Source organism: Cucumis melo, chromosome 6 (assembly GCF_025177605.1).
Source record: "Cucumis melo cultivar AY chromosome 6, USDA_Cmelo_AY_1.0, whole genome shotgun sequence".
Lineage (NCBI taxonomy): Eukaryota > Viridiplantae > Streptophyta > Magnoliopsida > Cucurbitales > Cucurbitaceae > Cucumis > Cucumis melo.
The window spans coordinates 9,325,031-9,394,708 of NC_066862.1; the positions used below are offsets into that span (position 1 = coordinate 9,325,031).

General features: G+C 32.6%; 8 protein-coding genes across 26 annotated transcripts; 6 read left to right on the plus strand and 2 right to left on the minus strand.

The window, feature by feature from the left end:
* Positions 1-11,347: 11,347 nt before the first annotated feature.
* On the plus strand, positions 11,348-16,936 carry LOC103496054 (uncharacterized). Its single transcript, XM_008457771.3, has 8 exons — positions 11,348-12,102; positions 12,218-12,349; positions 13,037-13,160; positions 14,324-14,766; positions 15,020-15,096; positions 15,206-15,341; positions 15,890-16,093; positions 16,565-16,936. The coding sequence occupies exons 1-8, from the start codon at positions 11,707-11,709 to the stop codon at positions 16,622-16,624; spliced, it is 1,572 nt and encodes a 523-aa protein (XP_008455993.1). The 5' UTR covers positions 11,348-11,706; the 3' UTR covers positions 16,625-16,936.
* Positions 16,937-18,217: 1,281 nt separating this feature from the next.
* LOC103496053 (dof zinc finger protein DOF1.8-like) lies at positions 18,218-20,083 on the plus strand. Of its 3 annotated transcripts, none has more exons than XM_051086880.1 (3): positions 18,218-18,674; positions 18,777-19,465; positions 19,706-20,083. In XM_051086880.1, the coding sequence occupies exons 1-2, from the start codon at positions 18,651-18,653 to the stop codon at positions 19,437-19,439; spliced, it is 687 nt and encodes a 228-aa protein (XP_050942837.1). In that variant the 5' UTR covers positions 18,218-18,650; the 3' UTR covers positions 19,440-19,465; positions 19,706-20,083. The 3 variants fall into 3 exon arrangements, with proteins under 3 accessions (XP_050942837.1, XP_050942838.1, XP_008455989.1); XM_051086881.1 differs by having other exon boundaries at positions 19,711-20,083; XM_008457767.3 differs by lacking the exon at positions 19,706-20,083 and having other exon boundaries at positions 18,777-19,651.
* A 5,261-nt stretch (positions 20,084-25,344) lies between these two features.
* Positions 25,345-30,740, plus strand: LOC103496055 (RNA-binding protein 2-like). Of its 9 annotated transcripts, XM_051086883.1 has the most exons (8): positions 25,347-25,568; positions 25,658-25,755; positions 26,656-26,777; positions 26,872-27,106; positions 27,199-27,260; positions 27,355-27,436; positions 28,916-29,036; positions 29,156-29,510. In XM_051086883.1, the coding sequence occupies exons 2-7, from the start codon at positions 25,662-25,664 to the stop codon at positions 29,017-29,019; spliced, it is 699 nt and encodes a 232-aa protein (XP_050942840.1). In that variant the 5' UTR covers positions 25,347-25,568; positions 25,658-25,661; the 3' UTR covers positions 29,020-29,036; positions 29,156-29,510. The 9 variants fall into 9 exon arrangements, with proteins under 9 accessions (XP_008455996.1, XP_050942840.1, XP_008455995.1 ...); XM_008457774.3 differs by having other exon boundaries at positions 25,345-25,755; XM_008457773.3 differs by lacking the exons at positions 28,916-29,036; positions 29,156-29,510 and adding an exon at positions 27,524-27,728 and having other exon boundaries at positions 25,362-25,568.
* A 1,860-nt stretch (positions 30,741-32,600) lies between these two features.
* On the plus strand, positions 32,601-35,025 carry LOC103496056 (uncharacterized). Its single transcript, XM_008457777.3, has 3 exons — positions 32,601-32,897; positions 34,166-34,325; positions 34,635-35,025. The coding sequence occupies exons 1-3, from the start codon at positions 32,819-32,821 to the stop codon at positions 34,885-34,887; spliced, it is 492 nt and encodes a 163-aa protein (XP_008455999.1). The 5' UTR covers positions 32,601-32,818; the 3' UTR covers positions 34,888-35,025.
* Positions 35,026-35,598: 573 nt separating this feature from the next.
* LOC103496057 (rhodanese-like domain-containing protein 14, chloroplastic) lies at positions 35,599-37,694 on the plus strand. The gene is made up of 6 exons (XM_008457778.3): positions 35,599-36,024; positions 36,141-36,187; positions 36,465-36,557; positions 36,715-36,853; positions 36,934-37,036; positions 37,333-37,694. Exons 1-6 carry the CDS (start codon positions 35,808-35,810, stop codon positions 37,445-37,447), a joined length of 714 nt encoding a protein of 237 aa, XP_008456000.1. The 5' UTR covers positions 35,599-35,807; the 3' UTR covers positions 37,448-37,694.
* Positions 37,695-37,931: 237 nt separating this feature from the next.
* LOC103496059 (uncharacterized) lies at positions 37,932-42,115 on the minus strand. Of its 2 annotated transcripts, XM_008457779.3 has the most exons (5): positions 41,686-42,113; positions 41,039-41,339; positions 38,996-39,154; positions 38,537-38,832; positions 37,932-38,343 (listed from the first exon to the last, which is right to left on the minus strand). In XM_008457779.3, the coding sequence occupies exons 1-5, from the start codon at positions 41,881-41,883 to the stop codon at positions 38,143-38,145; spliced, it is 1,155 nt and encodes a 384-aa protein (XP_008456001.1). In that variant the 5' UTR covers positions 41,884-42,113; the 3' UTR covers positions 37,932-38,142. The 2 variants fall into 2 exon arrangements, with proteins under 2 accessions (XP_008456001.1, XP_050942843.1); XM_051086886.1 differs by lacking the exon at positions 38,996-39,154 and having other exon boundaries at positions 41,686-42,115.
* Positions 42,116-56,302: 14,187 nt separating this feature from the next.
* LOC103496061 (metal-nicotianamine transporter YSL3) lies at positions 56,303-61,209 on the plus strand. Of its 6 annotated transcripts, none has more exons than XM_008457784.3 (8): positions 56,450-57,165; positions 57,374-57,546; positions 57,630-57,727; positions 58,344-58,478; positions 58,567-58,756; positions 59,004-59,118; positions 59,311-60,197; positions 60,887-61,209. In XM_008457784.3, the coding sequence occupies exons 1-8, from the start codon at positions 56,799-56,801 to the stop codon at positions 60,899-60,901; spliced, it is 1,980 nt and encodes a 659-aa protein (XP_008456006.1). In that variant the 5' UTR covers positions 56,450-56,798; the 3' UTR covers positions 60,902-61,209. The 6 variants fall into 6 exon arrangements, with proteins under 6 accessions (XP_008456005.1, XP_008456006.1, XP_008456007.1 ...); XM_051086889.1 differs by having other exon boundaries at positions 56,460-57,165; positions 57,360-57,546; XM_017046415.2 differs by lacking the exon at positions 60,887-61,209 and having other exon boundaries at positions 56,462-56,641; positions 56,759-57,165; positions 59,311-60,428.
* A 98-nt stretch (positions 61,210-61,307) lies between these two features.
* On the minus strand, positions 61,308-65,996 carry LOC103496060 (rab GTPase-activating protein 22-like). Of its 3 annotated transcripts, XM_051086890.1 has the most exons (6): positions 65,478-65,627; positions 65,187-65,398; positions 64,701-64,836; positions 64,544-64,593; positions 63,242-63,295; positions 61,308-63,016 (listed from the first exon to the last, which is right to left on the minus strand). In XM_051086890.1, exons 2-6 carry the CDS (start codon positions 65,396-65,398, stop codon positions 61,759-61,761), a joined length of 1,710 nt encoding a protein of 569 aa, XP_050942847.1. In that variant the 5' UTR covers positions 65,478-65,627; the 3' UTR covers positions 61,308-61,758. The 3 variants fall into 3 exon arrangements, with proteins under 3 accessions (XP_050942847.1, XP_008456003.1, XP_008456002.1); XM_008457781.3 differs by lacking the exon at positions 65,187-65,398 and having other exon boundaries at positions 65,478-65,996; XM_008457780.3 differs by having other exon boundaries at positions 65,187-65,990.
* Positions 65,997-69,678: the final 3,682 nt, after the last annotated feature.

A 69,678-nucleotide genomic window follows, 5' to 3' on the forward strand; every position in this document is an offset into this window, starting at 1 on the left:
TTTTTACCTTAAAATAGACAATTTTCTCTAGATTATTCTGATTTGGAATATGAGTGATTTCAGCAGAGACGATGTCGACCAAAATGAACTCGTAAAATTGTCTTATTTTATTGATATCTTCTGAAAAGAAATTCAACCCATGAGGGTATACATGGGTACAAATTTCTAGAACGAAATGTCCTTCGAATTCTGGCTCGATGACTATATCTTCCAGAATTGTTTTTGTTTGATATCCCATGACTGATGGTCATGGCACAAACACCGTTGGTTTAACCGTCTAGGCGTAAGATTGAGGCTTAGAGACTAGCCTATTTGATGTTGCGACTCTCGTTGGACGCAACAAGGTTGTTGAAGGATCTGATGTTGATCCAATTGTTAGATTCCTTTGTAAGGAACCTTGACGATGTCGAGATACAGTTTGAAAGCTTAGATCCATGACATAATTGTCTGCACACATTGGAGTTAATGCAGATGCTTGAGATATAGGGTGTTTTCCCTTGGAAGAGCTTGCTCTAGAGGAGTTAGCTGGTTGAGGAGAAGTTTATTAGGCTAATTGAGGGGAAGAGGAGGCGAAGGCCTTCTAGCGGTCAAGGACGGTCAGAGGTTGGGAGCATTTTCAGGAGCACTTGGTGAAGGAATGGAATTCCCAAAGCGGAAGCGTATGAACGTCGTGCAAGTGAAATTCAATTTGTAAAACCAATAAATTCAAAGAAAAACAATAAAAAAAACTTAAGCATGCTTCTCATAGAGGAAAATGTGAAAATAAATTAACCTTTGTAGAACCTTAAAGAATTCTTCTTCCAAGCTTTCAAGACACCACAAAATCTTCCTTGTTATTCTCCAAGTAAAGAATCACAAAGAGTTGTGGGCTTCTGTAATTTTGGTGAGGGAAGAAATTTTGAGAGAATTCTGTTTCCTTTGGAATACAGAGAGATCGATAAGATAGTGCTTCAAAACAAAAAAAAAATCTTTTTAAAACAAATCTTAACAATGATATGGAGGGGGAAGTTATGAAATAACTTTCTCCCTCTTTCCCAAGTAGAATAACTCCATCATTCTATTTATTTTAAAAAATATATTAATTAAATTAAATAAAATCAATATAAATTTAATTAATATATATTATATCTCATATAATATAAACTTTATATTATATCATATATAATATAACCAATGGTTTAGATCTCTCATATAATCTATAGTTCTAATATGAATTGAATCCATATTAATTTTAACCTATAGTTTATTTATGAATCTTATTCATATTATTATTATTATTTGAATCATATTCAAATATTAACTTCTCTCATAAAAACTTTACATTATAATGTATCAAATACATTATATTAATTGTATCATATACAATTTATTCCCTTTAATCAATTTGAACAATTCAAATTAAACCAAAATAAAATTGATTCTCATTTATCCTTATTGAGCTAACAATGGGACCTTATGGACCTATAGATTGAAACTCCAATGAAATGAGATTAATTAATTAAACTCTTTAATTAAATTAATCTATATTCATTAACTATTAGTCATTCCGCTAAAGACTAATAGTTGCACTCTTCTTACTGTAGATATATTTTTGTGTCCACTAGATATAATCAATCTACAGTGCAATGACCCGTCACAAATTGCTCGTAAGTACAGCTAGGCCAAAAATTACCATTTGCCCTTGTAATTACATCTAACTCCTTAAGTACCACTGATTCCTCTAATGAACAATAATTATAGCCCTACTATAACTGAACTCCTCTCAGGCCAACAGAGGGTGTGGCGCCACATTGTTCAAGCCCTGAAATCAACCCTTAAGAGAACAATTTCTCTACTTACTCTATCTATAGAGAAGGAGTGAATTCCTTCTTGTGTAGCAGTGATGAATCAGTTGTCAAAAGAACATGCTACACTAGTCAAAGTCACAGACGTCCAGCATGAAATCAAGGTCCTTAAAAAGAAAATCAACGAAAATAGGCAATAGATATCTTATCTTGAAAATGAAGTTGTTGCAATTCAAGAACAGATAATTTCAAAAGAAAGCATTGAAACTTCAAGTAATGAGATCAACGTTATCAATAAAATCTTTAATCAGAAGTGGCTAACTAAGGTTACATTAAAGATTAAAGATTTTAAGTTTGAAGAAACAGCCCTAATCGATTCAGGTGCTGATCAAAATGTGATTTAAGAAGGAATTATTTCATCTAAATACTTTGAGATAACCAGAGAAAGCCTCAAAGGAGCTAGTAATAATTCTTTCACTACTACAAATATGGGTTTTAACGACGCAAGTTTTACGTCATAAAGACTTTCAACGACACAATTTTCGCGTCATTAAAGCCACTGTCAAGAAAGGCTATTTAACGACACTTTGAAAAACGTGTCATTAAATATGCTTAGATGACACCAAAATTGTGTCATTAATACCTTTACCTTGACACAATAAATATGTCATCGTTATCTATAACTCGACACCAATATATTGTCATCAATACCCTTATATTGACACAAATCATGTGTCACCGTTATCTATACCTTGACACTAATATATTGTCATTAATACTCTTAGATTGACGTTTTAAATATGTCACCGTTATCTATTACTCGACACGAATTTATTGTCATTAATAACCTTATATTGACGCTTTAAATATGTCACCGTTATCTATACCTTGACATAAATATATTGTCATTAATACCCTTACATTGACACTTTAAATGTGTCACCGTAATCTGTCACTCGACACAAATATATTGTCATTAATATTATTACATTAACAATTTAAATGTGTCACTGTTATCTATCACTCGACACCAATATATTGTCATTAATACTCTTATAATGATGCTTTAAATGTGTCACATTTCAATATAACTTGACACTAATATATTGTCGTTGTAAATATTTCATTACACAAAATTGTTGTCAAGAAATGTGCTTTAACGACACTGTTTCTGTTTAATAAAGGCTTATATGTCGACAAATGTTTGGTGTCGTTATTCTTCATTTTCGCAACACATATTTTTCTGTCATATATTTCTTCTTTCAAAAAAATTAAATACTAAATTTCAGCAATACCCACATATGTTTGGAAAGATATTTATATTGATAATAAAAAATATAACTTACATTATTGGTAATGATTTTACAATAATCCACAAGATAAATTTACTATAATATTACATGTATGTGTGACCTAATCTAATCAAACTGACGCATAAATGAGAACTTGATCGATACTATGGTCCATCTATTCTTCAACTACCTGCAAATTTGAAGAAAATGAACCTTAGCCAACATTCATTACGGAAAATGCATAAGCATAAACATACGCATAAACATTAAGTATATGCCAAACAAAAATCACCTTCTTAATAAGCAAACCAATAAACTTTTCAAAATAAGCGTCCAAAGTTCATACAACCAAGGTTTTTAATAAAAGACACATAAGGAATGCAAAAGTTTAAAAAAAAACACTAACTACATAAGCACAGGCATAAGCATAGTATATAAATATTGCAAATGTAAGTTCGATTCAATCTTTACAGACCAAGCAATGTTTTAGTTTGCATCAAATTGAAACTTAGCATAAACTTACCCTTAGCCCCACTCCTTCAAAGTAAATACAAAACAACATGATTCCTATAACATATGTCTAAGCGGATTGGAAAAATAGCTTTTCAATGACTAACATAACTGCAAAATAGTTAACACAACAAAGTATGAAGTTCCTAAATACGTGTCTACATGATTCCTAAAACAGATGTCTAAGCGAATCGCACAAAATAGATTTTCAATGGCTACCACTGCAAGATAGTCAAAGCAACATTCCTAAATACCCGTTAACATGATTCCTAAAATAAAATAGTTAAGTTATGTTACAAAACATAAAGCACGCTTATCTCTTTCTTTTACTAAATCTCCACCCCTATATCTTGATTACCCTCCATAGAGGTTTCTTCTTTTTTGCAAGTTCGGAAGCCCTAATAATGAATAGCAAACTATGTAAGTTATACAATTATTGTTTCATATGCAATATATTAACTCATTATTTGATTCCTAACAGAGTTCATGATAAATTAAGTTAACATCATTTTCAAAGTTATTCCAAGAATAAAAGTTGCAACCAATGTTATGAGAAAACAACAAACAATGTAACAAATAACAAACACTTTAAAATTTTACATAGTCCAAAAATCCAAATAATATATAAAATCCAGTTGCAGAATAAGTAAGTTTCGAAACTTTTTTACCATGAAGATTGGGAAGTGTTTCTATCAAAGATCTCTTGTAGTTCCTCTTCTATCAAATTCAACCCAAAAAATCGAGTAGACAATATATTGATCTAAATAATCCTTGTTTTTTTCCTGGGAACCATAAAACAAGAAATCATCATCATTAACATTCAACACATAAGCAAATCTTTAATGGCTTAAATTGAGAAGTCCTAATTTAGTATCATATCCTCTTATAGTTTTTAATTTAGTCTATCACTATTCGTAAATGTTAAAATTAGATGATAATGAAACTTACATAGCATGATACTTCATAGATTGGCAAAAGTTCGAAAAAGCAAAAAAAGTCATCTAAGTGAGAAAAAATGAAATTTTTTACTAATTGAAAAATGTAATATACTAGTTGCAAGCCAAGAACCATAAAATCCATAAATGAACATTATTCATTTCCGTCTCAAATTTTTATATCCATATGGCAAAAAATAAATAAAATTTTCATACATTTTGCAATTATAGAAATTGAAAAATAAATAAATAAATAAATAATAGCAAAACAATGTGAAATATGACAAATATAGGTTAGGAAATAATACAGGTTGGCAAATAATACAACAAATAATATAGTTGACAAATAATACAGGTTGAGAAACAATATAATATACAGATTGAGAATAAATATATTGGAAATAATATAAAATAATATATTGGAAATAATATAAAATAATATCTTGGAAATAATATAAAATAATATGTTGGAAATAATATATCGGAAATAATATAAAATAATATATCGGATATAATATAAAATAATATATCGGATATAATATAAAATAATATATCGAATATAATATAAAATAATATATCTAATATAATATACAAGTTGAGAAATAAGACATGTTTGAGTCTAATCAATTAATAAACAGTAAACCAAAAATTTAACAATAGCCAAATTAAATCAATTGGCTTAAACATAAGAAATTTAAAGAATATAGAATAAAATGGCCTAAATTTAACAAATTTGAATCAATTGGCCTAAATCTACTAAATTTGAAGCAATCATAAATTCAATTGACCTAAATTATAGGGAGGAGAGTGAGAGAGAAAATTGGGTTAGTTGAGGGAAAATAGGGAGGAGAGTGAAGAAGGTGGGAGTGGGAGAGAAAATTGGGTGAGTCGAGGAAAAATAGGGAAGAGACTAATATTCATTTTTTTTTTTTGTTTTTAAAAAGAAAAAGTTAATTAAATTCAAATTCAAATCCAACTTTCAAAATGAAATAAAAATGAAGTAAAATAAAGTAAATAAATAAAATAAAATAATAAATAAAGGACAAAATGTTGTAACTACAACTTCTTAGAAGATTACCCCTCTATTGGATCAAAAAATGTTTCTTGTAGACAAAGATAATCAATTGAATTTTGCACTTTAATTTTCTAAAAAAAATGAATCTTGCATACTAATTAAACAATCAAGAGCAAATTAAAAGATTGTTTCATAGAGATCACATGGAATTGAATTCGTTCATGAACAAAAATTAAAGAATCAACATGCTAAATTAGAAGAAAAATGGAAGAAACTCTCAAATAAATTGAATACCCATGATCCTCGATTACCTCTTAGAAGATTACCCCTCTATTGGAATAAAAGATTAATGGAATATTTTTTAGAGAAAAAATGACAGAATGAGATGGGAGAGTTCTGAAAAAATGATATTTAAAGAGAATTTGGGTGAAAATTGGAGTTGGATTTGTGAATGGATCAAATATAACTGAAAATTGATTAAGATTTACAGAAAAATGAGTTATATATAGAAAAGAAATGAAAATAACCGCTTCATGGGTTTTGAACTCATAACTTTAGGGCCAGACGCGCGCTCAATTTGACGGAAAGAAGAGAATTTTTGGAAAGTTGATATATATATTTACAAGATTGCCATTGAAAATATGTGAGAAAAAATATTTGCAGGCTATGAGATTCGAACACAGAACATCAAAGGCGCCCGCCTGAGGAGAAGACGACATGTGGCATGCATAGATTGGCTTAAGAGTGGAGAAGTTGAGCGCGTGAAGTCTTTCGAAAATGGAGAATAAAGGAATATGCTCGGCTGGGATTCGAACTCACGACCTTGAATGTCAATGTTTTGTTGATAATTAACGACGCTCTAAATGTGTCAAGAAAAATAAAATTGTGTCAACAAATAATTTTCAACTACACAATTGTACCTCACCCCATCTTTTTTATTTTCAACGACACAATACCTTGATTAGTAGTGTCACAATTGTACCTCACCCCATCTTTTTTATTTTCAGCGACACAATACCTTGATTAGTAGTGTCATTAAAACTCATTTTTCTAGTAGCTGGGGGAGAAGAGAAATCGAAGCAGTCAAGATTCTTCGACGGTAGTCTCTTAGATTGGTGGGTTCGACGACAGTCCCATAGATAATGTTTGCTTGTTCGACGTTGTGAGATTAGTGGGTTTGACGACAGTCTCTTAGATTTGGAGATGGGTTACATTGGTTTCCGTTTTTTAGTAGGGAGAGAAATAAAAGATTGAGCAAATGGTAAAACTCTTGTTGAATGTCGCGCGAAGAGGGAATTGAAAATTTTTGAATTTTTTATTTTTTTATTTCAAAATTTATTTAATGACACAAAGAATTTGTCGTTAATTAACGACACTTTAAATGTGTCAAGAAAAATTAAATTATGGCAATAGAATTGTGTCAAGGAATAATGTGTCACTTCTATTTTCAACGACACATTTTACTTCTACCCTACCCCTTTTTTATTTTTAACGACACAATGTTTTGATTTATAGTGTCGTTAAAACTCAAATTTTTACTAGTGTTTGAAAATCAACTACAAGCTATCCAAGGTACATGTTTGTAAAGATGAAGTGTGCCTAGTGAATTCATTTTTCCCCATTAAAGGCCTTATCGAGGAAGTAATTTTGGGTACTCCATTTCTTACCCAAATTTATCCATTTAAAGTTTCTGATAAAGGTTTAACTTCTCAGAAATTTGGAAAGGAGATTATATTTGAATTCTGTAAACCAGTCATTCAAATGTATCTTTCTTCAATCGAAAATGCAATTGTACAAAATCTTGATCTCATCTCAAAGAAAGAGAAGCAAATTGAATTTCTTCACGATGATATAAAAGGACAAAAAATCAATGAAGAAATCAATAAACCTTTTATCCAATTTACCTAATGTCTTTTGGGCTAAAAAAGACATATTGTGGACCTTCCCTACGTAGATAATTTTGATGAGACCAAAATTCTTAGAAAGGCTAGGTCCATTCAAATGAGCAAAGACCTAGTTGATACTTGCTTCATGGAGATATCTAATCTCTAAAAGAAAGGATTAATAAGCCCATCAAAAAGCTCATGGTCTTGTGCGACCTTTTACGTTAACAATTAGGTACAGAAAGAACAAGGTGTTCCTTGCCTGGTTATTAACTACAAACCACTAAATAAAGTACTCAAACAGATTAGGTACCCAATTCCTAATCGCCAAGACTTGCTTAAGCGTATTGCTGATGCAAAGATCTTCTCAAAATTTGACATGAAATCTAGATTTTGGCAAATTCAAATTAACGTAAAAGATAGATATAAAACCGCTTTCAATGTTCCTTTTGGTCGATACGAATGGAATGTTATGCCATTCGGTCTTAAGAATGCTCCATCAAAGTTTCAAATGATCACGAATGACATTTTCAATAAGCATTAGGACTTCAGAATAGTTTACATTGATGATGTTTTGATATTTTCTAAAACTATTGATCAACATTTTAAACATTTAAATATGTTCATCAATATCATTAGAACAAATGGCCTTGTGGTATCTCTACCTAAGGTTAAGTTGTTTCAAACAAAGGTAAGGTTATTCTTGGATTTGATATTGATCATTAGGCTTTTTCAAACAAAGGTAAGGAATCATTAAACCTATCCAAAGATCATTAGACTTTGTAGATAAGTTTCCTGATGAAATCCAAGATTAGACCCAACTACAGAGATTTCTTGGGTGTGTCAATTATATTGGAGACTTTATTAAAGACCTCCGGATAATTTGTCTGCTACTTTATGACAAACTAAAGAAGAATCCAAACCGTGGACGACTGAGCATTCTCGAGTAGTCCTATCGCTTATGAATGAAAAAGCCAAAATGATCATCGAAACTGATGCATCTGAGAGAGGTTGCGGCGGCATTCTCAAATAGGAAATTAACGAAAAAGAATCATTAGTCTGTTTCCATTCTGGTGTATGGAATAGTGCCTAAAAAAACTATTCCACCATAAAAAAGAAAATTCTAGCAATATTACTCTCCGTTCAAAAATTCCAGGGAGATCTTATCAACGAAGATTTTCTTGTCATAATAAATTCAAAAGCAAGTAAATTCATCTTTGAGAAAGATGTAAAAAATCTTGTTTCAAAACAATCTTTGAAAAGTGGCAAGCAATATTATCTTGCTTTGATTTCATAATTGAGCCTGTAAAAGGCACCAACAACTGCCTTGTTAATTATCTCTCAAGAGAGCACCTCTCAAAGCATAAGCTCTCAAAAATCCCAAGTGCTCCTCAAAATTCTCTCAACCTTCAGCCGTCCTCGGCCGTCGAGGAGGCCTCCGCCTCCTCTTCCCCCCAATCAACCTAATACGGCTTCTTCTCAACCAGTTAGCTCCTCTAGAGCAAGCTCTTTCAAGGGAAAACACCCTATATCTCAAGCATCTGCACTAACTCCAATGTGTGCAGACAATTACGCCATGGATCTAAGCTTTCAAATGGTATCTCAGTGTCGTCAAGGTTCCTCATAAAGGAATCTAACAATTGGATCAACACCAGATCCCTCAACAGCCTTGTTGCATCCAACAAGTGCCACAACATCAAATAGGCCAGTCTCTAAGCCTCAATCTTATGCCAAGATGGTTAAACCAGCGATGTTTATGTCAAGACCACTAATTACATAATATCAAACAAAAACAATTTTAGAAGATGTAGTCATCAAGCCAGAATTCGACGAATCTTCTGTTCCAGAAATTTGTTCCTAGGTATACTGCTGTGAGTTAAATTTCTTTCCGAAAGATATCAAGAAAACAAGACAATTTTACGAGTTCATTTTGGTCGACACCGTCTCTGCCAAAATCACTCATATTCTAGATTGGAATAATCTAGAGAAAATTGCCTATTCCAAGCTAAAAAATTTTAGAGTTCTAACACCATCCCATTGGCCTCAAGGGATATTTGTTCCCAGAAAATTTTGCAAAGCGTATAATCCTCAATCATACACGTAACGAGAATACATGGAAGCTTGGTACAAAGTGCTTTGGCATAAGTCCCACAACCGCTCCTGGTCTATTACGTTTTGTAAGAAATCTTATAAAACTAATTTTCCAAATTTGTTTAAAAAATGGTGGAGCTATTTCGGCCTAACCCCGGAGATCTTCCCCGTTGAGGTCCAATGAGCCTACCACCACTTCTCAACAAGCATCTATTCGTCTGTACTTTCGCCGAAGTATAAGTTCTCTCTTTATTTTCAAGTGCCCTAGATTTTTTGCTGGAGTCACTAGCTTTCATCCAGAGCAAAGTTCAAAATCTTAGAAAAGATTTTGCGTGTCAAATGGTGGGATAAGTATGACTATCCCATATGAATGAAGAACAAATAGTGAAATGGTTCAAAACCAACACTCAATCATGACCTCTATTGCCGAAGCAAAGTCTAAAGTAGACCTCCAGGTAATCATGGAAACAGTTGTCAACAATACTTCTGACGACAAACAAGATGAACTTGAAGATATTGCAAATCTCTCAAATTCATCTGTCAATGATATAGATTTCGATAATGATCCATATTACAACTTTGATATTTCCGACCCTTATTTGGATTACCAACCGAGATGAAAAATAGTTTTTTACTTTTGTAAAATTAATAAAAAATAAGTACATAAATAAATTTAGTCTTTGTAAACTTTTAGTAAAATTTTCTATTTCCAGTCTGCAAGTGTAATCGTCGATTTGGGTGATCTTCGATTGAAGGGGGGTGATGGAGATGACAGGTGACTGAAGCGGTGTGGCCAACCGTAGGTCAGTGCTGTTAGCAAGGATTGTTTCCGATTAGGATTTCTTACCGCAACCAGCAGATTCAATGAGACTAGGATGCTTGGGCAGTTGAGGGCGGGGAAGTCAAGAGTAAGTTCCTGGATGTATTCTATCTTGGAGAATCTACCGTCGTCGCATGTTGAGACCAATCCCGACCATTCAGACAAAGTCGGGTGACGTCACCTTCTTCAAAGAAGAAATTACTAAAAGAGGCTTGAAGACATTGGTAGACATATCATTTCAGCTTTTTTTTTATTTTTGTATAATTGTATTTTTTTTTTCGTTTGTAATTTTTCTTTATTGGTTTGTATTTTAGCTTTTGTATAGTATCTTTTCAGATTACGAAGAGATAAGGATAAGTGAGGGTCTTGTCCCACCCAAATCTTATCATTATCTTTTGTTTTTTAAAAAGAAAGACTTTAAAGAGATAAGATGACGGATAGGGGTCCTGTCCTATCAGTCGCTCTTTTGTCTTTCTACTTTTGTAAATTATGTTGACACGTGTTGTAACCTGTATGGAAAAATGATATCTCGATGAGAGATACATCTTTCTATTATAAGGGCATGTCCCTCAACCCGTAATGGTATCAAAGCCTTCGCTCATCTTTCTCTATTTTCTTTCTCTCTATGGAGTGAGCTCCACCTTTGAATCTAGGAAGGATAATGAAGATGACATGTAATTAATGAGTTGTGATGTTTTGGTTCATTTTAATATATTTGAAAATAACTATTTTTTGAAAGAAAAATCATCGTCAAAACATTGTATCATTCGAAAACCTAGATGAAATTTTTATTCAAATTTGATAGAAGTATATTATAATAACTAATTTTTGAACCTCAATTTATTTATCTAGTATAATTATTTAACGTTATGTTGTTATTATTACTGCTATCAAATATTACATAAATATGTTTTGATGTATGTTTGGTAGAGAGTCTGCATTTTTTTTTTATGTTTTTAGATTTTCAGTCGATATACTTTTGATAGACAATTATAATCTTATGATTGTGATTCAAACACCGTCAATTTTGGAAACAACAATTTTTTATGTTTTAATTATGCTTTTTAAAAAATTCTGGATAAATGGATCTGAAAACACAGAAGAATATGAAATTATTGACAACCAACGGTAAGCAATTCTAATGCACTATCACCTTGCTCGGGTCAATGGTGGCTAGGATGGATTGTTGTTTTGCATGAATGTTCATCCATGGAACTGTTGGGAGTTTTTAGCTTTACGAGTTCCCTAGGTGGCTGTCATCTCCATTGAAAGAGGACTAGGGTTCCTCTGTTTTTGGTTGGTGCTTCAATTACCATCTCTTTTCAAATAAACCTCGTTTGTAATTTAGCCGAATTCGACGTTGATGTGTCTTTCTTATGGATTCTCACAACGCCGGGCCTGCCTTTGAAATCCATGTCGTCTCTTCCATCGACTCTCCCGAGTTCACTCTGTTAACTCACACACTGACTCACTCTCATCTTATTGCCCTCGACGCCGAGTGGAAGCCCCTTCAAACTCCTGATCAACGTTCTTCATTTCCCAGGGTTTCGCTTCTTCAGATCGCTTGCCAATTCCACTCGGACCACCGGAATGATTCCGTAGCTTTTCTGCTCGACCTGCTATCAGTTCCGTTATCCTCAATTTGGCATTTGTTAAGGGATGTGTTTGTTTCACCCTATGTTTTGAAATTGGGTTTTCGATTTAAGCAAGATTTAGTTTACCTGTCCACTACTTTCAGCTCCTATGGCGGCGGCGTCTCTGGCCTTGATCGTGTAAGCGTTTAAATTTGAATTAAAATTTTGTTTTCTTTCGTGTTGTATCTCGTATTTGAATTTTGGAGTTTCTAGTACAGTATTCTAAGTTTTCTCCTTAATTGTGTTTTTATAGATTGAACCCTTTATGGATATTGCGAGCATTTACTATCATCTTCAGCATAAGCAAAAGGGAAGAAAGTTGCATAAGCAATCTAAGAGTCTTGCAGCTATCTGCAGTGAAGTATTGGGATTCTCTCTTTCGAAGGTTTGGCCATTTCACTTCTACATTTAACTAATTTGACGTTCTTCAACATATTTCAGATTGTTGGAGGATATAATATTAAATTTTTCTTCATTCATTAGCTTAAATTTTTGGGTAATCAATGATTTAAGATGGTATCAGAGAAAATGGTCTCGAAGGTCTTGTGTACCTTATCCTTATGCTTTGGAGCCAATTAATTATTTAAAATAGATTACCCTTTTTTATTTCATTTATATATATATGATGTAGCCAAGGAGATAAGTTTTCGATAATAAAATCAAAATCTTTATTATGAATCACAATTACTCTTTTTACGGAGAATTGAAAAGTGAACTAATTCTAATACTAAATTCTTAATTAATCAAAGAAACTAATCCTAATTCTAATAAACTAAGGGTACTAATCATAATTCTAATCAATCAAGAAAACTAATTCTAATCCTAATTAATTAAGGATTTACCAAGATGTCCTAACTTACTGTAATCCTACCAATATCTTTTACACTTTCTATATGTAGTCTTGTTTGACAATTCAGTGGTTGTCATATAATCAAATCACTCAATTACAGCCGTTTTTGTGGTCTTTTTGAGCTTTCTCTTGAATCTTTCCAACAAGCAAAGGCTCTTCCTCAACTCCATATGGCGAAGTACTTTTGTACTAATTGTTAATCTTGATTTATATCTCTTTTAGGAACTTCAATGTAGTGATTGGTCAGTTCGTCCTCTCACAGAAGAGCAGATAGCATATGCAGCCATGGATGCCCACTGCTTGCTCGAAATATTTAATGTCTTCTACTCCAAGGTTCTTAAAGAAGGTCTGTTGTGTCTGAACCTTGGGATTTCTAGAAGTAAACCTAATATTAGATTTCTATTGATCCATAATACTTCTATCTATAAGAAAACCTAAAAGAAGATGATTTCTTGAGTTTCCACGTTGATACTCCCAATGAGCTCAATGGACCTTTAACTCTGGAAGAGAAGTAATATAGGAAGACTGTAAGTCTGCGCCCTTCAAGTCTATTGGGATTTGATGGGCTTCTGGTTATCAGTGTTTGCTCTTTTTTCTATATTTTAAAACTAAAAAGAAAAAGAAATAAGAAAAGAAACGTTTTTCCTTTTTGCTTCAAATTATATTAATAACTATCAGTTCTCTAGAACATTTTCTTGTGCTTGCAAACTCCACTACCATTGGTGGCCATTTGTTTTCCTTTTGTCAAACTCTGAATTCATTGCCAGTACTGATGTCTACAAATTTGATTGTCAAAGGTCGTGAATCATCCTTGCATGTTCTCAAGCCAATAGCCCATTTACTTCGCATATAAGGTGCCAGATAGAAGTTTCACATTACTTACCTTATTATAGGAAAAAAGAAACATTATTTACTATATTAAATGAATCATTCTATTTAGAAACCTCTGTAGTCTTTTTTAGTACGAATTGGGAGTGGAGGGATTTGAACCCGGGACTTATTGTCCTCAAATACATACAGGTGCTAATTGAGCTAAGCTCTTGTTGATGAAACCTCTGTAGTTGTTACAATACTATCGTGGTCAATTATTGTTCTGAAAGTCTATGCTGGCTTGTGCCATATAAAAACCCATATTCACGATGAGGTAAGGCTATGATGTACGTATCTACTATTTCCAGATTCCCAGTAAAAAAATGTTAAACCAAGATTTCATCTACTGCTCTTACAAGTAGCCTTATTACATTAAATCATTAGACTAGATTTACTGATGAAAGAAGTTGAAGGGAAGATCAACCTTGGAAGTTACAGCTGAGTATGCACCATTTGAACCAGTTAAATTCTGTTCAACTTTCCTTTTAGAGAAAACCAGTATATGTGAACTGCTTAGAGTTTTCTACTTTTTATTTTACTGCTTCCTAGATTATACACGTTTTTACTCCCCTAACCCCTCCCAAGGATCTTTAACTATCCTGTTGATTATGAAATTTATGAATTAATTCTAATTTCCAGGAGATCTTTTAAGGAATGTTTCTGCAGTTCCTTCCACTGAAATGAATACTGGGTTGAAAGTGATTCTGGAAAAGCAAGACATGCATAAGAAGATATTAAGGACCAAAGTTTCTGAAGCCTCGAACATTATAAGAGCTACTGCATCTGGTTTTCCACAGAGTATGGCTAATATAAGGGGGAATTGTTCTGTATCATCAAGTATAAATTGTATGCCTATGGATGAAGATCTTCAGAAAGTTGTCAAGAGCTACGGTGAAAGAATTGTTTTGAAAGAGTCCGACAAAAAGCCTAAGATCTCCAAAAGAAAAGGCAAGAGATCATCGACTATGAAAGTAGGTTGCAGTGAAAAGCAAATCGTGAGTGATGAAGATTGGCTCGGTCCCCCACCATGGGATTTGTCCTTGGGGGGTGATGGATGCCCTAAATTCCTATGTGATGTCATGGTAAATATTTAGTTTTCCCCTTTTCTCCTTGAAGCTTGCAGGTTTTATTTTCATAAACGTATTGGAAGGTTGCAAGACAAGAAGGACTAAAAAATAGAGCTCTCATATTTCAGGGACCAGTCAAATTTTTTTCCGAACCTTCGAATAAAGCACTTCTAGCAAAAAGTGTTTGTGGTTAATGAGCTTTAATGAGTGTCTGGTAGGCCAAAGTTTATGGGAAAAGAATAAGTCTAATAGATAATGTTTACTCCAGGTTGAAGGTCTTGCAAAACATCTACGCTGTGTTGGGGTTGATGCTGCAGTTCCATTTTCCAAAAATCCGTACTCTAGGTTCTAAATTATTAACAATTTTAATGGCTTACATTTTGCAGACTTAATTTGTTAGTTACCCGTGGGGATATTCTCCATGCAGTCAATTGTAATTCTTTATCATATGTAGGGAATTAATTGATAAAGCGCACAAGGAGAAGAGAGTACTCTTGACCAGGGATGCTAAACTGCTGAGACATGGGTATTTGCTGCGTAATCAAATATACAGAGTTAAAAATCTTCTAAAGAACGAACAGTTACTCGAGGTATAGATGCCAATTACTTATAATTATATTAGCTATGAAAGTCAAAAGCATTTATTCAATGATGGACCACCCTAGGTGGAGATCTTGGAAAATTTTTTGAGAAAGAACTAAGTGCCTTGAACGTTCCTTAAATTCCTGGATTACCTTCTTTCAAAAATAGTTCAAATTACCATATCACCATGCCTTTTTATATCGAGTATGGGTTCCCTAAATTTCAAATTGGTGGAGATTTATAGGCTGAAAGATTTTTGGAGATGAGAATGGAAAAGGAAATTTTAATGAGATCGATGAAGTAATAAAAATTTCATTAGAACCTAGGTACTTGGAAATATCTATGTCTTATGAGTTGAAAGCCTACGATGCTTGTTGCAAAATATTGATTTCTATTCTATCCCTTTCTGGTTTGCTATTAGATATATTTTATTCTTATATAACTCTGAAGTGTTAATTTAGCTTTGCACTGGAAAACCAAATCAATTCTCCAGTTAGGTTGTTTTGCAGATATTGGAGGCCCATCCTAATTCCTTTATCATTTGAATCTGTTGTAGGTTATTGAAACTTTCAATTTGAAAATTAGTGAGGATCAGCTGATGTCTAGATGTACCAAATGCAATGGAAGGTTTATTCAGAAGTCCCTTACAACGGAGGAGGCTGTGCAGGCAGCGAAGGGTTTCCAAAAAATTCCTAACTGTTTGTTTGACCAGAATTTAGAGTTCTGGCAGTGCATGGACTGTCACCAACTATACTGGGAGGTAATCTTCTACAGTGTTGTCGTTCTGTAATGAGAGAAACTTTTGAGTGGGGAGGTCTTCATGCACATGCACTAAGAGACTGTAATATATTATTTTTGAGGTTCAACAATTTTAGCTATGCAATACCAGCCGACAAAATATTGAACTTTCCATAAAGGGACCGATGAGACAAAGAAAAGAACACTAAGTGCAATGCATGGGACTGCACTAAAATACCCAAACAAAACAATGAAGTATAAGACTGACTTGGCTTTGTTTTTTGACTTATTTAATGCCCCCAACTATTAATGTCTCACCGAATAAAGAGCTCACTTAGGCATTCTTTAGTTGCACCCTACACATCTGTTACATTAAGAAGTGATGGTCAGAATTAAAATTGCATTTTGAGGTTATTAGGATTCTTATAATCTAGCGTTGCCTGTGAGTGCTAGACTGCTAGTATATCTAATGATGTCCTCCGTATTCTTACAGGGGATACAATATCGCAATGCAGTCCAGAAGTTTATTGATGTTTGCAAGTTGAATGACTAGTTTAAAGTGAATGATCATCATGAATAAAGAATCTAAGGAATTCTCTTTTAAGCAATGCATGCCCTTCAGCTTCACCGTTCTGTATATGATCAATTATTACACCTATTGGCTATGGAGACATTGATAATTCCACCAAGTCAACTCCTGGTGGGAAATATCATGAGGATCAAGTGACAGGTTTTATGGTAAATCGTTGGTCCACGAGTTTAGCATTCTAGTTTCAATTTTTGATGCCCCACCCCGTTCAAATTATTTTTGTTATTTATGTAATTCATTTTCTTAATGTTATTGATTAGCTTTCAACTTTCTTCACTGGAATCTCTCTTCTTTTTATTAGTTCTTGATAGTGAAGGCTGGATTGTATATGCATTGCATATTACAGAAGGCAGACTAGAAACTTTACTTCTTGACTAAGCCTAAATACAACAGCCTACATATTTCTTACAACCACTTCCTTTGGAAAAGAACACAGCACTTCATTTCCCATAAAAGCCAAAAATTACTATTTCCTCTTCATTTTTTGCCATGAAGGATGTAAAATGAGATGATTGCCTGTAATACATAGGAAGTTGAATCATGAAAGCACATAGGTTTAACTTCATTGGTCTGCTTTTTCTACATTAATCAGAGTCTACAAGTTAGAAAGGCTAGATTATGATTTAAAAGATAGGGGGGTAATCTTTCATTTTCAATAGCTGATTTTCAGCACTTGATCAAGTGGGAAACTTAAAGCTGAAGCTTAAATCCTTGTCAATGGTTGATTCTTGGAAGGGTCCCACCTGCTAATTCTGCTTAGTGGGTGGGTCCACCTTTGCTTGATTTTGGACTACAGAGTCTCTGTCTTGCAAAGATTGCAATGTTTATAAGGGGAATGCCTTCTGGGTTGAGCCACAGGAGGGCTTAATAGTTGTGCCATATTTGTCACTAAGCTTTCTTGTGTGACTATCTTTTTACTCTGTTGATCTTGCAACTAAAATTTTAGCCATGAAAAAGACCATTGACCTTTGTCACGGGCAATGACATGATCAACATTGCTCATCTTCTCGCCCCTAGCAAACACCTATGAACCAAACCACTCAAATTTTTTTTATAGTTCTGTTTTTTTCAAACTCTTATTAGATACCGACACTATTGCTTTATGATAATATAATGTTACCTTACGTGTGTAGATGTTCCTCCATAAAATTCATATTGACAAATACATTAACTAGGTTATGATACAAGTTGTCAAATGATCACAGTTTTAATTTTGTCAGTGTCTTGGCAAAAAAGTTTGTTATTTTGAAACTTGGGGAATCATAATTTTGTTATAAAAATATTATGTAGTCTGGTTTTAATTATTTGAACTTTTTTTTTCTACAATATATGTGGTTGGGGTAGTGAACCTCTAATCTCAATGTTGATAGCACATACTTGATGTGATTTGAGCCATGCCCATTTTGGCAATTATTTAAACCACTTGTTAGACGCTAGTTGGACCATTACCTTTCTATAACTATTACTTTAATTCCATGTTACTCTGTTTGAATGTTATGAAAACAACTATATGCAAATAATGCATACAAACAAGAATCATAACTAATAAAGGCATGATTATATACTTACAGGTACGATACAATACTTAGGTACAAAATAATTAAATATAATATAAGATAGTTTATAGGTGAGACACCTTTGTAAGATTTTAGTTTATTGTACAATCTCAAATGTATGTACAAGAAGAAAATCCTTTTTAAGGTTTTCTACTGTAGTATGATCATGATGAAATCAACACCCAGACAAAAAAAGAAAAAAAAACTTTCCCTTGAGAAGGAGAGTTCCAAAACACATTGTCTAAGCATATTATGACAAAGAAAGGTCACTTGAGACAATAATAAAAGCTCTCTACTTTCTCCCTCCTACTGTTGGCCGACACATAATAAAGAGCAGCACAAAGGCCTCTGCTGGATCTTGCTTTTGGACCATCTGCAGGAATTAAAGCAAGAAATCAAGTGGTCTTTGCTCATCTCCTTCGCAACTCTCTTTAATGGATTCTGCTCACTGGCCTCAGGTATGACTCAGTGAACCCTTCTCTCTTTCTCTAGTCTTTCTCTAAATGACCATTTCTTATAATCTGTGTTTGTGTTATTGTGATGAATATTGGGAAATGCAGGTTGAAGTTAAGAACATGGACTTAGAAGAAGAGGAGGGTATAAAGGCAGTTGTGGAAAGAAAAGCAAAAGCTAGGAAAGATCAAATATTGAACTGTCCAAGATGCAATTCCAACAACACAAAGTTCTGTTACTACAACAATTACAGTCTCTCACAGCCAAGATACTTCTGTAAGTCTTGTAGAAGATATTGGACAGCTGGTGGGTCTTTAAGGAACATTCCAGTTGGTGGGGCATCTAGGAAGAACAAGAGACCTTCAGCTAATTTTTCATTACCTCCTTCAAAGAACAATCAAAAGAATTATAATAATGGTGGTGGTGGTGATGACGATCAGGGCATTTCCCAATTAAATATCAATATTACTTCTTGTTCTTCAACTGCCACCACTACTAATACTGCTGCTACTTGTTGTTGGCTGTCATCTGATAATGATCATATGAATAATCAAATAATGCTGAGAAGTAATGGCATAATGTCTCAAAGGGAGCTCATTCCTTTTATTCCTATGCCTGCACCAGCTCCTCCACAGCCTACCGCTGTTTCTGTTGCTGCTTTGGAGGATTTCAAACAACTTTCAACTATCATTTCTACCGATCAAAATGGAGCTAAATTGGGGGATGCTCCTGCTTTTTGGAATGGCATTTTTGGTGGAGGTTCATGGTGAAACTTCTCCACACTAATAAGCTACAGGTGAATTTATAATATATGTTTGTAAATTTGGGGTGTTTTTATATTCTCATTGCATTTTTATTACACAAACACACATATATACCATCTGTTTAATTACTTTTCATTTCTTGGCTTAAGAATTGAAAGGGTAAAAGTATATAACTTGGTGAGTTTTAGAATCTAAAAAAAAAAGGGGGTCATTTTGAAGATGTTAATGATCATAATGTGTGTGTTTTAATTAGTTTTCTCCCCCTTTTTTAGTACAGAAATGAAAACCAAAACAAACAAAAGATAAATTAAGGGGTTTGAATATCGCTACCATCTACGGAGAGCCGAGGTTACACATAATGGGTGATATTACCTTCCTAAGAGTCCTTAATTGTCTCTTTTTAATTATGTGTTGCATTTGTGTTTAGGGATCAAACGTATTTGTGATCTGTGTATATACATTGTTTTTACTAACTAGCTTCAAGAGATTGTTGTACGAAAATGGTCAAGGATTGAAAAGAGAGAAAAAAAAAGAAACAAAGAAATTAGAAAACAAAAGTCTTATCCTTGTAATTAATAATAATCTACTTTCGATGTCCACCTATGGTATAATATTATGTGTGTCAAACGTTTTATTTGGAGTCATTTGTTGAAAATGTGTATAACTATTGTACTTAATGAATCTTTGCAATTAATTTTTAATTTCCATTTTTAGGATCAACATTACAACATTTCTCTACCTCTATATTTGTATGTATATATAAAAGGATAAAAGGTGTTACTTAGGTATTTATGAAATTATGGACATGTGACAGGCTTCTGTCTCAACCATCCAAAATTTTAAGAGGATTTCTTTGTCATATAGTAAAAATTGTTCAAAAATTTGTCTCAAGTGTAGTCCAATTGTAAATTATGATACTTTGAAATTTATTTCTACACCTTGTTTAGACTTGTTAATTGGAAAATAAGGGTAAATTTTGAAGGGAAAAAAATGAGGAGAAAAAGGTTGTTTAGAAACAAATGAGTGGAAATGATTGGTTTTTTTTTTCTTTTTCGACTGTTGCTCTTTTTTCTTTTCTTTTTTTCTTTTTTTTTTTGAATTCCTATTCATTTGTTTTTTTTTTATTTTTATCTTTTTTCTTTTTCTTTAAATTATATTTTTATTTCTGTAGTGAGTTTCTCAAATATATTTTTTGGTTTTCTCAAAAATAGAAAATTTTGACCGATTATTTAAATTCCATGGAACAAAACCACTAAAAGATAAAAAAATTTACATTCGTTTTTTTATAAAGGTAGATATTTTATCAAATATTTTAATTTTAAAAATTTTCTTATATCTTTAATATAAAATGTATTTGTCATGTTTTGTATTCTTCATGTTTTAGATTTTAAAAATATAATATTTTAGAACCTAGGAATTAGACTCAAAATTTAAATAAAAAATACATTTTTCAAAAAAAAAAAATATTTGAGAAACACAATACTAAATATAAATTAAAAGTAAAAGGAGAAAAAAAAAGAAGAAGAAGAAAATATAATATTTGAAAAACTCAATACTAAATATAAATTAAAAGAAAAAGGAAAAAAAGAAGAAGAAGAAGAAGTGATTTTGATATCACAAAGGTGATTTTAACAATTTTAAGTTCTAAAACAAGTTTCACACATGGTGCCGGAGAGTACCTATGACTGATGACTGTCTTGATCATTGGTATCAACAACTTGAGGAGATATCTTAATACTAAGAAGATCAAATTAATAGTTTTAGTTTATTTTTGGAAGATAAACAAATCCATTTCAACACTAAACTTATTAAGTTATAATAATTTTTACTCAGCACATTTTAACTTCATCAAACTTGAGAAGTGTTGTGAATGTGGACCCCATTCATAAGTTTTTGCTTGAAGAATTTGTTCAAGAAATGTTTGTTTCGCATGAGAGGAATGAAACATATGTGATAAGATTTTAAAGATACAGTGACATTTGCGTTAAATTTTTGTCGAATTTTGTAAGTTCGGACAAAATCAGTGGGTTAACTATTAATTATGGAACAAAATTATAAGAAATGAATTCATTAAAACCTCAAATCCCCCTACTCAAGGTATTTTTATTAAAGTAAAACTATATTCGTTAAATTCTAACTCGAATCAAACTACACTCAATACCTTTTACATTTGGTGCAATTTTTAGTTTGTGTGCATCTTTTGAAGCGACGAATTCTGTTAAAAGACAAAACAAAGTACCGTACATCTTCTTAAATAATTTGATGTGTATTATCTTTTATCTAATATTTTTTAAGAAGTACTTTTATCTTTTTAATTGACTCATAATATAACACATTGGTTAATTTTTCATTAATATAACGAAACACTAAAACAATTATGGTTTGTGAAACAAAATCAAAAAGTCCACGAAGTCGATATAAATTTTTCACAAATTCCATATTTTTTTCTTGATATTGTGGATGATTCGTCACTTATTCTTCTTTGCGTTTTATTATCTTTTCTTCCAGAATTCTTTAGGTCTTTATTCTTCTATTTTATTTTTTTCCAAGATTTTCTTTCTTCATCTTCTCTTTCTTACTTACAGCTTCTCTTCTAGAATATCAAGATTGTTTACTTATCATTTTAATATGATCTAAACAATCATTTAGTTTTGAAGCATTTTCTATACGATTACCTATCATGATTGTTTAGAAGAAGAATTACACGAATCATTTTTTTCACCGTTAAAAAGAACTATACGATCGTGTATCATTTCCTAGATAATAGTGTATAATTTCCTACACTATCGTCTATCATGATCGTTTAGAAGAAGAATAACATAAAACATTTTTTTCATCGTTAAAAGGAACTACACGATCATGCATCATTTCCTACACGATCGTGCATCATTTCCTAAATGATCGTGTATCATTTTCTACATAATCTCGTATCATGATTGTTTTAGAGAAAAATTACATGTACGCATGTGGCTGATTATTCTCATGTTGACTGGGACATTTTATGATAATGTGCCTAAATAATTTCTCTCTCCTCTATGGGCATGTGGTCTTTTTTTGTTTTCAAAATTGTTTATAAATATTTTTTTGTTATAATTTTGAAAAAACATCTTCATATTTAGTGATTAGATTAAAATAAAAACACTATTTTTTTTTATTAAAAATGGTTTCTTGTTTTTTATCACTCTTGAATTTCTTAATTGATTAGTTTTAGTTATACGTCAAGCTTAGACTTGATAATGTGCCTAAATAATTTCGTGATATCATTACTTTCATAAGATGGTTTTTTATCCTTTAGAAAACAGAAAAAAAAAAAAAAAAAAAAAAGACAAACGCTGCCACAAGATTTGATTTCATTAATGTGATAGCATAACTTTTATGTAAAAAGGTAGCAATAACAAAAGACAAGAAGGTTTATAGAGCAACACACATGCATATATGCTTTGATTAGGGTTGAGAATGGAAAAGCCCTAAGGCTATTTTCATGTCATAATTTGGTTGGTGGAATGTATTTTCAATGTGATTTTTCTTCCTTCCCTCTCAACTTATCAATGAAATTCCAAGATTAATTTACAAAATTTGAAAAAGATTCCCTATGACAAATTGGGAAGGTTCTTGTTTAACTAGGTTTGTAGCTTGTTGGTGCATTGGATGAGAATCAAAAAGTACGATCTTGAGAAGAATTATCTAATGTAGTTGATGTCAATTTAAATGAAAGAATTAGAATTGTATTATCTTTCGATCGAGATCCAATAAATAAAGAGAATTAGTTTCTTAGTTTGTATACTTCATGAGGAAGATAAATGATGAAGTTTTATCACCTACCAAAGATTTTTATTTAAAAAACAAAAAATTTCTCAAACTTCAAAAATGTTTTGTTCAATCTTATATATAGCCTCCCAAAACCATAGTGTGAGTCACGTCATAAAGCTTAGTAAATGACAAAAATACTCTTATAATTTAATATGTTTTTAGAAAGAAAATACAATAAAAAATAGGAAAATTCCATCAAATTACTTAATAAATATAATTAAGTGGTTTTGTTTTCAAAAATAATAATACAAAACAAATAAACTATTTACACTATATAGAAAAAGTTCATTAAAAGACGGAAAATTATTATCTCAATTTTTCTAGATTTTTTTTATAAAGTGTAAATATTTGTGTCAATATTTTGCTATTTTGATAATTTGTTTATAATAATTAATACTGTGAGCTCTCTAGGTTAAAAGATAATGATTAAAAAAAAGTTTGATAGGAAAATATGTTTTAGGTTTAAGATGAAAAAGGAAATTTTCTTTTATCCTCAAATAAATTCATAAGTCAACTTACCTCTTTGTCTCATACGAACAATGAAATCATTTAAAGGATGCCTTTGACATCACAAAGACCAACTTTCAAGTAGTGAAAAACCTTTACGCCAGTCACTTGTTTCTATAACCAACATCTTTTAAGATCAAAAGAATTAACAAAGAAAGGACAAGAGTTCTTTATCTATTTTTGTTTTGGAATATGTTTATCATACTTTTATTTAGCTTTCTTTGGCCCTTTTTGTATCCGATGGTATTTGGTTCTCTTTGTTTTCTTTCTTATACAAGTTCTTTTGTGGTTCTAGAGAGTACTGAAGTTTGGTATTTTGTTGGGGTGAGATTTTTAAGTAGCTCTGTGGTTTGGATTGGAAGGGTGGCTACCATCCTTCTATGGGATATGTGAAACTTATTAAAATCTAGTGAAATCTTGTGGTTTTTTCTTGGATAGGAAAACTCTATTAGATAGTATCTTCTTGAACGTTGAAAAATTTGGATCAAAGTTTGTTGGTGTGTCTATCCCGCATTAGATGGAGAGCCTTTAGGTCATGTTTGTTGGGAGCTTGAGGGATCCATGGGGATTGTGCGTGACTCGTCGTCTTCTATTCTGGTCGAAGAATGTGAGAAAGTGGTGGTGAATGAGCTTAGTTATCTTACCAAGGAAATTGTTTCATTGGTTTCGCCGCTACTACCCTTGTTATGTCTTGCGTCAAATGAGGTTGCCCGTCATCTAACTCAAGTGAAACTGTCTTGTGATAGTTTTAAGGACTTGTTTTGTTGTTCCCTAATCGTCTTCCTTCCTTGAAAAAATAGAATGTGGTTCTTTTGTGTTTACCCGTTTGGTTTTCTTTGATATCTACGATAAGATTTGTAACTTTGACTTTATATTGTATTGTTCGAATCTATCTTTAGAAAAAATATGTTTTTATGTAGAATCTACCTTCCATACGTACCTTTATGACATTCTTTATAAAAGTCAACTAAATTGTTCTAGTTATGTTTGCCAAACTTTTATTAATAAAATATTGATTTAGATAGATATTTATGAAAAGGTTATAAAAAAAAAGATCAAACAATAAATTTAAATAAGTAACAAAATATATTTTTTTATTTTCAAATAAGTAAACATGTTCATCATTTAAAATTTTTATTAATAATATTATTTTGATAAATAATGATAAAAATAAGGAAGAATTTTTTTTTAACAAAAATAGGTGTCTAAATCATCAACTAGATCCACGGTTTCCATCCACATGGCGCATGAGAATAAGGAAATAGTTGGACCTAGACCATCCTGACCTAAATTATAAAAATTTTGTTACCAATTATGTTTAAGTCATCAAAACAGTAACTCTCTATCATAAACGTGAGGATTGCACTATCAATATCAATGAAAACATGAAAATGAAAATTGATGACTATAAAAAATTGTAATTTTTTAATATAATTAACTTTATGACAAACTTTAATCGAAAGAGTAAGAGTTGTCCAATAGATCGAATCCAAAGTTAAAATAGTATTTAACGTGGAAAAAATAGAATTAGCTTTTTTTTTTTATTTTTTAATCTCAACATCGATCCCGATTGAAATGAGATTAAAACAATGGCGTAATGGAAAAGAAAAACTATTTCTAACCATTATTCAACAAGATTTATTATTCATAACTTACACACCCAAATTGTTCAATTTGATATACAAAATTATAAGAGAGAGGAGGCGGCAGTGTTGGATTATGTTGTGATGTGTGTTGTGTTGTTATGAACTTTGCAAGAAATCGTGAGAGAAAAGAAAAATATATATTATAGATATCATAGATCGTCCCCTTCAACTTGTAATCAAAATTCACCCAGCCGAGCTCACCTACATTCAACATTGTAGCCAGTCGCTGTTTCATCCTAAAATTCATCGCCTTTTTTGTAGGAGCATGTCGGACGCTTACTGGAGATATACCGACTCACAGCAGCAGCCTCCGTCGTCGGTTCCGCCCGTCGTCGGCAAGCGCCCTCGCGTCGATTACGGTATAGCCCTCTTTTTTTTTTTTTTCTTTTTCTTTTCTTTTCTTTTCTTTTTTCCTCTTTTTCCCGCTATGTTTCCTACATTTGGAATTAGGGTTTTCTTAAGGTGACTGAATTTGAGGGTTTTTTTGAATCCCCAGTTGCTAAATTGTACAATCTTTGGTTTTTACCAACTTTTAGGGCTAGATGGGATTGTTAGAAAACCGTAGTCTGTTGAAATGGGTTTTCTTTTTATGTCATGTCTTCATCCTTTTACTATCGATTTGTTTGGAAATTCCCAGAATGGTTTTTTGTGTATTGTTATACACCATCCCTCTTCGTCATTTAGTGTGATTTGTGTATGATTCTTTAATCCTTCGGCTTATTTTCTTGCTCCGTATATCGAAATTTTACTGATTAACTGATCACGTTTTGTGGAACATAGGATCTCTTAAAAGTCAAATAGCCGAACTTATTGGTTTTCAGGAGTCTTAGGATCTCAATGGCCAGTGGGCGTCCCTAATGCGACTTTGAAGTTATCCGTTTTTATATAATTGAGTTCTTACTTGTGGCTTTTTGGTTTTAAGGCTTCGGAAATATGCCACAAAAGGAATGCGTATTTATCAACAATTTCAATTTTGTGTGGTTTCTATACGGAGTGTAACACTTTTTAAGTATCTTTCCAGAAATGAACCAATTCATAAAATCTTGAAGTTAAAATGGTGGACTTTTGATCTTCATAAGTATCTTTCTACACGGTGTGTAACACGTGATTTTTGTGGCTTTGAATTAGTAGTTTTACCTTTTTAAGTCATGATTTCCCGTTGATTGAAGCGAGGTAATTCTTTGTGGACCTCCTTTGTAGTCACTTGTTTCATTTTCTTTTCTTTATTTGGCACATAATTCATGTTTAATGGCTTGTAGATACCACTGGTCTTCACGAGCTGCCCAACTACTATCCACGTCAAGATGATAGGCCAGTTCTCCAAGGAATTAAAAGTGTTGATTCCATCAATGAGTCCTATGAACGTTACCTACGCACCTCGGTACTTGTTTCATTTTGAAGGTTCAATTCTGTTTTCTATATGTTTTCTCATTCAAGTTCATTCTAATCAACCAGGCAACCCTTTTTTTTTTCAGCAAATTTCATCTTATGGTGGACAGTCTGCTAGACCTGTTGGTGGGGGCGTTCCTGGTCATCTGATGAATGACCCACCTATCTTGGGCATTGGGGGTGTGGTTTCAGGGGCAAATGTTAATGACAGAAGTACGAGCTTTGGAGGTGGGAGGCCTAACATACCCCTTCCACCTGATGCTTCTAATACACTATTTGTGGAAGGCTTGCCTTCCAGCTGTACCAGGCGTGAAGTAGCTCGTATCCTTTTTAATTTTTCCCCTTTCCCATCCTTGTATTGTTAAAGGAATTCTTGTATTGTATTATGTTGTCTCCTTCACATCCACCTATAGACATATTTCGCCCTTTTGTTGGCTACAAAGAAGTAAGACTTGTTAACAAGGAATCCAGAAGTGTAAGTTGACTTGTTCAAGTTCATCAACTCTGTTTACATTCAATATGGGACACCGTTAACTAAAATGTGGATTTTCTTTACCTAATTTGGGCAGGCTGGAAGAGATCCAGTGGTGCTTGGTTTTGTAGATTTTGTGAGTCCTGCCCATGCAGCCACGGCCATGGATGCCTTACAAGGTGTGCTTGCATCTGCTTTAATTATTAATTTCTTTGCCTTTGTTTTCTGGCTGTTAAACATTTGCGCTTCTTTTTGTCTCCTGACAGAGGTCGCTATTGGAGAATTTGTGCCTTCAATTTATATATTTATTTTGGCTTGTCTTGAAGGAAAAGTTGTCTATTTGTCTTCCTTTTGCGTAATTCGTGATGTCCTTCTTTTGGTGTCTAATGTCTTTACCCAAACATGGGTACATCTCTCTTTATATGTCTTTATTAGTTGTTTGAGATAGTTAAGTTAAAATTAAAAAGCAAAATGCAGGGTAGCTGAACAGCAGTGTGGAATCAGTTTGTTTTTAGTTAGTACCACTCAACCTCCTTCATTACTCATGCAGCCACACGCCGAATATGGAAATAAAGGTGCGACTGCATGAGCACATATGATTCAGCAATGTAATTGATAGATTTTTTTGTTAGGAAGCCAAGGAAGCTAGGCTGTTTTGTTGGGCTTGTTAAAGGGTATAGGCATTATTATTAGCATTTGACTATTGAGCTCCCTCTAGTTTCCTGCCTCCTTGAATATGAGATTAAGTTGAAAGCCCCAGTTTTAAAAGAGAGTGATGTACAAGGAAACAATTCATAGGTTATGTATCATTTTATCGACGTCAACAACAGTATTGATGGCATGTGGGAAATTGATCTTAAGTGGCTGCCACATTTCATATTGGGTGCATGGTTAAAACACATCTTTCAATCTCATGCATTTGACAGTTTATGTAACATATGTGACGGCCACATTAAATCATCCCTTCATTGTTGGGGATGTACTTCTTATATGTATTTGTTTGGCTCTCTCCTCTCCAAGGTGGGAATGTGTTTGCATCTGTATCATAACTCATAGGGCTCTTAGATTCCAAGTTGTGTGGTTTGAAGAATTTGAGTGTCGATCCTATCCTGCATTCGGCCAGTAGGAAATCTGGTTAGTTTTGTACTTGGTGTCATAGATTATTCGGTCCAGTACCCCATGTTTACTTTCAGTTCAGCAGATGTGAAGCTTATCACATTTAAGGCAGATTGGTTTTGAAGTTTAACTATTGTCTTGATTCACACGGCGTTGTGGGTTCTGGTAATGATAAATTTTGTTTAATAGTTTAATTGGGTTTATTATCTCTATGGTCTTTTGACCAAACATTCTAGATCCTTAATCTTAGCGTCAAAATGTTTACTTGGATTTGGATTCGTAGGCGTCAATTGTTAGAAAGACTAAATCATGATTGCTGAACTCAACCATGAGATCATACGTCCAAGCGTGTAATAAGGTCCTTTGTGATGTGCCCTTTTGAATTAAGTAGTAGAGTTGATTATGATAAATCATAAAGGTGAATATTAGACTATTTATGATTCAAATCATTTTACACGTCTTGCATCCGATATCTGTTCTTTTCCTACCTCGTCGTTCTACACGTAGCTACTACATATATTAGTCAGAGCTCGATTTTGCAGGTTATAAATTCGATGAATTTGACCGTGACTCGGTCAATTTAAGGTTGCAATTTGCTCGCTTTCCTGGTGCAAGGTCAGGTGGCGGGCATCGTGGAAAGCGTTGAATTATGCGATTTCACAGGTGATAAAATGCCTTCTTCGACACACTCGACCAATTATTTTCTTTGCCCCATGGTAAACTCCAACGAAAAGTTCATTTGAACGCTGAATCACGCTAAATCGTGGACGAATCTTATGTAGGATTTGCGCATACGGTGAAGTAATGAATTTGAGGCAATGTGACAGTCGGATATCAAAAACTGGAGCGTATTAGTTAGGGCCGACCAAATTCGTAAACACTAATTTGTGATGAAATATGGTGATTTGGAGCGTTCTTTTATGTTTACAACCTCACTGTTTTTATACGTCTTGCTATGAACGTGTTGTTGAGCTGTGCTGTGGGATAAAATTTTCATTTGCTCATTATTTTCGGCTAGCGAGAATTTTGATCCGACAATATCCAGACGTGAGTTTAGTGATGAAAGAAAGTCGTATTATAAGATTAATACTCATTGTTGTGTTTACTTCAATTTTAAATTTATAACTATGTTCCAAAGCTGTGCATGTTTTATTTGAGAAGAGTTTTGTTATCTGCGATGTGATCAGCTGGAGAAAAACCGAATTCTTCCTATATCTACATGGTATGAAAACTTATTAGAAACCTCTTGTTCCTGGGTCTACCAAATCCTGTAAATTGGAGAATTCGTATTTGAGATGTTTCATGGTTCCTTGCAGCTTGGATCATTATTATTCGTTGTTTTTTGACCTCCGAATGCTTCAGGATTGATGACACTTTTCTGTCTCATATTTGAAGTGTTCTTTTCTCTTCGTTCATACGAGATTCGATATATGCAGTTCCTATATTGTGGAGTTGGATGAAGAATGCTAACAGATAACGAATATTATCTGACTTTTCTCCTTTGGGTTTCTTTATATGATTATGAGTCTTCTAGCAAGCATCAAATTTGCATATTGTTTTGATTCTTGTGCTCCTTTGTACTTGTGAATGATTCAAATGATTAAGGGTTTCAACAACCAAACTGCTCTTTTTTCTTCAGTCTATTACCTTAGTTGGTGGGTTAGGCCTTTTCTTTTCTCTCTTGGCTATGGAATAAGGTATGTGGGAAGTTGAATAGCAACATGATCCTGGTGGTGCAGAAATGGACGACTTAGTCGAGAGCAAAATGGTGTACTCTGAGATTTAGAAGAAACCATCATTTTGAGTCTGAGGCATCTGCAATTTCTTGAGGGCAAGGGATGGAATCTTTATGGATGAAGTGCACCATAGGCTTTTATGATGTAAGATGGGAACTACAACATTTTCCAGTTCTGTTCATGATTCCACATCTTTTTATGACTGAGTTTGGAGAGAGTGGAGGTATTTTAGGTGCGGCGTATTTCCTTTGGCTATGTAATCGTGTGGTTTTTGGAAAATGCAGACCTGATTTCCTCCGTAAATTCTCCAATTCAAATGGCAGAAAAGCTTCCATGTTTATACCTTTTCTTGCTGGAGGGGCGACTGCCCATTGAACTACCATGAAAAAAGGGGTGGGGAAAAGAATTTGAAATAGAAAGGTTATGAAATAGCGAGACCTGTCCAGTGGAATTCATAGATTTGTTGCTTGGCTTTGCCCCTTTTCTCCAGGTTCATGCCCCTCTTCCTACGGCTCCTACTACGACACATGGTCCTCTATTGATTTAGGTGTGCTATTGTATAGCATACCCCCAATTGTAGTAGCATATGGCTAGAGATGTCCACGAGGTTTGGAATGGTTCTCTATCTTCATCCTTATCTCCATTCTTCTTTTTTTTTTTTTTTTTATGCGTCCTCAATTTTCATTTACTTTCATGGTATCATGGTTTTTTCTCTTGAACAGTTATATTAAATAACTAATATTTAAAATTTTTAATTGAACAGTTAAATTTCCTACGGCCTATCCTATAGATAATTTGAATGTAGAGAGATTGTTAGAGAGATTGTTCCATTCAATCTTTGTCAGTATAAAGAGAATGGTTAACTGCCCATTGGTTTCTATGTATTTATCTAAATTTAAACACTCAATTCAAACATATCCTTTTAATTTAAACTTGGTCTCTAACAAAATTTGTAATTTATGTCTAACATTACTATAACATAACAGTAACTGTTATAGCTTTTTAGAAGGCTCAAAAGTTTTTGGGCTTTCTTCGTTAATTAGAAGTTGGAAGGAAATAGGTTCTAACATGCTCACAAATAAGGTTAATCCACTTTCCACGAAACGTCAACCTATCCATCGTGCAATAAATACTATTTCATTCTACTGCATGATGCTTTGCTCGTATCCAATATTAAAGAAGCATGACTCTATTCGTCTGTTTTACACTTAATATAGTGAAGACATTGACATGCGGTAATAATGTTGTTTTCAACTAGCCTACAATGCCAATATTCAAAATCAACAAGTTATTCCTATAATTAATTTCAAATTATATATTAAAAATAAAAAAGATACAACTAAATTTATTGAAATTAATCCAAACTAATATAAAGACATTCAAATTTAAGATAAAAGATATAGGGTAAACTGTATTGCCATTTAGTCTTGAAGGTTTTTAAAAAAGTATTGTAATTTTGAAGTTTGAAAATAAGTTTTCAATAGTCCTAAATTACATCCAATCGTTTTGACTAACATGAAAATGATACTGGCGTACTAAGTTGGTGAGTTTTGAGTATAGATAGCAATTATACTAATTTTACATTATACTCCTAGATTGGTTGCTTATTCTTTTCCTTTTTCCCTTTCTCTCCTCTATGTTTAAACTTCATTCAGATAGTTTTTGTACTTTGTATCTGTCTATCCATATTGAAATATCACGATCTAAGTGCGAGTAAATAATCAAATTGTTTTCTCTCATTACAATTATTTGAGTTGAGTGGTTAGATGATGAAGTGGTATGTTCTTTCGTATATAAGTGTAATTCAAAACATGCGTACTAAATATCACAATCCATACTAAATATCACAATTTAGTAGTAAAGATGCGTTCTAACAAACAACCACGTCTTTTACTTCATTACAATTATTCAGTTAACACAAATGAGGTGATGTATCTTTTTTTGTGTATGAGCGTGATTTAGTTATAAAAATGAAACCATCACAATCTAACATAGACATATTCTTGAACTAGATGCTTATACTATCGCCCTTTAAGTTTTCATAATTCCTATTAAATTTCTCTTCAAATACCTGTAACTATTTAAGTCAGATTATATAAAATACTATTTCATTAATTATAATCCTTTTAATCTTTTGTATATACTAAGAGAATGATTGGGGCAAAATGTTGGTATTATAGTTATAGGTCACTATAATAGTTTGTATTTGTAAAGATTATTTTAGTTTGGATTATAATAATATTTATTTAAGGTATAAACTATTTTAGTTAAAAATAAAATATTAAATATTATAACAAATAATAAAAAATGCAGCAAATATTAAAATAGTACGATATATTTTTTTTTTTTTTGAAGACTTTTAAAGAAGTATTGGTCGTTATTATAAAACTTTAAATTTGGCATGCATACACGTGTCAAAATCTAAAAGAAAAATAGAAGAAAACAAAAAGGCGAGTATTTTACTTTTCTATACTCTCGAGAAACGCCAATTGAAAATGGCCTTTTTGATGTTCTTCTTTATTACAATTATCTTCATTGTCCAAAAGTAAACAAAATGTAAATCAATCAGCTTGAAGACGAAGACTGTATCCATAACCCAAACACAACACTTCAAAATTCTTCCTCTCTTTCTCTTTTCTTCCGAATTTTCTCCCCAATTCCTTGTTTCGGTGGACAGGAATTTGTTTATCATATCTGATCCATCTTCAGATGGAAAAATTGCCCACCGAAATCTGCTTGAAGATTTTCTGCTTCTTGGATTCCCAGAACCTTGCAACCGCACTTCAAGGTCAGCACGATGTTTTCTTTGAATTAAATTCTTTTATCTTTCTTGAATTACATGTGTAATTATTGTTGAATTTGATGATTTATGAGGTACTGCCTTTCTGATTGATGTTTTTTTAGTTTCTTATGCAAAGATCTGTTTTTGTGTTCACAATTCTGCTATTAATTCGTTATGTATTCTTGCTAATTTGTGTCGAATTTAACATTGTTCTGTTCATAATATATTAAACAGAATATATTAATTTCATGGTTTAATTTTTTTGTAACCTATACATATGTTGCCCTTGGTCTCTTGCTCATTACTTGAGTTATCCCCTGAACTTAAATTTAGATTAAAATATCTTGAGGGTATCCGTGGAAGTTAGAATGCTTGGCATGAGCAAACCATTTTTCAACAAGTTTTATGAAGAATGTCTCTTGTTTAAAACTCAAAAACCCTCCTAACTTAAATCACATCCAATATCACCGGAACTTAATACTCAGAAACGATCATGTGTATCATCTGTTATGAAACTTATGCCACTCCCTGCTAGATCTGATAGACTTTTAGAGAGATCATGTGGGGGGTTTGACATTCCCCCAATCTAGGTTGTATTTTGATCGGTAGAATTGATATGCCAAAGTTCCTAACTGAACCCCCATCCCCACTTTTATTTAATGCTTCACTTGTGTGTGTATAGGTAGCAACAATAACATAGGAAGGTTGTATTTTGGGTGGTAGCAATGATATACCAAAGTTCCTAATTGAACTCCCCAGCCCCACCTTTTCATTTGATACGTTACTCCTTCATTTAATACTTCTCATGGCATATCAGTTGCAATGATAGCACAGGAAGGTTGTATTTTGGTCGGTAGCAATGATGTATCAAAGTTTCTAACTGATCTCTAGATGAGGGAGGAAGTCCTCTTTCTAACCTAGATGGGATATCCCTTAGTTAAAGAGGCCCTTCCCCTTCAGCCGAGATAAAGAAGTAAAGAGGGGTGGGAGGTCTTCAATATAGTAGGAGATGAAAACTGGTTTCGTCAGAGAGTAGAGAGACATATGATAACGAGGAACGTCCTTTACCTTTCCTTTGACAGTGAACCAACTAAAAGTAGAATTAAATTTCTAAGAGGAAGTTTATGATGCTATTGAACGGCAACACAGAGACCAAGATGAATGGATGAATAAATAAAATACAGGAATGAAAACTAGATTTTCTCTTGAATTTCCTCAACATTTATTGCTTCAATTTACTTTTAGCTATTAACACAGCAACCTGCTGCTTGAAGTTTGCAGGAAGTGGAACTCCTTAGCTTCAGACAATATCTTGTGGTCAAATTTATTCAAGGAGAGGTGGGGAGAAGACCAAGCTGCATTTTATCATCCAAGTGGTTCAAAGTCATGGAAGGATTCATATGAGGTGCAAGATCGATGTGATCGATTTGGACTGTGAGTCATATTCTTCTTCTTATTACTCAATTCTAGGAGACCTACTTCAGTGCTAGACATATCTGGTGATTGGTTATAATTTGAAATCTTACGTAATGCAAGTTTTGAAGTAACATATTTGTTAAAATTTACTAAACGGCTAGCATATGATCCTGTTAGCGTTAGCTTAACTATTGTGTTTTCTGGGTTAATGTTTCACAAGAAAATCCATGTTTTATAATGCTAAAATTAGAATAGAGATTTGAATCATAATTTATGATTAAAGTGTGTGTTTATTTGTGCTCCATATGACATGCCAACTGTAACCAGCGGCCTAAGAATTATCCGAGAAGGGAATGACTACTATCTCATTCACCAAGGTGAAATCCAGAGGCACCTAGGTTCAAGAAGACAAAAGAATGGACAGACCAGTTTTCTTCCTTTGAGTTCGAAAAGAGAGTTCCTATCAGAAGGACTTCTCGAAGAAGACAAATCCTGTCGAGGAATTCTGGACAGGATCCTTTTCTTCATTGGAGACTTGGAAGTTGCTTCCACAGATGCAAAGCGTAGCAGGTCTCTGTGAAGCTTCCTTCAGTCAGCAAAAATTATGTGAATTTTATGTATAATATTTATATTTGTTTATGTTGACATTGAATTCTGGCAAATGTAGAATATACATCTCATGTTCTTTTGAAATGCCATAATAAATTCATCTTCTTCATACACTTTGTTTTGAGACCTCGATGTCTGAAACTGCATAATCGACAAAGACAGCAATTTCTTACAAGTGGAAGGCCTTAAACCCCCCTTATCTTTACAATCATAAAAAAAGCTGCAAAATCTGCAAGCAAAAGTAGTAGTAGTAATAATAATAATAATAATAATAATAATAATAATAATAAAAGTCTTCCCTCTGGCTTGCAAGGGTGGTGATGTTTTTGCCTTCTCATCTAGACTTGTTAGATGCTCAGTGAAGACAAATGACTTTGGCAAGTTCCTCCCTAGACATTTTATAGGGTCAAATAAGACTATCTTCTTGACTTATCAAGATTATCAGTTAATTTCTGTAGAAGACGGCCAAATATAATATATATGAGTGAAACCACTATGGGCAAGTTGTGTTAAATGCATTGAAGCTCATTCGTTACAAACTGATTTTCTTTTAGAAAGACAAATATGGCCTTCTGTTCAGTGTCTTCTCAAACTACTACCGAGGGTCTTTTAGTAAATTACAAAACAGCTCAAAAATATTCAATAAAGTTGCTAGAACTTGCAATAAAGCCGAAAAGTTTGAGGATGAAGGAAATCTACAAGAAAATGGCTTAGATAAAATATCCACCACAGACTCAGATTATGAGAAATCTAATTCCCCACTCGTTTGCTCCCCAACTCTCAAATATCTAGCAATGTTGAACAGGTGGCAGAATACAATTATATAAAAGCTTAGACATCATATGTCGGACATTTTCTTTTACCTGGTTTCACTGAAGGAAGTTCCAAAAGATGGCTGCTTTTGCCTCACTACCCCTAACTTCATCTTCTTTACATTCAGTTGTCCAATTCTCACCTCTTGTATTCTCCTCAAAAGTTGTATATGACCCAAGTTCCTATTGCTTCACAGTCAGATCAATCGGATTTGGAAACCAAAATTTTTTCTCTCAGACCAACCCAAGGAGTTTGATAATTCTTGGGGCAGCAACAAAACAAGCAAAAACACCAGGTATTCTCTTCTCGTTGATCTAATATTTTAACAGGTTTCGGTAGAAATTTCACTCTTTTATTTTTTAATTTACTAATACAAAGCTGGGTTTATTCTCGTCTATTTGGAGGATTCAGCTGAAGAGGATTGGAAGGTGAAGAGAGAACTTCTGCTGCAGAAAAGGGTCTGACTCTCTACCTACAACTTCAGTGTATAATGGATGAGTGGTCAGTTTTATTAATCTAAAACTACACGCAAATACATAGCACTTGTTCTCGTCATAAAATGCATCCATATCAGAATGGTTAAATTTTGGTCCATAACAAAGGATGGAGTTTTGTGAAATGAAGTTCTAGAACTTAAAAGCATGATGAGTAGGAATTGGTTTTAGTTCAAAACAAGTAATGATGCTGAACAGAATATGAAAATTAAGATTCTCACCCTTGAGATCTTCACTGCAGGTAAGAAGTGTGGATGCTAATGAAGCTCTGCGCCTTCAAAAGGAAAATAACTTTGTGATTCTTGACGTCAGGCCAGAAGCAGAATTCAAAGAGGTTAGTGGATTAATGTGTGATGATTTGCAATTTTCCCCAAGTCCCGAACAACCAATGTTTTTTTTCGAATAGAACAACTGCCTGGGGAGGTGGACGAAGCTCATTCTGGTGGACAATCAATGAATTTTTATATCTTATTTCAACTGTTTTGGTATAGGGCCATCCACCAGGTGCCATTAATGTGCAAATCTACAGGCTTATAAAGGAGTGGACAGCATGGGACATAGCCAGGAGAGCTGCATTTGCATTTTTTGGCATCTTTGCGGGTACCGAAGAAAACCCAGAATTCTTGCAAAGTAAGTTACTTGTGAACACCTTCTTCACTTAACCTCTTGTTCTCGAAAGTGAATGTCTGATTATCTTCCTATTTCTACAGGTGTAGAATCTCAAATTGATAAAAATGCCAAAATAATAGTAGCATGCTCATCAGGTGGAACAATGAAACCTACCCAGAATCTTCCAGAAGGTCAACAATCAAGGTACTCAAACTCTTGACAGTAACTTATGTGTATTACATGTCCCTGATATTGCTCTTCATACGGTTATCCGGTAGAATGATTAAAACGAGTTTAAGAATATGAGTAATCAATAAGCAAGATGAATTTGCTATAAACCATTGTCTCTTCAACTTCTAAGTTACGGTCTTCAGTTATGTGATTCGTGTCCAAAATGGCATAGTACCTTTTCTATTTCTTGTTTGAGGTTTAGTTGTTTATTCGCTGCTATAGAGAAAAATGTTAGGCATCAAGTTTTAACTTCGGCCACATTTAAACAGGTCACTGATAGCAGCCTACTTGTTGGTTCTGAATGGCTACGCCAACGTATTTCACTTAGAAGGTGGTCTCTACAATTGGTTCAAAGAAGGATTGCCTGTAGTTTCAGAAGAATAAGGTGGGCTCTACAAGATCTTCGGAAGTAAAATAGCTTATCATTTTTGGAGGGTGTCCATTAAAGAGCAGAGCCAAGTTCGTCGGAAATGTTTGGTTGGGTTGAGTATTAGCCAATGCTGTATCACCAGATTTCAATCTTACCATTTGTGTGCTGAATCAGGATTCATTCTAAATGTACAATTATAAGTTGGACAGTGTAGAAGACTAGATTTCGTTTCATAATGGAAATACTACCCACTTTCCCTCACTTTTGATTTTTAGTTTGTAATGAAAAATGTGTGTGCATAACTTTTGATTGCTGGAGCCGTTATCCATTGGATATAAATCCGTTTAGCTTTATTGTAAGGTAGAAGGTTGAATTATACAATTACCGACACAACTCGGCTATCACATAGTCCTACATGCTGCTTGAGCTTGTTAAGGCAGTGTTTGCACTGTCAATCGTGGAGATGAGAGATTTATGGTACAATGCAAACGCGTAAAATATTGGAAACATTTAGATCTAGATTTCAAAACTCAGCTATTCAAACTCATCAACAAGATTTTCGTACTTCTGTGACTTTTCCCTATAACAATAATAGAATCATCAATGTTAAAACTATTTTCGTTTACTGTGATAATGAAACATAAATCTCTCCCTCTTGCCAAAGATGGTCCTTATCCTGCACCAAAGTGGAGTAGAGTTGGGATCTCTCTCAAGAGTCATCTTCTTCTGATCCAACATTTGATGGGGAAATACCAAACTTAGAGAGTTCGTTCAAAACTGCTTGAATCCGAGGATCACTGGACTCCGACCGATGCGACCCTAATCCAGCATATTCTTTAGCTACAACCTTCGTCTTCCTCGATGAGACTAGAGCAGTCTCCAAATCTGACTGTGACAGCGGCCTCGGGGACTGAAAAGTAATAATGTGAAAGAAACTAAGTAATATAACAGAAAGGAGAAAGGGAAGAAACGTCACGTCCACGAAAAGCTCAGGTGTATTATTGCAAGGCCTCACAATCTAGAATCTAAATGACACTTACAATCCAAGAGCTGGCAGATAAAACGTCAGGAACAAGGAAAATAAGGCTGATGATATAACTTACATCAGAACGTTTTCCGGCCTTTTCTTCATCCAATAGATCCCTGATTGGGAAATATGCAGCTTTCTTGCAGAGCTCGAGAATATCTGAACCAGTATACCCCTCGCATAAGTTAGCTACGTGATGATAGTCAATGTTGTTTTCAACCCTCTCACCCTTCAGAATCACCTTTAGTATCTCGGCCCTCTCCCTTGTGTTGGGTATCCCAATTTCGAAAGCCTGAGGAAGTCTTCTTAAAATTGCTTCATCGAGTTCTGATGGACGATTGGTAGCAGCAAGTACCATCACACGTGCGTTCTCTATAGAAACAGAATAGAATTCATCAAACAAAAGCTTATGCTTGACTTACTAATGAATAGAGCAACTTAGATCTTTAAAAAGTAAAATCCTGTTTATGGACAAGAGATATTAAGAGAACTATTTCTTAATGCCATAAAATGGTCTGAAGTCTCAAAAACTCACGATCTGTAGTAAATCCATCCCATAAGGCCATGAACTCAGTTTTCATGTTTGATAAAGCTTCATGATCACTGGAGCGTCGTTGACTCAAGAAACTATCAACCTCATCAATAAAAATAATAGAAGGCTGAAGTTTATAAGCCAAGCTAAACACAGCAGCCACTGAAAAATAGTAGTTCATATCGGTTAAAATGTATAGGCAAAAAAGGTCAAGATATCATTTATGTCCGGATATGATCAGTTACACAATTTCATAATGCAATGACCAATTAAAAGTAGACCTAGTATTATAATATACTTAATTTTTCTATTATGACTGAAGAACACTGTTACAATATGGTCACAACTTTGACATGCCATTGTGTTAAATTGTTATTTCAGTGTAACTCAAACTTTGGAAGTCGAATTTTTGTTCAGGAGGTACTGGCTTCTCAAATGCATCAATATGTAATAATATGCAACTTTCCTGAACTTTTTTTAAGCAGGGTGCTTGGCAAATAAAGGTGACATGTTAACAAAATTTAGTGAAGGTGCTATCTATAATGGGTTGGCCTAGTGGTAAAAAGGAAGATGACTCAATGACTAAGAGGTCATGGATATTGGATTCAATCCATTGTGACCACCTACCTAAGACGAATAATGTGTAATAATATGTTGCAAGATTAGGCGGGTTGTCCCAAATAAAAAGTTAGTGAGGATGCTAAGGGCTCACAAATACTAGAGAAAAGATTAATGAGAGTGAGACTCAGCAAAATGATTGTGTGTTTTATGGAAAGATTTGCCATAATAAAATAGAGGGTGATGACGTGCAAACTACTTCCTGGCTCATTTACTGTCTATTTTCTGTTCCTATCACGTTGCAAAGTGCAAAGAGGGTGGGGCTCTTACTTTCAGTTCCTATCACATCGGTGCCTGATTTCCTAATGTATTCAGCAATAGCCTATAATCTCTGAGCTGTTGGTATGATCACTTTGCCATGGCATGTAGGGCCATCAAATTTTCAAACTTCATCAGATGATTACAATTGTAATCGCAACAATCACGACCTTACAAGTACAATATCACCAAAAATCATTTGAACCAATCTTCACCCATGAAAAAACAGCTTTATTCAGCTTTATGAAAATCAAGTAGTCCCAGGAAAATAAGTATCCTTACATGGATTATGCTCAATGGAAGCCTGAACACTTCAGAGATTCTACAAAGCAAGATTCCTAAGCCAGTCTCTATTGCCTATGGTATGCCCTTTACGCTGGAGTGACGGTGAATGCTTTAATCATGTTTTTTCTTGTGCTCCTACTCTAGTTCGTGTTTGTTCAAATTATTTCTTCTTATTGGCTTCAAATAGGCTTTCTCCAACCGGTTCAAAGATAATATTATTTATATATTGTGTGGCTCCTTTTTGAGCTCAAAAGCCCATTTTATTGTGGTTTAATGCAGTTAAAGGCCTTTTACATGAGCTTTGGAATGGAAGAAATCAATTTATTCCAAGATTCCTCTCGCTCTTGTTTGTAGTGTTCTGATTCAGCCTGAAGGTTTTGTCATGGTGTACATTATCTGAAAGCTTCAAGGGATATTCTATTCAGGATTTAAACAGGAGCTGAAAGAGCTTCATTGTTCCTTTTTATGGGATTGTTCTTCTTTAAGTTTTTTCTATCTCTGTTCCTATGTTGTCTTGCTTGATTATGTTATTGCTTTTAATGCTTTGTTATACATGCATGTACTTTAGAGATGAACGTAGGAGCATAACAACTGATCCCCAGTTCTAAGTTTATTCAAAAACAATACTTCACACCAGACTATATTCCACATCACTTGGACACTAACATGGGATTTTTTACCATTTCAGCAGAGTGCAGTTCATAGACTATAATTTTGATTTACTTCAAATAATTCAATAATATAAAAGTAATGATTCAGATGCGATGAACTGGAAACCCTTATTACATCACTACTCATACAACCACAAATATATTTCCAGAACGAGCAAGTAAAACCTTGTGTCAAGAATGTGGTTAAAGAAGGATCTAAAAATTTGGGGCTTACCAAGCTTCTGTGCATCACCAAACCACTTGCTCATCAGATTTGAAATCCTAACATTAATAAAAACTGCTCCAGACTCCCTTGCAATAGCTTTTGCAAGCATGGTTTTTCCTGTACCAGGTGGCCCATAAAGCAATACGCCTTTCTGGGGACCCAGAAGCTTTCCGTGTGAAAATAACTCAGGTCTCCGCAGAGGAAGTATCACAAGTTCATATAACGCTTGTTTGATAGTCTCCAATCCTCCAATAGAATTAAATTCTACATCGATGTGATCAGGATTTATAACATCACAGGCAATGACATCCTGTAGAAAGATAATTACCAACAGATTCAATCAAAACGATGGAGTTTTTAAGTAAAATTCAAGAAACAAAAAATGGGCATTAACCTAAAGCAATACACATTGTTTTAAAACGATAATCACCACCTTTTAGGGGCTCTAACACCATAATCCGCACATCAATACCATGAACGAAGTATATGCAAGAAAACATAAATCTTGGGTACATAATATAGTTGAAAACACACTAAAATATGCTCTTCCCCAACATCCCCACAACCCATACATCATTTGCAAATAATAAAATAAGAACCCCAAGGTAAAATTATATATTTTCCTCATTAGAGAAAGAAACAAAAAGGGGTGGTACCTCGTAAGGATTAGTCTGAATGAGGGGGCGGCCAAGACGCTTGGCAATTTCCTTCTTGTGCTCGAGAGCTTTTTTGGAAGCCTCGCGGTTGGGGTCAAGGTGGCGAAGACCAGCGAATAGGACCAAGCAACTTAAAGCAGCACTGGCAGCGTAGAGTATGAGTTCCTGCAAGAACTTGGTCTCTGAAGAAACCCCCATGGAGAAGGAGGATTGCGTCCCACCAAAGTCCAAATAACAAGCAGGAAAAAACGGGGGGAAAGGTTTATGAATGAAATTGAATGGCAATCTAAGGTGTGAATTATAGTTATATAAAACCCAATTGATGAAGAGAATTGGTTAAGGAGAGTTATGGAAGCGGGGGAAGTAGAGGATGGGGAGGAAGCGGAGCAATGGGGAAGGAGAAGACGAATAGAATTTGGGCTCTTTGATATTGGACTAACTAATTTGGGCTATATTAACATTTTATTTTGAGGGAAATTAAGAGGAAAACTGTCTTCAACTTTTAACTCCTTACAACCCACCTTTTCGTCCTTTTGAAATCAAGGCCTCTACCCACATTCTATCATTTTTCAACAAAAAAAAAAACATTTAAAAGTTATTTAAATTCAAATCGATCATATATTGTCACTGTAAACGCCATCCAAATTACCACTATCTATCTTATTTCCAAAAGATATGTGAATCTTAAGGCAAAAATAAACACTAACACTCTATACATTTTGTATTTTCTGTAAAATCTCAAACATATTTAACACCGAAATTCTATATTTTATTAGGAAAATCTCGGGCAAGATTAATGTCGACGTTCTATATATATACTAAATCTTAGAAAATTTTATTTGATTTTTCCTAAATTTTAAAAATATTGAATTAATTTGGAAATTTTGTTTGATAACTGGAAAACCATTAAAAAATTTGGAAAATCATATGATTTTGTGAAAATATAAATTTGCTGAATATTTTTAAAATTACGTTTTAAATTGTTATAATATTTAGTAAAGATAATATAGGTGAGAAAAAATAAAATCTTTAACTAAATCTCAGGATCCGACCAAGAAAAGAAGTATTTGAACAACTTTTCAAGAAGTGAGCTAGGTATTTAGGTTTAAATTCGATATGCGTTATTTCTGCAATTTTATTTTTTTAATGGTTTTGTTTTATAAAGCGTAAATAATTTGTCATTTTTTCTTTTAAAAAAATATCTTTTTTTTTATATATTTATATACTTTCTTTTTATTCTAACTAAATCATATTATTTTTAAATTGTTTTTATCATTACCTTTGTTATAATTTCATTTTAACATGAAATATAAGGGTAAAACTCCATTCTTTTTTACCGATTCTTCTTATTTTTAAATTTGGAGTCATCGTTATCTTTATTTTAATTTTGTTTTAAATATGAAATAATGTTTAATTTTAGATTTTTTGGTATTTATAAAGCGAAATCAACCTCAAAATAACCAACATGTCACCACTTTGTAGATTTTAGGAACTTAACTTGCCCTTGAATCTCGACGATGTTTGGAACGTTGTACTCTAAAACTTTTCTTTAAAAAGACATTCGGACTACTACTCATCAATTAATGATCTCACACACTATAATAATTGTGTATTTTTATTCTAAAGTTTCTAAATATGGATGGAGTCACTTAAGTTGATAATAGCTTTTGAATTTGTTCTGTGATTATTGTGGCAATAATTGAGGGCACTTGATTATTCCTTCAAGGTTGGAAGTGATTGATGTGAAAATATTTTTTGTTTCTGGGAAAGATAAACTGTTCGATGGGATCATTTGACTGTTTATATTATTGATTTATAATAGACGTACATTCCGAAATAAAAAAAAATGATGTACTTCAAAAACCTTAAAAGAAACCTATGGTTTTTTAATATTACAATTTGAAGCACTTTAAATTAACTCAATTGCATGAATGATATAATACTTTGAGAGAGCCAACATGAGCTCAGCTTAATTGGTACTCGTCTTTCTGTATTTGTGGACAAAAGGTTTTATGTTCAAATCTCTCACCTCTTAGTTGTTGTATGAAACCTTTTCAAGAAAAAAAAAACTTTAAAAGAGCAGTATTGTAATTTGGATCATCAAGTACAAATTTATGTATGATTGTGATAATTTTTCACACATCAATTTTTTTTAGTCCATGATATTTGTCCTAGTTTTGTTACTTTGTGTTTAATTTTTCTATTAATTTATTGTTATTATAGAAGTACATGACTGTTTACAACTCTAGATTCCTAAACTTCATTCCTTAGATGGAATGACTCTATTCAGAATTTTTAACTAACCATTTCAATTATATCATATCAAAACCTTTCACTATTTCTCAAAGCAATCATTATATCTCTTATCTTAAACCTTACATATCAACCAAGGGACAAGGTAGACTTGGAGTTGTAGAAAAGTAAATGGTCAATCCCTAATAAACGCCAAATGACATTATTCCAAAAGGAGTTAGGCGAAGGGCCCATTCATTATGAAAAAGAAAAATGTACAATTGTGTAGGGTTTAGAACGTGCCCAAAGTCCCATATTGACAGTTGAAAGAAAAAAGGTATCGATGGATACAAAGTAGTTAGGTTTGAAATAGATAATATCGTACTATTGTAAATATATGTAAATAAATGGTTATAACATTCATAATAAATGTAATAAAAGTATGTGTGTTCTTCATTGTATTCAATGTGTCTTGATAGTGCTGAGATATTATATGTATAATTCTTAATTTCTAGTCTAGTTGGGAATTCATAGAAAGAAAAATATCTTTGTGATTTTATGAAGATATTTACATTGAAGATATGCTCTCAATAGATTCATCAATTTTTCATTGTTATTTATTGAAGTTACATTAGATATATAACAGGAAAATCATAGATACATAAAAGATATTTAGCGATGAATATGAGACTTTTAATTTAGAAGAAAAAAACAAACAAAAAAGCAAAATATAATATAGGATTATATTTAAAATAAACAATATCATATATGAAGAAGTGAGGGTTGATTCATGTACCGACAACTTTTTAAAGGACAACAATTAGTTTTTAAGTCTCTAGGTTTCAAAATGTTAAAATGGTATCCTTGATATTTGAGTTTTAATTTGTTTCAAATCAATTCCTATACTTCAAGGTTTACATTTTTAAAAACTTTGATATTTTTACCAAATATTTATTTAGGACTATAAATTAATTCTAAATTATTTTAATAGTGAAAGAAAAATAGTGAAACTTAATTAATTATTATTGTTTTAAATTAATTAATCTATAAAAAATAAAGTTAGTAATTTAATGAAGAAACTTTGAAATTTGAAAAATTGAAACAAAAATCAAATATAAAAGGTAAAATCGTAATACATTGAAATTAAAGGATTAAATGAAAATCAAATTAAAAAAGTTAAAGTCTAAAATTAAACATTTTGAAACCAATGACCAAATAGAGCAAAATTACAAAAAAGAAATAAATCAAAAAAAAAAAAAAAAAAAAAAAAGGAAAAAGAAAATCCGCAACAAAAGTACCAATCATAAACCAAACAAACTGAGCAACTTTTACAAAGAACCTTAGGGCCATTACCATTTCCAAAGAAAGTCCACTATTAGTTGAGTATTGGAAAATACCCTAAACTTGAGGTTCCAATTCCTCTCTTTTCCCATTTGATCATATTCTTCATCAAATTCAGCTTAAATTTTAAGCTTTTTACTTTTAAATTATTTTTTAGTATACTTAAAAGTACACATTTCAAACTCTATCATTTTTCTTTTTATCTCATTTCATTTAAATAAAACAAAGTCTTAATTAACACTAACGATAGTATTTAAAATAAAATTTTATTTTCAAAATTTCTATTTATCATATTTGTCTTTAAAAATGGTCCAATAAAATTTGTAAAAAAAGTTAACTAAAGTTTATTTTACAATAAAAAAATATTATTAGTAAATATTTAGTTTGTATACTTTTAAATTTATAACAATTTGGTCTCTAATTTATAATTTAGCTTCTACCATAAAAATATTAGCACAATTTATTCGCACATAAATTGATAAGTTGATTAGAAATCAAATTTTGATTATGACTATAAAGGGTAGGTTTCAAGATAATAAAATGTGTGTTGTATACATATAACCTAAATAAATTAGAACAGTTACACTCTTATCTATATTTTTTTTTTCTTTTACATGAACTACATGATGAACCATTAATTTATGTAAAAGTCACACCCAATTTATTTTTCTCAACATTCCTTACCCATTTATTTTTGTAAAAGAAATAATATCAATACCAGATGAGACATGTAAAGGAAGTTTATTGTAATTATAAATCTCTCAAAACAATTTTTTTTCATAAAAAGCTAAATTATAATAAGAAAAGTTTCTTCAAACTTCTAAAACTTATTTTCCTCGCCAGCGAGAATAAGAATAAGAAAAGAAAAGTTTTAGAAGCAAAAACAATATATATTTGATATATCGAATATGTTCTATTTAGTATAAATTCGAATTTTCTTAAAGATTGAATATTTTAAAGACTTTGAAATGAGTTTAGTTGTAATTTGGCACGACCCTTCTAATTTTCATATGGAAGGTTGCTTTCATATTAACGACGATTATCCGTGTAAAAATCAAATATGTAATAGAACTAAATCCATTAGGTAGGGCTAAATAGTTGGTTGAATTAGTTTGAAGTGGTTGGATTTTCATACTTGAGATAGAAGATTTAATTTCCTTTTTCATTAAAAAAGAAAATCTCTATATATATTTTTAAATTTGCTTTTTCATTTGTACAAATAATTATGAAGAAAGGCTTTTCAACTGCGCGTGTTTCCCACGTGATACTGATTGGTTGAAAGTCGACCGTCGGATCAAATCATGTTCACAGATGGATGAAATGACGTAAAAAGGGTTCTTTGGAAAAAGTACAAAAATTAGGTAAAAAGGGCCTTTTCTTCTTTTTTTTTTCTTTTTTCCTTTTTTAATAATTAGAATAAAGGGTGGTTTTTATGTTTTCATTTTTTTTTATTTTAACCAACAATAATGAGATATTTCTCTCTTCCTTTTGTTTCATTGTTTTTATTTTTCTTACTAATTTTTGTTCGATTACTTTTAACTTTTAGTTGTAGAATATGTTTTTTTAATTATAAATTACTAAATTTCAATTTGAATTAGCTGATTACGATTATAATAGTCTAATGAATGAATAAACGGTTTATCCAGAATAAAATTTTGTTATTTTTATTTAATTGGATAAATTTTATAAATTATAATAAAATTTCGACTATTATTTTTTTAATGTTATGAAATAAATAGCCAATAAACTAAATAAGAACAATACAACAACAAAGAATAATAGAGAATAGAGAAAGTAGATGACAATTGAACTCAATTGTGGTGTGTATTACAAAGGTACCACACACCTCTATTTATAAGACATATCATGATATATGTTACATTATGAAATTCAATGAGATGAATGTTACAATATGTAATTGAATGAGAGTTATATGAAAATTGTAACCTATGTAGGTTAGGGATGTCTACATTTATAATATATCATTATATTTACAATACTCCCCCTTAGATATCCATATTATATAAAAATAAATGCCTCGTTAAAACTTTATTAGAAAAAACCCGATGGAAAAAAATCCTAGTGAAAGAGAAAGAGTACATCATTTTTATACATTAATAACTGCCTCATTAAAAACCTTGCTAGAAAAACCCAATGGGAAAAATCATAATCCAGGGAAAAAGAGTGTAGTGTTCCTATTCCTTAAAGGGCAATATTTCTACTCTCCCTTATGAATACATCATTTGAGTTCTCTGAGTCATCGCATTCCAATGTTGTGCAACAACTTTTCAAATGTTGATGTGGGTAATGTCTTTGTGAATAAGTCCGCCCAGTTGTCTTTTGAAAAAATTTGTTGAACACCAATATCACCATTTTCTTCAAGGTCATGTGTATAAAAGAGTTTTGATGAGATATGTTTTATTCTATCTCCTTTTATATACCATCATTTGATTTGTGTTATACATGCGGTATTATCTTCAAATAATATTGTTAGTAAATTTTTACTGAAACACAAACCACATGTTTCTCGAATATGGTAAGTCATTGACCTCAACGATACACATTCTCTACTAGCTTCATGAATTGCAAGAATTTCTGCATGATTCGATGAAGTGACTGTAATGGTTTGCTTTACAGACCACCAAGATATAGCAGTTCCTCCACATGTAAACAGATAACCTGTTTGAGATCTTGCTTTGTGTGAGTTAGATAAATATCCAGCATCTGCATAATCAACTAGATCAAAGATTGATTTATTTGAATAAAACAAACCCATATCAATTGTCCCTCGAAGGTAATGAAGTACATATTTAACTTTATTTCAATGTCTTTTTATTGGAGAAGAACTATATCTTATTAATAGATTTACTGAAAACGTTACTTCTAGTCTCGTGTTATTAACAAGATACATTAGTGCACCTATTGCACTAAGGTATGGTACTTCAGGACCAAGTAATTTTTTATTATCTTCTTGAGGTCGAAAGATATCCTTTTTTACATTTAGTGATTGAACCACCGTTTGAATGTTCAATGGGTGTGGTTTGTCCATGTAGAATCTTTTTAAAATCTTTTCTGTATATGTCGATTGATGAATAAAAATTTCATCGACTAAATGCTCGATTTGTAAGCCAAAGCAAAATTTTGTTTTGCCAAGATCTTTCATTTCAAGTTCCTTTTTGAGATATTTTATTGCCTTTGAAAGCTCTTCAGAAGTTCCAATTATATTTAAATCATCAACATATACAGCTATAATCGCAATCCTGACTGTGATTTCTTAATAAAAACACATGGACAAATTGGATTATTTTAATAACCTTCTTTCAATAAATATTCACTTTAGCGATTGTACCACATTCGTCTTAATTGTTTCAATCCATATAATGATCTTTATAATTTGATTGAACATAATTCTCTAGAGTTTGAATTATATGATTCAAGTATCTTAAATATTTCAGGGATTTTCATATAGATTTCATTTTCCAAAGATCCATACAAGTATGTTGTAACTACATTCATAAGAAGCATATCAAGATTTTCACATACAACCAGACTAATTAAATATCTTAATGTAATAGCATCCACCACAAGAAAATATGTTTCTTCATAATCAATGCCTGATCTTTGAGAAAACCCTTGTGCAACAAGTCGTGCTTTATATCTAGTAACATCATTACTTTCATTTCGTTTACGCACAAATACCCATTTAAGTCCCACAGGTTTTACACCTTTAGGTGCATGAACTACAGGTCCAAAAACTTCACGTTTCGTGAGTGAGTTTAATTCTGCTTGGATGACTTCTTTCCACTTGGGTCAATCATTTCTATTACGATATTTGTCAACATATTTAGGTTCATAATCCTCATTTTCACGAATGATATTATGTATACGCAAAAATGTTGTCCACGACTACATTAGTTCTATTTGATCTTTTTCCTGTCATGGTATAATTTATTGAGCTCATTGTTGTCTTCATATACTTGAGTTTCTTTAACATTTTTATCATAAGTCGCGTCCAGAACCTTTTCTTAAATATTTCTATTGTCAATTAAGTCATTTCGACTATTGGTCACTTTTCTTTTTTGAAGATTTTTATCCTTTGAATCTATCAGTCTACCACGCTTTTGACGCAGCGCTGGTTCATTTATTGTATCAACTTGCTGAGTTGGGTTTTCAATTCTACATGGAGCATTTGCAACTGGAATATATGACTTGGTCACTTTCTTAGTATCTGTAAATGCATCTGGCATTTGGGTTGCTACACTTTGTAAATGAATTGTCTTTTGAACTTCTATTCACATTGCTTTGTACGAGAATCTAAATGAGACAATAACGATACATTCCATGCAATTTCATTTTCCAACTTCTTAATTCCTCCCCCATTTGTCTCATTAAAATGACAATCAACGAATTGTGCAGTAAATACATCCTCCGTCAAGGGTTCAAGGTATCTAATAATTGATGGGGATTCAAATCCAACATATATTCCTAACATTCTTTGAGATCTCATTTTAGTACATTATCGTGGGGAAATTGGAACATATTTTGCACAACTAAAAATTCGCAAATGAGAAATATTTGGCTCCTGGCCATAAGCTAATTGTACTGGGGAATACTTATGATAAGATGTCGATCTTATGCGTATAAGTGATGCTGCATGCAGAATAACATGACCCCATATAGATAATGGAAGTTTTGCTCTCATAAGTAATGGTCTGGCAATCAATTGTAAACGCTTGATAAATGATTCTGCTAGATCATTTTGTGTATGAATATGAGCTACAAGATGTTCAATATTTATCCCAATTGGTATGCAATAATTATTAAATGTTTGGGATGTAAATTTACTAGCAGTATCAAGTTGAATGTTTTTTATTGTATAATCAGAAACTGTACTCTTAATTTGATTATTTGAGCAAGTAATCTTGCGAATGCAAGGTTTCGACTTGATAATAAACACACATGTGACCATCTACTTGATGTGTCAATTAAAACCATGAAATATCTAAATGGTCCACTGGATTGATGGGTCCACATATGTCACCATGAATCCGTTTAAAAAATGTAAGTGACTCAACTCCCACTTTGGCTGGTGATGGCCTAATAATTAATTTTTTTAGAGCAAACAATACATGATAATTCCTTAGATTGAAGAATCTTCTGGTTCTTTAGTGGATGTCATAGAGAATTTTTAATAATTCTTCTCATCATTATTGACCTAGGATGACCGAATCGATTATGCCAAATAGTAAACATATTTAAATTCATGAACTTTGGCTTCATGGTTGCATATTTTTCAATTACTTATATGTGAGTATAATATAATCTAAAAGAAAAAAGCAAGCAGTGTTTCCAATATACGCTTCTCATGTGAAATGATAAGGGTGCGTTTGGGGGAGGGAAAAAGTTATGGGGGAAAAGGATTATGATAATCCTAGTGTTATGATAATATGTGTTTGGGGGAAAGAATATAAAAGGTAGTGTTATGATAGTATGTGTTTGGGGGAGAGATTATGATAGTAGTGTTATAATAATATGTGTTTGGGAAGAGTTATGATTGTAGTAATTTAAAAAATAATAATAGAATTTGGATTAGGTTATTTGGGTAGGGTAATGTAGGGTTGTAAGAAAGTAAAAGAGAGAATAAGATAGGGTTATTTAGGGATTAAGATAACTCTAATCCCCATTTATCATAATCCTTGGACCAAACACGATTTGACCCAATTTCCTAATCCTTTTTCCCATAAAACTCCACCCCAAACATACCCTAAATGTAATATAAAGATATTCTATATTATTTTTATTGTTAGTTTCAACATGATAACCATTTTGATGTATATCTTTGAAACTCAATAAGTTTTTTTTTACTTACTAGAGAACAAAGCATTACTAATTGTGAATTTTGTTCCTCTAGGCAAAATAAGGTTTGATTTACCAAAACCTTCAATCAAGTTTGTAGAACCTAATATTGTTTGACATTTGCTTCAGGCATTGTCAATGTAGACAAATATTTTTTACTGTTAAGTATTGTGTACGTAGTTGCACTAATATGCCAAGCATAAGTCTTCATTATTCATCTTTGAGTCAGCCAAAATATGATAAATGTCCATAACTCTATTAAAAAAAACGATTACAATAAGTCCCTTGGTAAAATGAAAAAAACTAACATTGAAATGTAAATAATATAAATAAACAAGTAAATGCTAAATAGAGAAAACACTAAAACATAATACAAATATTAGTTTTGGACATTATCATAATTAAAGAAAGTATTTGTTACTCTCATTAACATCATTTTTCTCTTCAGGAGACTCAAAGAAGTCCGCCACATCCAAATGGGTCATGTTGGAAGGGTCAATACATCATCTTGATAGACAAAGTTTACTTCCACATTCTTCCCTTTTTCCTTCAATGAGGCTTGATAGAGGTCGACTAAGTGCTTGGATGTATGACAAGTACGAGTCCAATGACCATTCATATCACAATGGAAGCATTGATTTTCACAACTTTTAATTTTCTTATTTTCTGGAGTCTTCCTTCTATGATCATCATTTGTAGTTTTCTTAAAATATAAATGATTATTACCACGTAAAGTATAATTACTTCTTCCTCTGCCACGGTCACGACCTCGGCATGACTTCAACCACGACCTCGACCTCGACCATTAATATTATTTAAAAATACAACATTCGCTTCAGGAAATGGTGTTGCTCTAATTGGTTGAGACTCATAGTTTTTCATTAATAACTCATTATTTTGTTCAGCCACAAGAAGACATGATATGAGTTCATAATACTTTTTAAAACCTCTTTCTCGATAGTGCTGTTGTAGGAGCATCTTCGAGACGTGAAATGTTGAAAATGTTTTCTCTAACATATCTTAATCAGTAACTTTTTATCCGCATAACAATAATTTTGAACAAATTTTAAATAATGCGGAATTATAATCGCTTATTGATTTAAAATCTTGCAACCTTAAGTGCATCTAATCATATCGAGCTTTAGGAAGAATCACATTTTTTTGATGATTGTATCTTTCTTTTAAGCTTTGCCATAGTTCATAGGGATCTTTTACCGTAAGATATTCAATTTTTAGTCCTTCATGAAGATGATGTCGAAGGAAAATCATGGTTTTCGTCTTTTCTTGACTTGAAGTCGTGTTTCATTTTTTAATCGTTTCTCTAAGATTTATGACATCCAAATGAATTTCAGCATCAAACATCCATGATAAATAATTATCACCAAGAGCTAGGAATTCTAATTTGGTAAAACTTGACATGGTAAAACTATAACAAAGAATAAAGAAACTAACTTATATTAGAAATTTAATAAACATGTCAAACATGCATTCTAAGACAACTTAGATAAGTATCATACTATGTACATGATACAAAAACCAATGGATCCAAGATATAATAATTCAAAACATGCACGTTAATGGACAATAATTACAGTTATACATTACATATACATATTATGAAAAATTAACAACAATACACACCAAAAATGTTAATTTTACAACATACTTATACATAATATGTTAAAACAACATACTTAGGTAAATTGATAAAAGCATTTAGATCATAAAAAAAAAATTGCAAAACTTATATTAATAGAAAGTAGACAATTAAAGTATAGACTCAAATCATATAGAACCCATAAACTATACATAGATCTTAATATAATTGAAATAAGAACCAAACATAAACAATCACATAAATCATAAAGAAATTAAGATGAACTAAACCATAATCTTATTATGAACTAAAAATATTTTTAACAAACAATAATAATGTAAACATAATATGTAAAATTACAACATGTAATATGTATAAAATATTACATTCTCAAACATTTAAACTATGCAGGATATATATATGGATTATTGCATGCAATGTTCACAAATATCAAAACACAAAAAAACAAACTAATATTATAACCTACCTTTTGAAAATGATAAAATTGTAGAGACTCGTGTTGATAACTGTTATGAAATAAATAACCAAGAAACTAAATAAGAACAATGCAACAACACAAAGAAGAATAGAGAAGAAGGAAGTAGAGGACAATTGGACTCAATTGTGGTATGTATTACAAAAGCACCACACACCTCTATTTATAGGATATATCATGGTGTAGGTTACATTATGGAATTCAATGAGATAAATGTTTCAATATGGAATTGAATGAGAGTTATATGAAAATTGTAACCTATGTAGGTTATGGATATCTACATTTATAATATATCATTATATTTACAATATTTAAAACTTTTTTCAACGGTTGTTTTATTTATAATTTTTTAGGCTATTGTTTTATTTATTAGCTTTTCCAATCGATTTCTGACAACGATTGTTGCCAATCTGTAGTTATGATTGTTTTACACTAACCATCGTTGCCTACCTCGAGTCACAATCCTCGATGATCATTAGCCAACTCCTATCAAAATCTTAATAGACAAATTCTTTTATTGTAATTTACAATATTTATCTAATAATAGAATATTAAAATTTTATTCCGGATAAATCCTTAGTCTATAAAAACATGGTAGTTCAGTTAATTCAAATTGAAATTTGGGGTATTTTAAAAAATATAAAAAAGGACAAAGTATTTACATTGTATAGAACAATTCCAAAAATAGAAAAAGCCTAGAGGCCTACCGTGTAAAATACCAAAAATGCTCGATCAACGATGCGCATAATATATATTTGGTAACGCATTTGGTACACGATCGTTTAATTAATTGGTATACGATTGTTTAGATTTTGCTACTCCAAATCTAAACCATTTTTTTTCAAAATTTGGTATACGATTATTTAAATGATTTATTTTTTCAAAATTTGGTATAAACGATTTTTTTCAATATTCTTTATACACAATCTTTTAATTTTAGTTACTCTAATGCCTAACCAATTTTTTAAAGATTCTTTTTACACTTATACATTAAAAAAGAAAAGAAAAATACGATTGAAATAGATTTGGTTACCCAAATCTAAAAAAAGAAAGATCGAAGAATCGCATGAAGAGTATAGAGGAAGAAGACGATAAAAAATTGCACAAGAAAAGAATGGAAGGGCAAATCTGAAATATTTAAAAATTGTTAAATTTATGGGTTTTGTTATATTGGCATAAATATTTCAGTAGTTTGTTATATTTAGGAAAGTTCTTTTTGAAATTTTATCAAATTAACTTGACTTTAATAATTTATAATTAAAATATGGGTTTTTTCAAGAATAATAAAAAATAAAAACTATTTATCCTTTATAGCAAAAGAATCGCGAAAAAGACAAAAATTGTTTACACTTGATTTTGTCGTGTAAATAGTCAATTTATTTTACCATTTTTGGTAATTCTTCACTAAAAAAAGGTATATTCTAAGACTAGAAGTTAATAAGAAATATAATTGAATTTAACAAATCAAATATTATAAAAATTCAAAACTCAAGTGGGAAAGAATATATGGATCGGGAAAAGAAAAATAACACTAAAAATAACTCAAGATACTTTTTAAATAAAACAACCATTTAACTTGTAATTTAGTTTTTCCAAATAGAAATAAATTTGGTTAAAAAGAGAAATAAGAAAACATTGAAAAGAAAGAGAGAAGAGAGAAGAGGAAAAAGAGCCAAATGCGGCAGTCAAAGAAAACTAAGAAAAAAAAGAGGAGAGAAATCTCTCCTAAATGCTTGTTAAAATAAAATAGGTTAAGAATCAATTTGATGATTGTAATTTGAAGTTACGATTTAGTCTCCATATTTTCAAAGTTTCATTCACGTATCTTTAAATTCGTTATGATTTAGTCCATTAAAAATAAAATTTGAGTTGGTTGCTATTTGAATGCATGTGTAAACTTTTTGTCTTGATAAGTTTGTGAATGCAAAGATAGCTTTTCACGAGATGACTTTCAAATTTTTTTGGTTAGATTATTTTTTCTCACAACCTTAAATTAAAAAGAATGAATTTAAAATAGAAATTAGAAGAGATAAGTTTCAAAGTTTTTGAACTTTGTTTTAATGGTTTAAAAAATTGATGTAGAAAAATTAACACTTGCAAGTAAATGAAGGTAAAACTTATATTATTTAATATCTTAACTTTTTGCTTTTAATTAATAAAATCGATTTCATCTAATAAAAGAGGAGGATATATGAATATTTTGTGGTTTTGTCAAGTGTACAATTAGCCTTGATCCTATTTTTATGGGTTGTCGTGAACTAAAGTAGCTAAACTATTTAATCCAAGTTTAAGGGACGAGAAGTCAAAGTTACATGTTGTCAATACCATTTTTTATCACAATGAATTTCTTATAATTTCATTTCTGCTAACCTCGGTAAAGCTAAAAGGTTGGGTTAGAAATGAAATCAGAATGCATAAAAAGAACATTCGTAAGAACCAACATAGCGGTTGGAAATATATATGAATATAAAAAAATATGAATACGAGCCTAAAAATCTAATGACAATGATTTTGAGTTAAGAACCAAAGTTAAATCTACTCTAACCTTTGACGCCCATAAGAAATAAATATGAAAAATATTACACTGCAAGAAAGGTAATGAGAAGGTAATGAGAGAAATAAATTAGAAACCATATTAAGTAGGATTTTAAATATGTCTTTTATCTGAACCCACATCAGAGCAGAAAATTGCTTATTAATTTGTACTAGATGGCAACTCTTTTAAATTCTTGTTAAATCTTAGACTAACCAAACGTGACTTTGAACGGACAAAATAAAAAACAAAAGGAGTAAGAGATGCACTCCAATAATAACCCTAATTATTTTCAAAACAAACTAATGTATTTTTCCAACTAGTTGAAAGATAAAAAGACAAAATGTCTTTTTTTTTTTTTTTTTTTTTTTCTTTTTGTTGATTGATCAACCAAAATTATCTCCATTTTAATCGTTCAATAACTGGTTTGAATTTTCTTCATATTGCATCATTATGAAGTGTCTTGATTTGGGTTCCCCATGGCCACACATATTGTGAGTCACTGTTCCTAAACTCATTAACTCTTTTTACTCTTTACTTTTTGGGCTTCTCATCATTACCAACACAAACCTAAGTCAACTTTCCATTGTTTCTTTGTCGAAGATCCCTTTTGAAAAAAAGGGGTTGTTGAAAAGGTTGCGTTTTGTGTAGTACAAATATCAGTTTTGTGTTATTTGTACTTCTTTTTTCTTGCAGTACAACACAAATTTTAGGTTCTCACTCTGGCTATTTCGGTTGCTGTTAAGATCAATTGAGCATAAATTGAGGATTGTTGTTATTCTGTCATGTAATAGAGGAGTAGAAGATTGAAAATTCATCCATTTCTCTGAGTATCTTGGTTTAAAAAACAGGCAAAAACGACTATCCCCTAGTCAAAACTTTTGATTTTTCATCTATTACGGTATGTACTTTTGATGGGGTTGAATTTGTTGCTTTATTCTCAAATTCTCGTCTAATATTCAACTATTTAGACTTCCCCTTTCTGAGTTCTACTTGCTTGGGACTATAAAAATGTTAGATAGTTGAATCAGATTGGATTGAAGAGTTTGGTTATTCAAATGGGGAACTCAAACATAGAAGAAGTACAAGAAATTGAGACTGCTGAAAGTATTGATGAAGAGAAGACTCATGATAAGGCAGAGGATGTAAAAAGAATTGCACCTTGGACTAGACAGATTACACTCCGGGGTGTTATTGCAAGTATAGTAATAGGTATTATGTACAGTGTAATAGTGATGAAGCTTAATCTTACAACAGGTTTAGTCCCAAATTTGAATGTCTCTGCTGCTCTTATTGCGTACGTCTTTATAAAGGCATGGACTACGTTGCTTGAGAAAGCTGGAATTGTATCCACTCCCTTTACACGGCAGGAAAATAGTGTAATTCAGACATGTGCCGTGGCTTGTTACAGCATTGCTGTTGGAGGTAAGATTGATAGCCAAATGTTTTTGCCATGGAAATGCTTTATTGTTTTAGTTGGAATGTCTTGAATCTGTTTTTTAGCACTTTACTAAACATGGGCTTTGCTAATAAACTGCTCTCACCTTTTATCTATGGATCTTTAGGTTTTTTGTTTTCTTGGTTTGTCTATTTCATAACAGTTGCGTATGATATTTCAGTTGTTGTTATGTAGGCGGCTTTGGATCCTACTTGTTTGGTTTGAGCAAGAAGACATACGAGCAAGCAGGTGTGGACACAGACGGAAATGCTCCTGGAAGTACCAAAGAATTTGGAATTGGTTGGGTCACTGCCTTCCTTTCTGTCAGTAGTTTTGTTGGACTTCTTGCATTGGTTCCCCTTAGAAAGGTTTAGTTCTTTCTTAGAGAAGTTATGTGGTTGAGAACTTTGGATGGCTGGTTTTATTAATGGTGCTCTAAATTGTATTGCAGATCATGATTCTAGACTATAAATTGACTTATCCAAGTGGAACTGCAACTGCTGTTCTCATCAATGGTTTCCACACACCAAAAGGGGACAAGATGGCAAAGTATGCAATCCCTCGTGACTCCCATATCTTATCCTAATCAAATTTTAATATTTAAAACTAAGGCATGTTTGGAAACTATCTGTTTTTCAAAATTTAGTTATAAACACCTCTTCTACCTATTGTTTTAGATGTTTTGTTGTATAGATGCGCTAGTAGTGTTTTCAGAAACAAAAACAAATTTTGAATACTAAAATAATGAATTTTCAAAAACTTGTATTTGTCTTTTGAAATTAACTAAGAAATTAAATATCAAATATCAGAAAAATGACATGATTAAGAAATTTTGACAAAACAAACACAATTTTAAAAATCGAAATGGTTACCAACAGTGGCGGATCCAAAAACTTTATTGATAGATTAGTAAAAATAATCTTGAAAAAAGATGTAAAAAGTGGGGGATTGAACTTGGGTCTAGAGGGGGCTGAGAGACAATTTATCAGTAAGCTAACATTTAGAATTGAAATCATATTAGTTTTTATATACATGTAACATAAAGAGCCTAAAGTTGAGGGGTACTCGAGTCCCTTGGGCCTATGCTGAAATCGTTGATGGTTACTAAATCGGTCTGAACTTGATTTGAAAGCAACTCAGAAGAACATCTTCATTTCTGTGTCAGGAAGCAGGTTCGTGGGTTCGCTAAATACTTTTCATTTAGCTTTCTCTGGGCACTATTCCAATGGTTTTATTCTGGGGGGGAGAAATGTGGATTTTCACAGTTTCCTACATTTGGATTGAAAGCTTGGAAAAATTCGTGAGTGCTCAAGATCTTGCCTGTTTGCATCTTCTTTGCCATACTTGAAATTGGTTCTCTCAAATTGATTGGCAAGAATATTTTGCAGGTTTTACTTTGATTTTAGCATGACCTACATTGGAGCAGGGATGATATGCTCCCATCTTGTGAACCTGTCATTGCTTTTCGGTGCTATCCTTTCCTGGGGAATAATGTGGCCCTTAATGAAAGGACTTAAAGGGCACTGGTATCCTGGATCTCTTCCAGAGAGCAGTATGAAAAGCCTCAATGGTTACAAGGTATACAATAGAAAATGGGACGAAAAATATTAGCAAATATAGCACAACGACAAAAAAATTGCAAATATATCAAAATTTAGATCCAACATATCAGTTGATAAAAGTCTATTAGTGATAAATTTTGCTGAGTTTGTAATTTTTTTTAAATGTTGTTATACACTTAACTATTAACCTAACGAGGCTACCCATTGCAATTACCCTACATCATTTTTTAAATTTGCACTGATTTTTGTTTGGTTTGGTGCAGGTATTTGTATCGATTGCTTTGATACTTGGAGATGGGCTTTATCATTTCCTTAAGATTTTGTATTTCACTGGCTCAAGCATGTATGCAAAAGCAACTAACAAGAAGCTGAAAACATGTAATTGATGATTCTATATATTCTTTCCTTCAATTCGTTGTGCCTGTTCTATCTTTGCATGAAGCTCTCACTACTTGCAGCACTGCATACTAGCTTAATGCGTAATGCTGCAACGTATGCTGGGGAATGATAGCAAATGTGACATTCCCAAGTTCCTTTTTATTAATTGTGACAGTGTTTACATGGATGCAGTTCCGGATGATTCAATCCAAGCTTTTGATGATCACCGACGGAATGAAGTGTTCTTAAGAGATGGTATTCCAATATGGGTCGCAGTCATAGGGTACATCTTCTTCTCCATTGTCTCAATCGTCGTAATTCCAATCATGTTCCCGGAGGTCAAGTGGTACTACATAGTTGTCGCTTATACTCTGGCACCTTCTCTTAGCTTTTGCAATGCATATGGTGCCGGTCTAACAGATATGAATATGGCCTATAACTATGGGAAAGTGGCTCTGTTTGTGCTTGCTGCCATGGCCGGTAAAAATGATGGTGTAGTTGCCGGACTTGTTGGTTGCGGTTTGATCAAGTCTATTGTTTCCATCTCCTCTGATTTGATGCATGACTTCAAGACTGGCCATCTCACACTTACATCTCCAAGGTCCATGCTTTTAGGCCAAGCTATTGGCACCGCCATAGGCTGCATTGTAGCTCCTGTCACATTCTATATGTTCTATAAAGCTTTCGATCTCGCCAACCCAGATGGTGAATACAAGGTCCCATATGCTATCATATATCGAAATATGGCTATCCTAGGAGTTGAAGGTTTCTCAGCTTTGCCTCAGCATTGCTTGCAGCTATGTTATGGGTTCTTTAGCTTTGCCATAGTAGCCAACTTGCTGAGAGATCTTACCCCTAAAAAATTTGGGAAATGGATCCCACTGCCAATGGCCATGGCTGTGCCTTTCCTCGTTGGGGCTTATTTTGCAATTGACATGTGCGTAGGGAGCTTGATCGTGTTCGTGTGGCACTATTTAAATCGTCAAAGGGCTGAATTGATGATTCCGGCTGTTGCCTCTGGTTTGATATGTGGAGAAGGTTTATGGATTCTCCCTTCATCAATTCTTGCCTTGGCTAAGGTTCATCCCCCAATCTGCATGAATTTTTTCTCTTCTAAAAGTTGAATCTGAAAAGAGCTTTGTAGTCTAGAATATAGACAATTTTATGCATATTCAAGATGTAGAGAAGCTGCAAAGTCTTGATAACTTTTAGAATAAAATACAGAAAGTTTCAAGCAGATAGAAATTGCAGCTACTATGTTACTATATGCGTTAAAAGCTTAATAAAATATTTTGACAAATTGAATCAAACTGCGTTAATGACGTATTCTTCATCATAACCTTGCATTGGTTCTCTTAACATTTATGGATGTGTGCTTTTCAATCAAGTTTGATTCTATTTAGTTTTTCATTCACTGCAGCAAATTGTTATCCTCTACCAAGCAAAATTTGTAATACAATCGTACATTCACTTTATAGTACAATTATTCATTCACATCGAAACCTGTTTACCTCTAATGTTGTTCTATTCAACTATGCACTCAACTATGCACGAATCATCACAGCATTGAAGGCGTTTTTGCTGTTTATTGTTTGTATGATTGTACATTGAATACATGTAAAATAAAACTGATTTATATCGATGTTAAAGGGAAAAGGGGCAGGAATTAAGACCACTGTTCAATCATGGAGGCCTTTTAGCTGTCTATTTGGTTGTATGATTGTACTTAGATACATGTAAACTAAATTGGTTTATTTTGATGTCAAAGCGGAAAAGGGCATGAATGAAGACGTTCAATCCAGAAATACGGCAAGATTTTGCAAGATACAACAGGAACAAACTTTTTAATGACAATTATACAGATGGAAAGCAGGCAAAAGATGAGAAAACAGTTGAAATGAGTACTAAAATGATGGTACAAAGTTCGGCGGATCACCAAGAATCTGTAGGATGAGTTTGGACCCTGTTTATGATGAGGCATGAATAGCGATCAATGAACTGACATTCAATTCTATACTTGAGAACGTTAATTGTTTTGTCTGGGTTGTATCATTGATTTTATTGAAGGAAACATTTTGAAAATTGTTCTAATTCCAACGATCAAGCATCCTTAACTGTTATTACACTCGAACCTCACAATTGTATTGTTGAACTGAAAGTTGTAAAGAAAAAGAAAAAAGAAAACCTACTAAACACTTGAATACAGATTTTTGTCAAGTGGAAGCATATTTGAGGTACATGAACCAGGTTAACAAAAAAAAAATTAACTCATGGATCGAGAACAAAAGTTATGATTATTACTCCACCTAAAGATACACCAAGAAGCAGACATTTTCTAGTATTCAAAAATCATTTCACTGGTGCATCCCGATACACTACTCCCGTCTTACTGATGCTACGGCAGCCATTGAAATAGATGAAGGTGAGGATGCAATATAATGCCAATTATATAGTGATTCATCATTAAAATCTGTCACTACAACTTGATTGAGCTTGAGTGAGCTATTAAGAAAGTGAGCAAAAGAAACATCCTGCTGGTTGTTACCCCCGAGATGTACTTCCTTGGAGCAGAAGCCTAGAGAGATAAGGATCCAGGCAGAAGAATTGCACATAAATTAGCAACCGAACACAATCAACCGCTTACTCGTTAAACGAAGTTTCAATCTTCTCATGGAGGGTCACCACCAAATCGTGAGCATCGTCCAACAATTTCCATACATCAAGTTGCCCGGCCATGCTGTTGCACTCCCTTATAATTTCGTCCATGCTGTTGTATTTTTCTATGATCAATTTCCTCTTCTGTAAAACTGAGGCAGCAATTGCATATAGCAGCAAGTCCTCCGTGGGTGGGGCTCGTTGCCTAATTCTGCTCCAAGCTGATTTACCTACACCAGCTCTAATAGCTGCCTGATCAGCCCACATCACCTCCCAAAGGCACAACGTCTGTTCAAATGTTAATTCCCTTCTAAACAGTACCACAACCATCCTATAAACGAAAAAGCAGTCCTCCGCTTCGAGGTCTTGTAGGTGTCTGTAAAGGTGAGAGTCCTTGAATTTGATGATTCTAGATACAATATTCAGTTGCTTTCGAATCCCAACCTCATCAAGCCTAAAGTTATGTCGAGCTTTCCGCATGAAGCCCACAAAGCACCAAAATGCCTCATGATCTTCAGTTATCACAGTGATTATAGGAGAAAGCAGATCACTCATTCCTTGGCAATACCCAATTTCAGGATCATATAGAGCATATGCTTCAAGAATAGGCACTAATCTAGCAGCATGAAAGATCCTACAGGATTCTAGGTGGTCGTAATCTTTCAAACCAACAACCTCGGCAAAATGTCTAGCCTTATCATCCGATACTTCTGCTAGGGATGGTGCGTAGGCTATCCATTCTGCATTTGCACGTACTGCATCAAGGCGAATGATCCGCTGCCATGTTGTAAAGTCTTCATTATTGCGAAATTTGGATGTCACCTCTGTTACCAAGGGAGATGAATTCTTGGAATTGAAATCAGGATCAGTATCTTCTCTACCATCTGAGGAAGGAAATGTTTGACTAACTTCAGGATCCTCAGAAGAATCTGAATCAGATGATTCGGTATTTAGAGCAGAAGCATCAGCATCGGCAATAGCCATCTGTCTAGAACTGTCATCCTCTTCCAACAAAACACCTGAGGTTCCATCCAAGTATCTAAAGTTTGAGCCCTTTTCGTCACAAGAAATAGATTCTCTGGCACTAACCACATCTTCCAAAGTAGGAGAGTCATCTCCATGAGCAACATGCTGAGTGCCCCCCTCCTTGTTGCAGTTCATCTCATCATCATCTAACTTTATACTCTCAGTCCCAAACTTCAGTAAAGATTGGCATTGTTTGCGAAGTTTTTCATATTCTTTCCTGCATTGTATATGATGGGTTTAGGGTTTAAAATGCAAACTTGGAACATAGCTACAGGTGGGTAAAATACTCGGTGTTTTTAAATGCCCAAGGCGCACTAGGGCACAATGGCCCTCTGGAGCCTAGGCACGCGCCTGAGAGGGCTTTTTAAAACACTGAAAATACACCCAGAAACTTATCCAAGAAAAATAAAATGAAATAATATTAGAAATGTAGAACATATACCTCTTCTGAACTCTTACAGCATCTCTTTCTTCTTGAGTACTGCTCAAGTCATAGCTGTTGAAGACACAAGTAGTTATGTCAATACATATTTCGCACACCACATGATGCTAAACAATACCATCGCACACACATTGCGTCAGCACAGCATGTCTAACCATATAGTGTGAAGTAAATCTTTATTACACTAGACTAGTCCTATAGAAAAGTGAACAATGTAAACATGTATACACTTGTTTTTACAAAAAAAAAAAAAAAAAAAAAAAAAAAAAAAAAAAAAAAAAAAAAACAAAAATGGTGAACGTATTATAGCAGAAAGGGAAACCATCCAGGAGCTAGGGGTAGAGACACCGCCCATAAGACTACAAAAGCAATACCTTCAGATTGTTTGAAAAAAGAAAAGACAAAAGAACAAAATATAAGATGAATGCACGCAGAAGAGAAAAGGTTATACAAGGAAGAAGCATAAGAATGCAGCATCCATTTTCTTTATATACAGAAGTAGCTCTAAACCAGAATCCAAATTACCCATATCTACGTTTATATGATAGATACCTATGTAGAAACACAGGCTTTCCAATTTTGAAAGATCAATGATCCAAAACACCAGAAATCAAGTGTCCAATGAGTAAAACTTTAAACCTTTTATTATGCTTTAGAATTGCAGACATACTAGGGCACACTTAACTCATTGGGGCATAGCAACACTCAGACATTTATTGTGGTTAGAGCAAGCATGTACCCTTGCTATTATACAGTACAGATGGCATGTGTAGCGTTCAGCAAGAGAGTGAGAACCTGAATAGGGTGGATTTAAAAAGACATCCAGCTTGCACATATGCCATATGAAGAGGATGAGATTGAAAAAAACATAAGGATGTTGCTGCCGTAATAGCAAATATAATGAACTAGATAGAAAGAAACCTGTATCGAACCACAGCGTTCTTGCACACACACAATGATCAAAAGGATAAAAGAGCAGAGGAGAGAACAGCAGCCAAATCAATGCCCAAGACTCAAGAGTCCAAAATTTATGCAACTCATAAAACATTAGAGAATGAAAATTTTGGATAAATCAACATACCCAGCTAGATACTATCTAGCTCATTCAGATTACATGGCCACACAATAGCTCATATATTTGTGTTCAGAAAGATGATGCAATTTGTAAGCAACAACAGGAAGAGGAATCCAACATTATTTGTAACCAGATCACCAACAGACTAAAGAATTAAAATATTGTGTGACTGTGTACATAATACAAGAGAAGCATATGCAAGAAAACAAGATGAAGGGGGCACTTACACTCCAAGAAGGAATGGCCAGACCTCAGCTCTAATACTTGGATCTACACCCTAGTAGAAATCATCAAATCAAACTCCAATTAGTAAATATCTGAAAGTTATGAAAGAACTTATAGCTCCTGAAATAAAATGTGTGAGACATAGTGATGTTTACTCACTCCACTGCGAACTTTTTTCAAAAACTTAATGCCACCATCTCTAAGTTTCCCATCTGGCGTAAACAAACCCCTCCATTGTTGGGGTGAAAGTGCGTGCTTCCTTTTCTTGCGTGACCAAGGTGATTTAAGACGCCCCCTAAAACATGGTTAAAAGAGCAAAGTCGATCAATATTAATCTGATGAAATAAAATAGCATCTCCTCAGTATGATACACAATTACCCATCATCAATATACCAAACAATTCAGTAGTTAAAGTTGAAAAATAAAAGAAGACTGAAAATGATCAAGTGCTCTAAAAGGCCGAAGCAAACTGGAGATTTAGATAGCAACTACACAATGTGGGAGAGGAACCTGAGCGTAGTCTAAGACAACCTAAACATCTAGATTGAACAAAAAGATCAAACGTAGAAACGAAAAACGGAAGATCTATATGGAAAACTAGGTTAAAGCTGAATAAGAGAAATGGGAAGGAAAGAGAGACTCACCGATCAGAAGAGGAGGAGGAGGAGGAGGAGGAAGAAGAAGAAGCCGGTGAAGAGGAAGTGACAACAAATAGAACCGAACGCAAATGAACCCATGAGGAGGAGGCTGAGGATGAGGATGTGGAAGATGAGGATGTGGAAGATGAAGGAGGAGGAGTAGAATTGGAATTGGGATCCGGAGAAGAGGAAGTTGGAGTCCGTTTAAGAGCTCTCATCTATAGAAAACAGAGCAGTAGTGGAGGCAAAATGGAAATGAAAAAGTTGCGTTGAAAGATTTGTGTTTTGGGTTTTTACCTACTGGCGGAGTAGAAGAGAACGGCGACCACAGCGAGGCCGGCCAAGGCCGTGAAGGCGACGGCTGCATTGGGGCGTGTAGTGGCCATCAAACGGGAGAAGAGGCCGCCACCGACGCCGGCGACGCCGAAGGAAGAGGAGATGTCGGTGCCGGAGGCGATCATAGGAGGAGGGGAATTAGAAGAGATACAGATCTTGGTTGCGTTATTACGTTTGGGAAGTGAATGTAATGGAAGGTGAGGAGGGCATGGGGTTAGGATTAAAGGAGTTGAGAGAAGTAGAATTTGTTTGATTCAGAAAAAAAGATGGAGATGAAGAAGACGATGAAGAAGAGAAAGAGGAAGAGGAAGATGAAGAAACACTGAGAACTGGATTACTCCGTCAACAAGTCTCTCTCGTCTTCTCTCCCAGATTCTCTTTAGCTTTTCCTCATCTTCACGGATTATTACTTAAAACGACGCCGCATCTTCATCCTTTTCCATGAATCGTTACCCAACCCCTCCCATTTGTCTATTCAACGTTTTTCTTCTCATAACAAAAAATATATATACATATACGTAAAATACTCCTTTTTATTGCTTATTTTCATGATCGGGTCTTTTTAAAAATATAAAAAAGCGACAAAATATTTATCTCTATAACAATTTTAAAAACGAAAAGGTATGTATATTCACTGTGTAAAATATCAAAAATGTCCTGCGAGTTTAGATATGACTATAATTTATTTTTTCAACTCTTTAATTTTGTTACAATAGATTTGCTTGTTTAAATTTGGAGATCCAAATCTAAATGATTTTTTTTTTCAAAATTTGGTACACAATTTTTTAAATTATTTTGGTAAATTTGGCTACTCCAATTCAAATAATTTTTTTCAAGATTCTTTGTCCAATCTAAATGATTTTTTTTCAAAAATTTTTATACACGAATCTTTAATTTTTTTTTATTTTTTTTTTACATTATACTTATTTTAGATTTTGCTATTTTTTTACACGACATAAATTTTTTTTTTCAAGATTCTTTATACACAATCTTTTTTTTTACACTATCATTTTTTACACGATCATTTACATTTTCCTACTCCAATCTAAATGATTTTTTCAAGATTCTTTATATATGATCTTTTAGATTTTGTTATTTTTTGTACACGACTTAAAAAAAGAAAAAGAAGAAAAACGATGAAAAGAAATCGTAGCAAAAAAAAAAGAAAAGAAAAAGTAGAAAGACGATGGAAAAGCGAAATAAAAAAGAAGAGGAAAAGAAGAAAAACAATGAAAGGATTAAACGATGTAAATAAAGAATTGAAAAATAAGAAAGATGATGGAAAGAAATTGTAAAAAAAATAGGAAAGAAGAAAGACGAAATCGCAGGAGAAAGACATGAAAGAAATAGTAGGAGGAAGACGAATTGCGAGGAATAAAAGAAAGATGAAAGGGAAAACCTGAAATATTTAAAAAATGACTAACTTTATGACTTTGTTATACGGGCCGTAAATAGTTTGGTGTTTTGTTACATTTACAAAAGTTTCCTTTAAAAGTATTTACAAATATTATAACAATATTTTACCTTTCCATAAATGATATATCATGCTCGTATACTTAATTGTGGTTAGAGGTCTCCTTGCTCAACTAACTACTTTTTTAAGATTCATTTCGCCGACGTAAAGAAGTTCTCTAGAATGTTTGGTAAGTCACACCCTCTAGTTGGTACGAAAGACATTTAGAGGTGAATTTTCTTGATTGAATCTATCATAGCAACCTTAGAACCAATGAGAGGTACCAATTGTTGCGCTCATTCAGGTTTCTGCTTTAAAAAAGGTAGTTATGTACTTTCCAAGCGATAATTCGTTCATGTCTAATAACCTAAGGTCAAGCTAACTAATGAAAGTGCAATGTCTTGTTCAATGAACATTCATCATATTTTCGAGGCAAAGTAAGAGTAAACTTAATGGGAATTAGAAACTGGTAGATCATGATAGACTCATAAAAACATGATATTTACAACAAACCAAAATATTAATTGACACTAGTAGTACTCTATCACATATATTTTACTATATATGAAAATATTTTTAACAATTTTATCAATTAAAATATGTAACCATTTTTAATTGTTACATGTTTTATCCTTAAATTTTGTGTTTAGTTTCAGTTTAGTTTTTAAGGATTAAAATGTTATAGTTCCTAAATTTCAAGATGGTGTAGTTTTCATTTCTAACTTTTTTTTTATTAAATATTTATTTTTTATCTTTAAAGTTAGTATGTATTAGCTAATTTAGAATGATGGAGTATATTTACTTAAGTTTTAATTTATTTTGTTGGTATTAATAATTAATTTAAAATTTTATTTCATAATTATTTTTAATTAATTACTAGATGATTAAATGTGAGTATTTAATAGAAAATTAAAGTAAAAATATCTGATATCGAATTTATAAATCAAATTAAAATATAGTTTATATTTTAATGATAAAATTGTAACGGTCTGTAGTTTATAAAATTTGTATAATATTTAAAAATGCAGCAACAAAATAATGAAACCTAACCTAAATATATCAACCAATTCCCTTAAAAATATTGTTCACATCTCTTTGGATTATTGAACCCATCTATGCATGTGCCTCCCACTAAAATATAATAGATTAATACATTGGAACAACAACAATAATGCTCGTTTATAACATTAAACAATACATTTTCTTCGAAAATATTTTTTAAAATTTTTAAATTTTCAGATTCACCTATTTATTGTTATCAATATTAGTTTACTTTACTAAATTTAAAAATGCTCCATTAATTTTTCATTATTATGGAAATTATTGATGCGACAAGTTTGAAAAAGTAGTAAAAGTAATAAAATGTTTTCCATTTATATTCGATCTCTCTCAAAATAAAGAGAAGATATAATAAAAGAAGTTTACAAAACGATTATAGCAAAAATCTAAACTTTAAGCATAGATGAAGATTTTTTTTGACAAATGCCTGTTCACACGAGATTTTCAGAGAAATTTGATTCGTGGAGTTAAACTTGTGTTGATGTTGTATGTATGTTGATTCGATGCGATGTGGTTCGATCTCTAAAATTTGATCCTCTGATTCTCTCTCGGCTGGATGCTTACGCTTGATTTGAGGAAGCGAAGCACGTGATGTTCTTGAAGTTGGAGTCTTGGAAGAAAGCTTGTATCTTCGAAGAAGTTTCAATCTTCGAGGAAGCTTCAATCTTCGAGGGTGTTCTTGAAGTTGAAGTCTTGGAAGAAAGCTTGTATCTTCAAGAGCTTACTTCAGGAGTTAAGGAGGCTTCTATCTCTTGGGAGAAATCTCTATAGACCTTTTGGAGTAAAAAATTTCCAACCGAACTCCTCTATTTATAGAGTTCCCTGGTGGGCTTTTATGGACTTGAGCCTGTTCTGGTCCATGGACCATACCCATGGGCTCAATCACATTGATTTGGGTTCTATTTTATTTTAGACTAAATTAAGCTTATTTTTGGGCTCAATTGAATTTTAGCCTAACTAAATAATATTTAATTGAACCAAAATAATTAATTTGACCCAATTGTCATAATAAAGACGTGTGACATCATTAGAATTGTCCAATTTGTCTTTAAATTTAATTTGGGACACATGCCAATTTTTAATTAATCCCAAATATAATTATTTTAGTAAATGACGTGGGAATTTGTGATTGGTTCCAAAATTTCTTATTCAACAAATGCCCCTTACGAGATTTATGCACGTGTATGAGTGGGTCAATCTTGAAAAGATAAATTTAAAGTCCAAATATGAGCATTTTTTTTGCTCAATTTGACATATCCAATTAATCAAACTATGAATTTAATACATGAGTTTGATTTAAATTTGAAATAATAGTTGGGATATGGTCAATCCTTAATTTAGAAAAATTTAAGGTTTTATCCAGAATTTACTTTAATTTGAGAATAAAAATTTAAGTTTGATGATGATTTGATTTGATTTTAAGAATTTGGAATGACCAATTTTAACATAAGATAATTGAATTTTAATTTCATTTTAAAAATTAAAATGTTAAAATATGTTTGAATATTTTAAAAGTGGAATCTGAGATTTTATTCCAAAATGAAATATCATGAGATAATTGGATTTTAATTGGATTTTAATTTTATTTATTATTAAAAAAGAAATTAAAACCTTTCCAAATCCTATTAGGAATTGGATTTTAATTTTATT

Bases quoted from the DNA above. Each gene is read 5' to 3' on its own strand.
- LOC103496054 (XM_008457771.3), top strand. From the start codon at position 11,707: ATGGATTCTCACAACGCCGGGCCTGCCTTTGAAATCCATGTCGTCTCT. The intron at 12,103-12,217 runs GTAAGCGTTTAA...GTGTTTTTATAG, and splicing joins GCGTCTCTGGCCTTGATCGT to ATTGAACCCTTTATGGATAT. The intron at 16,094-16,564 runs GTAATCTTCTAC...GTATTCTTACAG, and splicing joins GTCACCAACTATACTGGGAG to GGGATACAATATCGCAATGC.
- LOC103496053 (XM_051086880.1), top strand. From the start codon at position 18,651: ATGGATTCTGCTCACTGGCCTCAG. The intron at 18,675-18,776 runs GTATGACTCAGT...TGGGAAATGCAG, and splicing joins ATTCTGCTCACTGGCCTCAG to GTTGAAGTTAAGAACATGGA.
- LOC103496055 (XM_008457773.3), top strand. From the start codon at position 25,662: ATGTCGGACGCTTACTGGAGATATACCGACTCACAGCAGCAGCCTCCG. The intron at 27,107-27,198 runs GTATCCTTTTTA...ATCCACCTATAG, and splicing joins TACCAGGCGTGAAGTAGCTC to ACATATTTCGCCCTTTTGTT. The intron at 27,261-27,354 runs GTAAGTTGACTT...TAATTTGGGCAG, and splicing joins TTAACAAGGAATCCAGAAGT to GCTGGAAGAGATCCAGTGGT.
- LOC103496056 (XM_008457777.3), top strand. From the start codon at position 32,819: ATGGAAAAATTGCCCACCGAAATCTGCTTGAAGATTTTCTGCTTCTTG. The intron at 32,898-34,165 runs GTCAGCACGATG...TGCTGCTTGAAG, and splicing joins CCTTGCAACCGCACTTCAAG to TTTGCAGGAAGTGGAACTCC. The intron at 34,326-34,634 runs GTGAGTCATATT...AACTGTAACCAG, and splicing joins CGATGTGATCGATTTGGACT to CGGCCTAAGAATTATCCGAG.
- LOC103496057 (XM_008457778.3), top strand. From the start codon at position 35,808: ATGGCTGCTTTTGCCTCACTACCCCTAACTTCATCTTCTTTACATTCA. The intron at 36,558-36,714 runs GTTAGTGGATTA...GTTTTGGTATAG, and splicing joins CAGAAGCAGAATTCAAAGAG to GGCCATCCACCAGGTGCCAT. The intron at 36,854-36,933 runs GTAAGTTACTTG...CTATTTCTACAG, and splicing joins AAACCCAGAATTCTTGCAAA to GTGTAGAATCTCAAATTGAT.
- LOC103496059 (XM_008457779.3), bottom strand. From the start codon at position 41,883: ATGGGGGTTTCTTCAGAGACCAAGTTCTTGCAGGAACTCATACTCTAC. The intron at 38,833-38,995 runs GTGAGTTTTTGA...CTGTTTCTATAG, and splicing joins GGATGGATTTACTACAGATC to AGAACGCACGTGTGATGGTA. The intron at 38,344-38,536 runs GTAAGTTATATC...ATTACTTTTCAG, and splicing joins AGGCCGGAAAACGTTCTGAT to TCCCCGAGGCCGCTGTCACA.
- LOC103496061 (XM_008457783.3), top strand. From the start codon at position 56,799: ATGGGGAACTCAAACATAGAAGAAGTACAAGAAATTGAGACTGCTGAA. The intron at 58,479-58,566 runs GTGAGTGCTCAA...AATATTTTGCAG, and splicing joins TTGAAAGCTTGGAAAAATTC to GTTTTACTTTGATTTTAGCA. The intron at 58,757-59,003 runs GTATACAATAGA...GGTTTGGTGCAG, and splicing joins AAAGCCTCAATGGTTACAAG to GTATTTGTATCGATTGCTTT.
- LOC103496060 (XM_008457780.3), bottom strand. From the start codon at position 65,398: ATGAGAGCTCTTAAACGGACTCCAACTTCCTCTTCTCCGGATCCCAAT. The intron at 64,837-65,186 runs GTGAGTCTCTCT...ACCATGTTTTAG, and splicing joins TCCTCCTCCTCTTCTGATCG to GGGGCGTCTTAAATCACCTT. The intron at 63,017-63,241 runs GTATATGTTCTA...TATACAATGCAG, and splicing joins GCTGTAAGAGTTCAGAAGAG to GAAAGAATATGAAAAACTTC.